The sequence below is a fragment of the Odocoileus virginianus genome, chromosome 3 (assembly GCF_023699985.2).
Source record: "Odocoileus virginianus isolate 20LAN1187 ecotype Illinois chromosome 3, Ovbor_1.2, whole genome shotgun sequence".
NCBI classification, from domain to species: Eukaryota; Metazoa; Chordata; class Mammalia; order Artiodactyla; family Cervidae; genus Odocoileus; species Odocoileus virginianus.
This window is the reverse complement of record NC_069676.1, coordinates 73,872,797-73,944,885: the sequence shown is the minus strand read 5'-3', so window position 1 is coordinate 73,944,885 and position 72,089 is coordinate 73,872,797.

Genomic DNA, 72,089 nt, shown 5'->3' with positions numbered 1-72,089 from the left:
ACTTTTTCTTGGACTCCAGATGATGGTGGCTATCCAGTCACCAGACTATTCAATATCTCAGGTTAAGATGTTTACTAGGCATCTTGAGGTTAGCATGCCAAAAACCCAGGTCCACATCTTTCCCCCAGAATATTCGGTCTTGCAATAGACCAACTGTCTGTTAAAAGGTAACCCTATTCTTCCAGTTGTTTGGGCCACAAACCTTGAGGTCATCTTTGACTGGCCTTTGTTATTAACACCCTGTTTATCTATGGTGTCAGATTTATCTTCAGAATATATCCAGAATCACACTTCAGTTCAGTTCAGTTCAGTTACTCAGTCGTGTCCAACTCTTTGTGAACCCATGAACTGCAGCATGCCAGGCCTCCCTATCCATCACCAACTCCTGGAGTTTACCTAAACTCATGTCCACTGAGTTGGTGACACCATCCAACCATCTCATCCTCTGTTGTCCCCGTCTTCCCCTGCCCTCAATCTTTCCCAGCATCAGGGTCTTCTCAAAAGAGTCAGCTCTTCACATAAGGTGGACAAAGTATTGGAGTTTCAGCTTCAACATCAGTCCTTCCAATGAACACCCAGGACTGATCTCCTTTAGGATGGACTGGTGGATCTCCTTGCAGTCCAAGGGGCTCTCAAGAATTTTCTCCAACACCACAGTTTTAAAGCATCAACTTTTCCGTGCTCAGCTTTCTTTACAGGCCAACTCTCACATCCACACATGATCACTGGAAAAACCATAGCCTTGACTAGATGGACCTTTGTTGGCAAAGTAATGTCTCTGCTTTTTAATATGCTATCTAGGTTGGTCATAACTTTCCTTCCAAGGAGTAAACGTCTTTTAATTTCATGGCTGCAATCACCATCTGCAGTGATTTTGGAGCCCCCCGAAATAAAGTCAGCCACTGTTTCCCCATCCATTTGCCATGAAGTGATCAGACCAGATGTCACGATCTTAGTTTTCTGAATGTTGAGCTTTAAGCCAATTTTTTTACTCTCCTCTTTCACTTTCATCAAGAAGCTCTTTAGTTCTTCACATTCTGCCATAAAGATGGTGTCATCTGCATATATGAGGTTATTGATATTTCTCCCAGCAATCTTGATCCCAGCTTGTGCTTCTTCCAGCCCAGCGTTTCTCATGATGTACTCTGTGTAGAAGTTAAATAAGCAGGGTGACAATATATAGCCTTGACGTACCCATTTTCCTATTTGGAACCAGCCTGTTGTTCCATGTCCAATTCTAACTGTTGCTTCCTGACCTGTATACATGTTTCTCAAGAGGAAGGTCAGGTGGTCTGGTATTTCCATCTCTTTCAGAATTTTCCAGTTTGTTGTGATCCACACAGTCAAAGGCTTTGGCATAGTCAACAAAGCAGAAATAGATGTTTTTCTGGAACTCTCTTGCTTTTCAATGATACAGCAGATGTTGGCAAGTTGATCTCTGGTTCCTCTGCCTTTTCTAAAACTAGCTTGAACATCTGGAAGTTCACGGTTCACATATTGCTGAAGCCTGGCTTGGAGAATTTTGAGCATTACTTCACTAGCGTGTGAGATGAGTGCAATTGTGTGGTAGTTAGAGCATTCTTTGGTATTGCCTTTCTTTGGGATTGGGATAAAAACTGAATTTTCCAGTCCTCTGGCCACTGCTGTTTTCCAAATTTGCTGACATATTGAGTGCAGCACTTTCACAGCATCATATTTAAGAATTTGAAATAGCTCAACTGGAATTCCATCACCCCCACTAGCGTTGTTTGTATTGATGCTTCCTAAGCCCCACTTAACTTCACATTCCAGGATGTCTGGCTCTAGGTGAGTGATCACACCATCATGATTATCTAGGTCGTGAAGATCTTTTTTGTACAATTCTTCTGTGTATTCTTGCCACCTCTTCTTAATATGTTCTGCTTCTGTTAGGTCCATGCCACTTCTGTTCTTTATTGAGCCCATCTTTGAATGAAATGTTCCCTTGGTATCTCTAATTTTCTTGAAGAGATCTCTAGTCTTTCCCATTCTATTGTTTTCCTCTATTGCTTTGCATTGATCACTGAGGAAGGCTTTCTTATCTCTCCTTGCTATTCTTTGGAACTCTACATTCAAATGGGTCACACTACTCCCCACCTTCACTGTCACATACCCTCAGCTTAAACCATATGTGATTATGCTTCCCTGTATTATTTTTAAGACATTCCAACTATTCTCCCTGCTTCCATTCTTGACCTCTTTTAGTCTGTTCTCTATGTGGCCATCTGTGATCATCTGAGGAAAGGTAAGTCAGGTCACACCACATCCTTTTTCAAACTTCCACTGGCTTCATATCTCACTCAGCGTATATTGCCGACAATTGCTTAGGAGTTTTCATCCTCCTCTTCCACCATCTGTCCGCTCCTGCACTGCAGTCTTCTGGGCCTCAGTCACTCCTTTCCAGCCACGCTGGCCTCCCTGCTGTACTCAGACAAGTCAGGCCTTTTCCAGCTCCCACCCACGTGCAGGCTGTTCCCTCTGCCTAGGGAAACACTTCCTTTGACCTGTTCTCATGGCTTCCTCCTTCACTTCCTCAGGTCTTGGTTCAGATGTCCATTTCTCTGCAAAAACTCCCTGATCACTCTCTTCCTAGCCCCCTGTTCTGCTTTATTATTTTCCACAGTGCATTTTACCGTTTAACATTGTATATAGTTTACATAATGATTATGCTTACTCTTTGCCTCCCTACACTAAAATGTCAGCTTTTGGAGGACAGGGAGTGCTGTTTGTTTGTTTTCATTATTTCTTAGGCTTGGCATATACTGGGTATTTAAGAAATATGGGTTGAATGTATCAGACTCTGGAGTACAATAAAGAATAAGATAAAGTCCAAGTGCTCAAGAAGTTTAAATTCAAGGGCTTAAGAAGAGGATGACAGCAATCAACAATGCTTTTATCCAGACTGGAAGTGGAAAGAGAGACTTCTTAGAAGCAGGTGAAAGTGTTAATCGCTCCATTGTGTCTGATTTTTTGTGAACAAATGAACTGCAGCCCACCAGGCTCCTGTCCATGGGCTTCTCCAGGCGAGAACACTGGAGTGGGTAGCCATTCCCTCCTCCAAGGGCTCTTCCTGACCCAGGGATCCATCCCGGGTCTCCTATGTGGCAGGCAGGTGCTGTACCATTTGGCTCACCAGGGAAGCCCTCTTAGAAGTAAATACATTGGCAAGTCACTTAAACACTCCAAATTCCAACTTCCTCATCGGAAAGCTAGAAGTAATCAGCTTGCCCTCTGAGGGAGAGAGCTGAATGAGAGTGGGGTGTAACAAAGCTGTCAGAGGAGCTGGCGCCTCAGAGACACAGAATGTGCTCAGCTCCATCGCTGCCCTCCCTCAGGACTTGATAGCTTCATCCAGTCCTATTTATGCCATTTTCTACCTCTCAGTCTTTATGTTAAACATTAAAGGCATCAAGCGGTATAATTTTACTGGCTACTCTATGTCCAAGTAAGCAATTACATTTGTAGAACCTGTTGAATTACCATGGGTTGTTCCATTGTCCTAATCATCTGATTACTGAAAAATAACCAGAATTAATGCAAAATGGTCAAGTTGGTAGCAATTCGGCTGCCTCAAAAGATGTTATTAAAAGGATGTTAGCAGGGCTGTCTCACCACTCTAAAACTCTCCACTGCAGTGGCCTCTAAAAAGCCCCTTTTATGGCGCTCTTAAGGCCAGTGGCCATCTAACTTTGAAATTACTATTAACTTTGTACTCAGATGATATCAAAACTCAGGAGGTCCAGCTGAGGTGTGGTAACTGCTGATACTAGAACTATTAACTTGGATGCTTTTTCCCTCCTCTGTCCTACATATTTCCTGATAAAAGATTATAGCTAAGCCATCAGTGCTTCTTGATGCAGTAAAGGTTTACATAACTACCCCCTCACACACATACAGACATTTAGCAAAGAGAACACATACATGCTATATTTACCATCTACTGTAAATATATAATTATTTATAGTTAGATAAATATATAAGTATGTAATGATGCTTACATCAAGTAAGTTATTTTGTGTAAGCTTATGTATATGTAAATGTAAATTTAAGTGCTCTCTATATATTACTTATATACTACATATTGGCTTCTTATGATAAAACCATTTATGTATATCTTTAGTCATTCTATGAATATGTGCTTAGAAATTTTCATGACAAAAGGCTTAAAAATGCATTAAATTAATTTCACTTCCATTTGCAAAAGAGTTCTCGAGTGCTTTTATGAATGTCCAATGAATTGGGAAAGCGAGTAAGAATAAGAACTATCTATCTCAAGGAGGTTAATCAACTAGGACACCACAGACTAAAATTCACACCAGGTAAGATTAAAAACCTTAAGAAATATGCATGCCTATGAAGAATAAGAAGTGAAAATACAGACAAAACTTAGTGAGGCATATTCTCAACAAACTGTTACAATTTAATTAGGGAAAAAATCCACTTATACGTATTCATATATATGTTTAAATGTCATATGGACTAAAGCATCACATTAAGACTCTCAAATTTAGTTTTTAGAAGTTCTTAAATCAAGTATAGCACTGTAATGTTAGAATCAAATATAGGGCCCTTTAAAATTGAAGAAAGAAAGAAAAATAGAACCCTGAGCCCACCTTGAGCTAAAACAGATGGTACCCACTCAAAGGGCAGGGAAAATTTAAGCTTTCTCTTCATGTTTGACATGTGACAAAAACGCTGAATGAAATCCTACAAAATAATTATCACTCAAGACCTCCTTTTACTTCTAGATGTATAGACTGCTTTGTTAATGCTTCATTATTTGATCAGTGAGTCTGGTTTCCAGGGATTTTCCTTCCTTCACAATAGCCAAACTTATACTAAGGGTCAGAATCTTTTGCAAAAAGTATTAATGTAGAAAATAAAATCCATTAAGGTGAGGAAACTAACAAAACAGAACCTTATGCTTGAGGACAAGAATAACTTATTTGTGTATGTGGGACAATGAGTTATTTGGTCTTTCTTCGCAAATGAGATAAATGTCATAGCCCATCATATCCCACTACCATGAATTATATATAACAACATTTGGTGAAATATGAAATTCTAAAAATACACTGAAAGGCTGGAGTCATCTTAATGGTTTATTATGATAGGTGCTCCTGGGTTTGAAATATCTTCTTTCAGAGAAGACAAATGGGGGCGACATTATTTTAGAAAGTCCACATCTTTTAAAAAGATGGATTAAAAGCTCTTTGAGACAGCTGTGCTGTTTTATTAGAAGAACAACATTTTCTTCCTAAATAGTCCTTGAGGGCAATTGCACAGAATAATCAGGGGACATTTTGGGCTCCATTCAAAACTGAAGCTCAAAGAAATGCTGCAGAGGAGAAGAGGCAGGATAATCACTTTTGCTGGGAATGTAACCACGTGAATATGGACAAGGAAGGAAATCAGACTTAAATCAGAGTAACAAAGTTGTATTTTCAAGTTCAAAGGAAGTATTCCTTCTGTGGTACAGTTTCACTGTGGTTAACACCTGGCTTTGTAGTCAGAGGAAACTAAATTTGAGCAGTTTCTCTGTTCCGTAGTTACCTGGGAACTTGGTCAGGTTCAATCTCTTGTCACCTCTATATTTTTCTCTGTGAAATGGGGACATATTTTTGTATCTCTCTGCGGTTTTGAGGATTAAATGAGATAGTGCAAATACTGGGCTTATCATCTTACCTTGCAGAGGTGAACAAACCTGCTCTTTTGGAAACTATCTAGTTTTGTAGGTAAGCCCACAGCTCTGATATTAGATCCTCAAGATGTGCTCTCTTACTTCCTGTTTAACTATGAAAGATTGATTCAATCTCTCTGAACTCCACTGATGCATCTAAAAAATAAGATGACATTAAATATCCACTGCTAAGGTCGTGACGGTTATCTACAAAATGTTAAAATGCTTGGTACAGCGCCTGATATAATTTTATAACAAGAGTCAACAGCAACTGGTATAAATATAACCTTAAATAACAATACAATTAATATTCACATAATACAAAATCGACCACTTCTCAGCTATTTGTTTTCTATTTTTAAGGTCTTTTGGTTTAGTTTCTTGTCTATTTTCATATCTCTGCAGTGCCTCAGGAGAAAAGTCCTAAATATATAACAGATACACAAGGGCACTGTGGAACATGGGGGCTGCACCTGTCATCATGTCACTCATAGTCACTTTTCCCTGCTCAAATGTGCACACCTGGGGAAGGCTGAAAACTCAGTCTCCCACATTATCCCCCTTTTACAGTTGGGTAGGGAATACCTGGCCAATTAATTTCCATGTGGTCGAGGAGGCTGGATCACCAGTTACAACCTTCCTTATTTTCATCACCTTCCCATTGTTAGCACAGGCTAGACTAAAGCTGCTCTGAGAGCTTGCTCTGCTTACATTCTAGTGAAGGGTGCTCAGAGAAGACCACAAATCATACAAGGCACAACTGTAATTGGATATGCTGTTCTCTTCAGATTTTTCTGTTACAAATACACACAGCACCTATACATAAGCCAAGTTATGAATCTAAATACTTTGTTAAAGATAGTAACGCATTTCCATTTGGACTAACCATGAGGTCATGAAAAAGTCTTCCAAACATTCTCACTCATTTTGTTTTCTAATGAAGAAAAGGAAACAGAGTCTTCAGGATACATATGAGGAATGCCCCAAATTTATCGTGAAGAGGGTGGGTTCTTTCTTAAATAATGAACTGTATCTTTCCGTTACAAACAGATAATCATTTTCTACTGTAATAATACTCAATAAAAATTTCAGTTTGGGCCCCTCATTGAAGCAGATACCTGGGGGTAGGAGATGTTTATGTAGCTGGCTTTTCCTCTAGGACTCTGCATCCTAAGTAACTACTGTTTGTCCAATAAACAAGTCTCTGACAGTTCTGTGGTGAACTCAGCAGGGTCCAGGCTATTATTTAAGTCTCTTTTAAAGAATAAATATCAAATAATCTGAAAAGGCATCTTAAAGGGTAAAAGTGCAGCCATATTTTTATGGCTGCTAGCTGCAGGGAATCAAAGGAGAATTTTCTCCCTCTGGAACGCAGACTTCCATTCAGGCTAATGGACACTATGCACGTTAACAATGTCTGACGTGGCACAGAGTTTCAACATGCCTGCTCAACACCTATAATCATCCTGAGACAGGCAGGGAGTTCTGGTGCTGGAATATCAGAAGAAAATTTGGTAATCACAATGTTGTGACCATGGATGTCTACATATGCGTGTACAGGTGATATGTGCATATGTGTTTATATATGTAAAGTTTTAGAGTAGGTCAAAACTGTATCAGCATCTAGAATTTTGTAATTGATGAACACTTTGTCTCTCACCAGAGATGATATTGGTTGAATGGAAGTATCTCGCTTCCCCTGTCAATCGGGGGAGGAGGGGACAGATTTTAATCAAATGTAACCAATCAGATACCAATCACCCCCTCCACTAGTTTCTTACCTAAATTTCTGAACTTCTCTAGTTTCTATCCTTCTCTTCAGCCGTTCTTTTGATTTTGTGATGTAGCCAATATGATTTTAATTTATCCTTTTGTTTTTCTACTTATGTTAGTCAGTATTGATTGCTGTTGCATGCAAGCAATGGTTTATGATTCATGACTTATATACCCCTACCCCTGATGCCTCCTGCAACTTGCCACTCTGCAAATCCAAACACAGGATATGTGTTCTCTCCTGCCTCCCTCCATAAATAGCAAGACTACCCAGGATTTCACTTTTAAAACATTCTCACATTCGCTTATATTAATACAGTATTCTTTTAAGACCGATGAAAGTAATTTGCCTACATGTTTTAATTTTCACTTTCCTGACAACTATAAACTTTTTACAAAAATATTAACCTCATTGATCTTGAAACATTAATCTCTTCTCAGCTCTCGGACAGAACCTGGCTGTATGCAAACAGGTTAGGTTCTATATCTGGTCATCAGTAGCAATATTTCTCCAAGGTTTAAATCATCTAGATAGCATGTTAAATTATAGTGCCTCTCTTTCTTCTCTGACAGATTCCACCCTTTCGAGTCTCTGCCTTCTTTCTTTGCTACAGTAAATGGATCTTTTAAAGCATCCAGGTGCAAATGAATTAATGGTCTTCTATTGTGAGAATGATGGAAGCCCTCCCCCTCCTCCTCCACATTGAGGTCCGTTCCCCTTCTGAGAAACCCACATATCAATTAAACTCACCTGCTAATTAAAAGCTTGTTTGGAAAAATCCTTGCTAGTTAGATGCAAAAGAAAAGTGTAAAGGTGTCTAAAAATAGAGGCTTTGAATGTCAATTACTTCCTTCCTCCTCAGTTCCTGGTTCCTCAGGTTGAATTAAATGCTGGTGAAGAGCTAGGAGAGGGAAAAAAGAAAGAAAAAAGAGTGAATTTTTTTTTCAGCATATTCCCCAGGAGTATATCATTGGTTCAGTAACTTTAGTTCTTTGTCAGCAGTATCAAAATGCAGTTTTTATTCATGAGACAAAAACACTATCTCTCACTCCTTCTCATACAACCACACAAGATGTCTTGTACAAAGAAGGAGAAACTTCAGTTCTCACATGTTGACTGTCAACAGTCAAGCCAGAGCTTCTGTGAGCCAGAATATAAGAAGAACAAAAGAGAAAGTAGAAATGATTCTTGGTTCAATCCCTTAACAACTCCTGCCCTTCGGTCTTCAACCACCACTCTTTCCAATCTGCTTTTCCTGAGAAATGGGTCTTAAGAGCAGATTTGTACCAATAGTAGATTATCTTCTTTCTTTTCTACCCCAGACTTTAAAAAGCTGTATTGTTCTGAAGTAACACAATTATTATACTATACAAAATAAAGAAAATTCTAAATATAGAACTTGGGAGACTAGGAAAGCCATAGGTATGAACAAAGACCTTCAGTTTCATGTACCAAACAATGAGAACAAATTAATATCTGCCTTAGAAAATGATGGCTAATTATTTACACATTTATTCATTCACTCAGCAGATATTTTTGTTACAGTAGGTCCATTCTTTGATAGTCATTGAGTCAGGATGTGGCCTCAGAATTGTTATTACAATCAAGTCCCAGCCCTTGGAGAGTTTATATGCTAGAAAAGAAACTTAGAGTAATAGCAATTAAATAGCATGTGACAAAGTTGGTAATCAGACAAACATAAGCTGCTAATCCAGATAAGGAAGGTTAAACAAAGTTGTTTAGAAATGGTGACAGTTAAGCTAAGAACAAAAGGTTGAAGATAAAGTCGATGAGAGGGAGGAGAAGAGAGAAAAAGACATTCCAATCTTGTTCAATAGGTACCATGAAAGAGAACATGACACTTTGGGGGAATTGTCCATGGTTCTTTGGACCTGGAACACAAAGAGTGAAGGGAAAATCCAAAGGAAGACCAAAATGACATGGTATTTTAAAATGCCTTCTGCAATAATCATAAATTAGTGCACTTTAAAAATAATAGGACGCGTAAATGGCAAACAGGAAAGAACAAAGAATCTCTATTTCATGACTTCCTTTATGATATGCAAAGGCAAAACTGGGCATGTTTAGGTGGCTATGAAAAACACTGTTTACCAAAAATTGGGGATTTTAACTGTTTCACATTTCATCCTTTAAATAGGTACATGCCATAGAGATTTAAGTTCACAGGCTTAAGGCAGACTGCATGCCACAGACTGAGGATAGGATAGTGACTAATATAGCAAAGGCCTATAAAAACATAAACCCTTCTCAGAAAAAAATGATTTTCCAGTTTGTCTATGTTCAAAAATAGAATATGGTTTTGAAAAAAAGAAGACATTCATAGAACGAAACACTGTATCAATGAGATGAAAGCTAATCTTTAATTCAATTCAGCTAAGAACTTCAGCAATACCTGAACCATGAACTTCCAGATGTTCAAGCTGGTTTTAGAAAAGGCAGAGGAACCAGAGATCAAACTGCCAACATCTGCTGGATCATCAAAAAAGCAAGAGAGTTCCAGAAAAACATCTATTTCTGCTTTATTGACTATGCCAAAGCCTTTGACTGTGTGGATCACAATAAACTGTGGAAAACTCTGAAAGTGATGGGAATACCAGACCACCTGATCTGCTGCTATATGCAGGTCAGGAAGCAACAGTTGGAACTGGACATGGAACAACAGACTGGTTCCAAATAGGAAAATGAGTACGTCAAAGCTATATATTGTCACCTGCTTATTTAACTTCTACGCAGAGTACATCATGAGAAACACTGGGCTGGAAGAAGCACAAGCTGGAATCAAGACTGCCGGGAGAAATACCAATAACCTCAGATATGCAGATGACACCACCCTTATGGCAGAAAGTGAAGATGAACTCAAAAGCCTCTTGATGAAAGTGAAAGAGGAGAGTGAAAAAGTTGGCTTAAAGATCAACATTCAGAAAACTAAGATCATGGCATCTGGTCCCATCACTTCATGGGAAATAGATGGGGAAACAGTGGAAACAGTGTCAGACTTTATTTTTTGGGGCTCCAAAATCACTGCAGATGGTGACTGCAGCCATGAAATTAAAAGAAGCTTACTCCTTGGAAGGAAAGTTATGACCAACCTAGATAGCATATTAAAAAGCAGAGACATTACTTTGCCAACAAAGGTCTGTCTGGTCAAGGCTATGGTTTTTCCAGTGGTCATGTATGGATGTGAGAGTTGGACCGTGAAGAAAGCTGAGCACCAAAAAATTGATGCTTTTGAACTGTGGTGTTGGAGAAAATTCTTGAGAGTCCCTTGGACTGCAAAGAGATCCACCAGTCCATCCTAAAGGAGATCAGTCCTGGGTGTTCATTGGAAGGACTGATGCTGAAGCTGAAACTCCAATACTTTGGCCACCTCATGAGAAGAGTTGACTCATTGGAAAAGACCCTGATGCTGGGAGGGATTGGGGGCAGGAGGAGAAGGGGACGACAGAAGATGAGATGGCTGGATGGCATCACTGACTCGATGGACATGAGTTTGGGTAAACTCTGGGAGTTGGTGATGGACAGGGAGGCAGGGCGTGCTGAGATTCATGGGGTCGCAAACAGTCGGACAGCACTGAGCGACTGAACTGACTGACTGAAGAATTATTGAGCACCTGCTACGTGTCAAGCATTTTAATGGGTTCAAAGGCAATCAAAATTGATAAATTTAATACAGTTGGGTCCTGAAGCTGAAAGACCAATAGAGAAACCTGTTTATTAAAAAGAACCCTCAGCAAGTGCTCAATGTTATGTTTCCTCTGTTCTATTACCTAAAATATAAGTCAAGAAACTTGTTTTAATTGAAACATAGTTACAAAATTGTGTTACTTTCTGCTGCAGTAAAAAGATTCACTTATATATACATATATATTTATATTCTTTTTTATATTCTATCCCATTATGGCTTATCACAGGATATGAAATATAGTTTCCTATGTTATACAGTAGGACCTAATTCTTTATCCATCCTACATATAACAGTTTGCATTTGCTAACCTCAAACTCCAGCTCCACTCCCCCATCTCCCTTCCTCCTTAGCAACCACAAGTCTGTTCTCTATGTCTGTGAGTCTGAAGAAATTTTTCTTATTCACAGTTGTATCCTCGGTGCCTAAAATAGTGCCTGGCACACTGATTAAGTTAAATATGTAAAGTGTGTCTTGCTGAGTGGCCTCTAGATCTGAAGGCTTAAAATCCAGCTTCACTGTAACACAAAGGCTCAAGATCATCAATCTTTTCCCATATTTTCTTGTTGTTTCAGGCAAAAAAAAAAAAAAGTCTTCCTAGCTGTGAAATTTAAAGTTCTTAAAGTAAGTCCTATAGCCCCAAATTAATCCTCCAAGTTGCAAATCACCCTCCAGTGGTTTCTTACTGCAATGAAAATAAAACTGCAGCATTTACCAAGGCCTACTGTCCCCCAGCAATATCGTCTCCTTCATCTCAACATTCCTCTGACATTTTCTACACTCTAGGCACACGGACTTTCTGTTCCTCAGGCACATCACACGTTTTCATTTTGTGGCCTTTGCCCTCTTCTCTCCGCCTGGAATCTTCCCTGAGAACTTTGCATGCCTCACTCTTATCATAAAGGTCTCAGATTGAATGTCACATCTTCAATGAGGCCTTCTCAGACCATTCTTTTAAAATGGCCACATTCACCCATCAGTATTATTCCATCATATCATCCTGCTTTATATTCTTCATAGCAACTCTTATTATCTGACATTTTCCTTTTGCCTATGTCTCTTCCCACCCTCTACGACTAGACTGTTAGCTCCATAAAGAAAAGGAAATGATATTCTTTATCATGAAAGCAGTGTTTTATACATAGCAAGTACTTCATAAATACTTGTTTATTGCATAAATGAATAAATTATCCAATGATAAGCAGACCTTCATTAAAGTTGAGAGAAACTATGGACATTGCTATCTGTAATAGAAAATTCAGGGTGATAGCCATAATAACACAACTAATCCATTTTTTTAGTGGTATAGAACTAAATTTTAAGTCTAAAGTTGAGATCTATTATTTAAAGGTATTTTTTAAAAATCCATAATGGACTTGGAGGACATTATGCTAAGTGAAATAAGTCAGAGAGCAAAAGACAAATTATTGTATGATATAGTCTATGTAGAATCTAAAAAACACAGTTCAGTTCAGTTCAGTCACTCAGTTGTGTCTGACTCTTTGCAACCCCATGAATCGCAGCACGCCAGGCCTCCCTGTCCATCACCAAATCCCAGAGTTTACCCAAACTCATGTCCATCGAGTCGGTGATGCCATCCAGCCATCTCATCCTCTGTCGTCCCCTTCTCCTCCTGCCCCCAATCCCTCCCAGCATTAGGGTCTTTTCCAATGAGTCAACTCTTCTCATGAGGTGGCCAAAGTATTGGAGTTTCAGCTTCAGCATCAGTCCTTCCAATGAACACCCAAGGACTGATCTCCTTTAGGATGGACTGGTTGGATCCCCTTGTAGTCCAAGGGACTCTCAAGAATTTTCTCCAACACCACAGTTCAAAAGCATCAATTTTTTGGTGCTCAGCTTTCTTCACGGTCCAACTCTCACATCCATACATGACCACTGGAAAAACCATAGCCTTGACCAGACAGACCTTTGTTGGCAAAGTAATGTCTCTGCTTTTTAATATGCTATCTAGGTTGGTCATAACTTTCCTTCCAAGGAGTAAGCATCTTTTAATTTCATGGCTGCAGTCACCATCTGCAGTGATTTTGGAGCCCCAAAAAATAAAGTCTGACACTGTTTCCACTGTTTCCCCATCTATTTCCCATGAAGTGATAGGACCAGATGCCATGATCTTAGTTTTCTGAATGTTGAGCTTTCATTGTATGATATAGTATATGTAGAATCTAAAAAACACAACAAACTAGTAAACAAAGTAAGGTGCAGACTCACAGATATAGAGAACAAACCACTGGTTATCAACAGGGAGAGGGGAAGGTGGAAGGGTGGTATAGGTATAGGAAAAAAAGGTTATTATGGGATTATATGAAATCATGTATGTAAAAATTTAAACATGAAGTGACTTATTGTAAAAAGTATAAAATTAACCCTCAAATTCAAATATTTCATTGACTTTTAAAATTTAGGTATTTGAAAACAGCACTTTTGGTTGTATTTTTCCTTTGTTGATAATTTTAATTTCTAAAGGAACCACTTGCCTGCTTTATGTATCTGCTTTTATATTTGCCCATATTTCTTGGTGATTCCCCAGTCCTTCTTTTGTGCAATAGTAAAATCAGGCTTCATTTTGTTTTTTGTTTTATACGCAGAGTCTATAATTCGAAAATTTCTGGAGTATTTGCACAGTGCCCTCTCACATCTCAAGTCTCCCTGAGAAGTTTCCTAACATGTTTTGTGCCTTTTTACAAGGAATTTAAGTAACTGTTGCTGATGTCATCATTCTCTTCATTTAGCAAATCTTAGGTTCATCTCAGTCTCATTCCTCTATGCTCACTTACATTTGGTGGAGAATGACTACCCTACACCTTCAGAGAGCAATCAGAGAGGCAGATTTAGATATAAAACTTGATACAATTTTGTTTTCATCTTATCTCCTATCCTTTTCATTCATCTGATGTAGTCCTAAAATGCCCAAATCAGGATGTGTGTGCAGTTAACAACAGAATGCAAAACTTCTTTTATCCTTCACGAGGTTAATTCTTTATTCTCTTTGAAAAACAGAATTCACCTTTTTTTTCTCCTAGAGAGTAAGAAAAATTCTGTTTTTGCAGAAATCTGTAATGTTTTCTTACCCTTGAAGTCTGTATATGGAAAATCAACCAGATCAGGATTTTTTTTTTCCTTTTTGTTATTTGTACATTATGCAATATTTGAAAAACCACAATCAGCTGGAGTTCCAGAGAAATGAATTACATACTAACTAGTCTGGTTAATTAGAGTGCTATTTAATTTTTGTAATTCAGCCTGAGCCTGAATAGTGCAAAATCCATTTGACCTGTATCTTACAGTCATCCATTTGCCACAAGTCTCAGACCTTTTTAATAATGAGCCTCTCTGACTGGTAATCACCTTGGGGCCTCCTGTTCCTTCTCTTTACAAATTAAAAAGGAACCGGTAAAAACATCCTGGTGCAGAGTGCACAGGCAATATAGTGAGGTTGCCAGAGTAGAACACTACCAGCGTTCTTGAATACTGATGACTGAAAATCGTAGTGAGGTCATCTCCAACCTTCTTTCACTATTTGTGTATTTGGGGGGCGGGGCTGTGAAGAAGAGGCACATTGGACTTAAAGAGAGAGGGAGAGTGACAGGGCATGAGATGGAGAAGTAGACTGAGTCAGGTCTTGTATGCTATGTATTTATGGCAGAGAGGAGGCTGTTAGATTTGGATTGCAGTTTTAAAAGATCGTAAGTATATAGTGAATTAGAGGTATGTATATTAAAGTGATACCAACAGTGAGCTGGCTTGCTGTAATCCAAGCAAGAAAGAATAGTGAACTGGATACAAGATGACAGTATTAAAATATTCACTGATTTAAATATTATTTATTAAATAGCTACCATGTTAGGTCTAGTTTAGATGTTGAGGGAAGTTTTGCACACAAGTGATAATATTCTTTCTTTAATAAAAGCTTACTTTCGAATTGGAGGAAACTGAGAAGTAAAAATGAATAAATAAATGACAGATAAAACTGGTTACTGTAGGATGATGTAACTCAGGGAGAGGTGGAAGGGACTTCAGACTGGGAGATTAGGAAAAATGTGCACTCTGAACACAGGACACCAAACCAAAGCACTGACCCACAGGAGAAGCACTGACAACGTACACTAAGCAGGAACAAAGTTGATAAATTCAAGGCAAAGCATGAAAGCTGGCATGATGAACGGAGAATTGAAGTTGCTAAAAGTCAGAGAAATGGGACTTGTGGTATTGGGTAAGAGTTGGGTAAGACTTTGGATGTAAAGTGAAGACTTCTATGAAAGGAAATAACATGGTTGAAATCAGGTTTTTAAGAGACCACTCTGGCTCCTGTGTAGGTTGTAGATTATAGAAGTCAAAGAGACGGAGCTAAAGCATTTCATAAATTTTTTACTCAGGCACAAATGACAAAGATGAAAGCAACAGAAATGGAGAACAGAGACAGAGTTTGGGAGATTTTGGAGGTAACACTGACAGACTTACTGATGAATTGAATATGGAGGTTGGAAGAAAGAAACACATCAAGGAAAAAGTCTATATCTTGAAATCTGGCAATTAGATAGATGTACTGAGATGGCACATTTGTGAGATGACACAACTTAGGGAAGAGCCGGATTAGAGAGGGAAATATCTGTCAAGGTTGACGTGCCGATGATAAATATATCAGATTCAAAGCTAGGGTCAGGAGTCTAGAGTTGGGGCTAAGTTCACAAAGGAGATATAAATATAACACTCATTAGGAAATAGGTGGTGTTTTACTGTATAAAAGTAGATGCATGTGTAGATAGAAAATGCTGAGGTTTGGAGTGCTCTGTGGGCAAGCAGAGCAGAAGACATCTGGAAGAGTAGTGAGGGGAACCCAAGGGGTTGAAGGAAGACCAGAGTGTGTCATGAGAGGCAAGAGCAGGAAGAAGTTCAAGAAGCAGAGAGGAGTCCACTGTGAGAAATTCTGCTGAGTTCAAATAACAAAAGGGGGAGGAAAGTGGATGAATTTCAAGATATATGTAAGACGGGTATTCAATCACAGGACTAGTGATGGACTGGATATAGTCCATAGATCAAGGGTGTTTCCGAGCCCTTCATCATCCATCTCCCTTTTACTTCTCTGCCTCCCTTTTACAACACCAGCCTCCCTTTTACATCACCAGCCTCCCTTTTATATCATCCAGTCTCCCTTTTACTTCTCTTCCTCCCTTCCACTTTTGGTCCATCATCTCACAAAAACAATCAACAAAAAGGTACGCATTTCTAATTTGCTATTCTTTCAGGACTTCTATTTTTTCTCTTATACTGCCCCCTTTACACAATATTGCAGATAAAATGCAGGTTAGGTTCATCTTTCAAAAATCTCCATCAGCCTTCCTTTGCCTGGGATTAAATTAAAAATTCTACCTTCCAAATTCAACTTTAATGCATCTGATCCACCCAACTGTCTCTGATCGCTCCTGCAGAATTAATTCTTCCTTCTGCTGTTTCCATAGATTTTGTTTGTAGCGATATACAGAACTTTAAATGGGGTGTTCATATTTTAGGTTCCCCTATTACACTGAAACATCTTCATAAGAATCACTAAAAATTTGGATTGAAGCAACAACAGTCACAGGAGCACAGGGCTGAAAGTCATCACTGATATTTAAGAGCTTGGTATGGGTCAAGCATAATACTGAAGCACTTTAAATAGGTCACTTTATTTAACATTTCTTGACTCTTTGGGGAAAGTAGCAGTATTATTTTAACTTTACAGATGAAGAACATGAGAAAAAGAAAGACAAGTCACATGTCTGAGGTCAAATGACTATATGTATGGAACATATGCACACAGAGCAAGATTTGAAGTTGGTCTTTTCCTCAAGTTTATGAGGTCTTCCCAGTGGTAAAGCATAGAAAACAATTACTGAACTCATTTCAGAAAGACAAGAGTAACAACTTCATTATTATAATTTCTGGTTAAGAGCTTCTTTGGCTTCCAAATATATCAAAAGTTACAGTTTTAGTCTGTTTTCTAGACAGTATGTACGTTGTGGGACGGGGTCTTCAATCTGCCATGGTCCACATGCACCTGTAATTGAAATCTGGTTAAGAGGATAAGTTAACTTAATTAAGATCTGCTTAAGAGGATAGTTAATTTAATTACCATGATCCAACCTACATGCAGGCCCAGGACATGGTGAATGAGGCTGAAGCTGGCAGCCTGAAAATGGAGAATAACATAAAGCCATCCACAAGATCACTGGGCCACAGGACAGAGAACCTGGTGAGCACTTGCCTTAAAGACCCCTTGACACAGCACAATATGAAAAGCTGCTGAGTTTGGCCAATTTCCTATTGCTCAATGAAAGATTTCAGTTCTAATTGTGGGTAAGCTATTTTTGTCATATTCCCCTATGGGTTCACTGCTCCTAATCCTGCACTTATTAATTTGGGAAACATTTTGGAAAATACTTGAGATTAAGACTGATGGGTGCTATTTTTAAACCATACTCTAAAGAGAGAAGCTGAAATAAGCAAGTCAGTGCATCCTTTGGTAAGTTGACAGGCGGTGAATTGTAGCAAAAGAAATTAAGCTTCAGGCCAAAATTAAGTCCTGCAAAGCATAGCTTTATATTCATTTCTATGGCTGTAAAATCTGGTTCTGTTAGCACAAGGACATTTCGTTTCTAGAGAAATTTTGTTTGAATGCCTCAGAATTAGGATAGCATTCAGCGAAGGGTGGTAATACTTGTCTATTTTTATAAAAATATTCACACTTCTCTTTTCCTGTCCTTGGTCTGGGTCTTCATCCCCTCATACCTAGGTTACAGTTTGCACGAGCCTCTCTGGCAGTCATTCCTAGGTCTACCCTATTCTGCAAGATGTGACCAATTGACCCTTTCTAAAACTTCACCTGGACCATGTCACTCACTATCCACCCACTGGTTAAGAATCTACAACGCCTCTCTGCTCTCCACAGAGAGAATTCCACATAATTCAACTTGCCATTCAACTGGCCCCACCCTATGTGCTCAACCTGAAAGTAAATCCTCTCAGTTCCACTGATCCAAATTCCTCCTTATTACTTAAACACACATACTTGACTTTTTATCTTACCTCTTCTTTCTCAAGTCATATTTTTTGGCTTTCAATATCTAACACAAAAATCACTTCCTTAATGAATCTCTTCCAAATAACTCCCTACCTCTTTATTTAGTAATTTTTATTAATTCAACATCTGTTTTCAATGCAGCACAGAATGCAAGTTTCTAACAACCTTAACTAATTGCCTTACAACTGCACTCCATTTCTTTCATGTACATGCACTGTCGTCTCAATTTAATAAATTCCTTGAGGGAGCACATGGATTGTTATTGTTATGTGACTCCCTATACTCTTAACATTGTGTCAGGGAAGCAGAAGGAACTTAATAAATACATGAAGAAAGTATAAAAAAAAAAATTACATGGCAGAGTGGAAAGTGCACCTCAGATTGAGAAGTTGCAATGTAGGTTCTGTTTTTGACATGTGGTGTTGAGTAAATTGCATAACTCCTCTTAGACTCAGCTGACAAATCTGTAAGCTAAGAGTAATAGTATCTTCCTACTTATAGCAAAAGCACAATGTGAAGAGGGGAGGAAATGATGTATGTAAACATGTTTTCTCTTCAAAAAGAAGACATTTCAATGTTTGATTATATTTCCACATGCAGTGTGGAAAGCAATTTTCCTCCATCCTGGAGATATTTTTGAAATTGATTTTTACTTGCTTGATACAGTAAACAAGAATGAACAATTGACATAAAACAATATGAAAAGTGATTCACAATATGACCAAATGACTTATATACAAGTGTTCAGAGTTTTTTTTAAATAATATTTCAAAACTGAAAATAAGCCAAACATGTACCAAAAGGTTAATAAAAATAAGTAAATTGTGGCATATTCATCCAATGAAGCACTGAAAGTGAGTGTTAGTCACTCAGTCCTGTCAGACTCTTTGTGGCCCCAGGGACTCCTCTGTCCATGCAGTTCTCACCAGGCAAGAGCTCACTAGGCTCTTCTGTCCACGCAATTCTCCAGGCAAGAATACTGGAGTGGGTAGCCATTTCCTTCTTCAGCGGGATCTTCCTGATCCAGGGACTGAACCCAGGTCTCCCTCATTGCAACTGGATTAATTTACCATCTGAGGCCCCAGGGAAGCCCAATGAAGTACTGTCTGAGTGATCGTTCAGTTGTGTCCAAATCTCTTGAGACCCCATGGACTGTAGCCCACCTCTGTCCATATAATTTTCCAGGCAAGAATACTGGAGTGGGTTGCCACTTTTTTCTCCAGGGGATCTTCCCAACCCAGAGATCAAACCCGAGTCTCTTGCATCTCCTGCACTGGCAAGCAGGTTCTTTACCAGCTAAGCCATCAGGAAAGCCCATGAAGTACTACTTAGGGATAAAAAAGGAAGCAGTTGAAAGGAATGGGTCTCAAAACTATCATGCCAAGCAGAAGAAGCCAGGCCTAAAAAAGTATACATTGTATGCTTGCATTAGGAAAAATACTCTAGAAAACAAATATGTATTATGATACAAGCAGAACAGTGGTTACTTTACACAAAGGTGGGAGTGGGGATCAAGTGGCATGGAGCACAAGGACATTTCTAGAAAGAAGGAAATGTTTCATATCTTGATTGTCATGGTGATACCAAAGATGTGTTTGTATATACATATATATATATGCTTGTCAAACATTAATAATTTATATCTTTTAATAAATTAACATTTTAATTCATATCTTTTAATAAATTAACAATTTATCACATACAAATTTTAAGTTAATTATTCTTTTAAAAAGGCATTTGAAATTGACATGTGACATCATTGTAGCTCCTGCAGAGAAATAAAGATTGATAGGAGAATTACATATGACCTTATTTTACAAATGGGAGAAAAAATGAATTACTTTCTCTTTCAAGGAACGCTGAGGATTTTAGCCAGTAGGTCGCTAATTTGGCAGAGAAGAAAGCAAAGTGAGATGGAATTTGTTCATGGGCCTTTGAGATCTAATACATCTGCCAAAATAAGATGCATTACTTTCTTCTTATTGATGAATTAATTGCCCCCCTCCCGCCTTTCTTTCAGGATTAAGAGAGGACTATTACCTCATTGAAAGCAGGAATATCTATGTTAAGTGAGATTTACACAGTCCACAAAGTGTCCAACCCCCACACTGTAGAATTCACATTTCTACAAAAAAATCAGCAAAAGCTGATAACTGTACAGCTTCTGTACTCTCCAATTATCTCCTTTCAGAGCCAGAACACACAAACACTTTTTTGCATTTAATTAAGTATTGCAATTCCAGATTATCTTTGATTAATGAAGAGCAATACAGCGTATAGCTAGAATTATGTGATTATTTCACAATTGATCTTTAATTATTCCATCTGATAATAATTTCACTAATTTTTCATAATGTTCTCATCTAGCTTCTTACAAATGAGCTATAACAATTAATAATTTTCATTAATTTTCCTTGAAAATGATGTGAAGTTTTAGATAGAACTCTTAACCTTCAAAAACTGTTTTTAAAATTTTAATTAAAGGATAAGCTGTACCATCATATGGAAAAGCTGCATGATTCCTTCAGATTGAGTAAGTCAAGTAAACACTCTAATGCTTCCTTCTCTTTTTCTTGTTTGGAACTTGTACTTGGGGCACTTGTACTATCATCTTTTTTTCCTCTCTCTCCCACCTACATTTTTAATAGTTGGATTTCAGTATCATACAGATGTGATTTTATGCCAATTCGACCCTATCTGTATGGTTTTGGCCAATGTAAACTACTTCAGCAGTATTAATAAGTTGGAAATTAGAGCTTTCATTGAGAATTAGGTGGTGCTTTAAGATGTAGGATTGGATAAGGACGCCTGGGCCAACCATGTAGGTAGAAGGACCAAGAACCTTCAGGCACTCCATTTCTTGTCAAGCAGGGCAGGGGACTGGCAGGGAGGCTGAGATGGACCCTGATCTGAGGCTGGAGGAAACCCAGAGGCAAAAGAAGGAAGGGTTCCAGAATAAGCTAACAATATACTAACCACCCTTTAACATTCACTATTCAATTTAACACTTACAACAGCCCTCTGAAGTGCATGTACTGTCATCCACATTTGAAAGAAGAAGAAAAGTATACCGGGGTCATCAAGCTAATGAAGGCAGAATGAAGACTTCAACTTAAAACTCTCTGCTCTAGAAACCATGGTATATGTTTATTACTTATTTAATGGTTTTAAACACTTTAGTTCCTTCCTGGCTGTCATCTTTTCCTATACATTAATAGCTTGACATGGCCTAGGCAGGGACCATTTGACTACAGAATTGAATCTTCTAGCAAGTGGGTCTGTGGAGAGTGTTTGGACTGCTGGAGATCATGAAGGGACACAGAGGGACTAATGACTGCTGATGAACTTACACCTTTGTGCTGAGAATTTCATCCTAATTATATTTAGAGGGCATGACTTCAAAGTTGTTAGAAAATATATTGCCTTTAATTAGTGTTTAGAAACGCACATATTGCCTCCAAAAAATTTAAAGTGAAATATCTACAGTAAAAATATCTGTCATTTATTAAGGATGTCCACTGTGCCAGGCACTGTACTAAATATTCAACACACATTCCTCAACATTGTGAGGCAGGCATTATTATTATTCCCATTTTTCTATATGAACAAACTGAGATTTAGAGAGTTTAAACAATTTGCTGAAGGTCACAGGAGTTGGAAATGTCAAAACCAGGGCAGAAACTCTGAAACTTACTCCAGATTTAATTATTACAGTATATCGAGAATGGGTTATTTACTTAAGGAGCAAGAAATTGGCTTATGGGGCATCAAAAGTTGTAGGCGACTGAATTTTACCAGGTAGATAATAAAACACTTAAGGGAACTAAATTTTAAACTGTTAATTGCTGAGGAGTAGAAAAGTGAAAAAAGCAAAAGTGTTAGCCACCTAGTCATGTCTGATTCTTTCAAACCTTTGGACTGTAGCCCGCCAGGCACCTCTGTCTATGGAATTCTCCCAGCAAGAATACTGGAGTGGCATTATCAGAGAAATGCAAATCAAAACCACAATGAGGTACCATTACACGCCAGTCAGGATGGCTGCTATCCAAAAGTCTACAAGAATAAGTGCTGGAGAGGGTGTGGAGAAAAGGGAACCCTCTTACACTGTTGGTGGGAATGCAAACTAGTACAGCTGTTATGGAGAACAGTGTGGAGATTCCTTAAAAAACTGGAAATAGAACTGCCATATGACCCAGCAATCCCACTTCTGGGCATACACACTGAGGAAACCAGATCTGAAAGAGACACGTGCACCCCAATGTTCATCGTAGCACTGTTTATAATAGCCAGGACATGGAAGCAACCTAGATGCCCATCATCAGACAAATGAATGAGGAAGCTGTGGTACATATACACCACGGAATATTACTCAGCCATTAAAAAGAATTCATTTGAATCAGTTCTAATGAGATGGATGAAACTGGAGCCCATTATACAGAGTGAAGTAAGCCAGAAAGATAAAGACCATTACAGTATACTAACACATATATATGGAATTTAGAAAGATGGTAACGATAACCCTATATGCAAAACAGGAAAAGAGACACAGATGTACAGAACAGACTTTTGGACTCTGTGGGAGAAGGCAAGGATGGGATGTTTCGAGAGAACAGCATCGAAGTATGTATATTATCTAGGGTAAAACAGATCACCAGCCCAGGCTGGATGCATGAGACAAGTGCTCAGGCCTGGTGCACTGGGAAGGCCCAGAGGGATCGGGTGGAGAGGGAGGTGGGACGGGGGATTGGGATGGGGAATACATGTAAGTCCATGGCTGATTCATGTCAATGTATGACAAAAACCACTACAAAACTGTAAAGTAATTAGCCTCCAACTAATAAAAATAAATGGGGGAAAAAAAAAAGAATACTGGAGTGGGTAGCTATTCCCTTCTCCAGGGGAATCTTCCCCACTGAAGGATCAAACCCAGGTCTCCCACTTGCAGGTAGATTCTTTACCATCTGAACCACCAGGAAGTAGAACTCTTTCTAAAAGTGTTGTAGGCCTTTCTGCCTTCTTTAGTACTGAATACTAGATAAGGCTTTACATTCCCTTGATAGCATAAAGCATCCATTTCAATTATCAGTCATGTTACTGTTTCACAAGTGGAAGACCCAGTGCCTTGCAGAGTAAGTGAATAAGATTCTTATACTAAAAAGTTACATTTTTGAAAAAAAAATCCATGAATGTCAACAGATTTTATTTAGGATATTTGCATTTTTCTTAAAGAATGGAGACAATTGTATTCACATGTCAGACACATGGAAAGACAATACAGCCAACTTTGTACAAAACATATTAGAGAATAAAAGCTCAAAATATTGATTTCCCAAGCAATTGTCTTCTCCTCTAGAAAATAATCTTTTTGCATGGTATTCTCTTTCTTTGTCTTATCAACCAAAGTCAGAGCATAGTGAATGATTCCTGCATGAGTAAAACGAGGAGTTACATCTCTCTGTTTAAGCCTCCACCTATATGTCATTCTAGCTAACTCACAATGAATCCACTGGGAGAGGGATGGAATATCAAAAATTGAGCAACATCAAAAGAGCTTTAAGGAAGGGGTAACTCCAAACCTGGATATTGTTTATAACCAGAAGTTGTTAACATAGAGCTAGGATGTACAGTAATAAGTTATTAAGAAGGACTCAGATATTCAAAGAGATTTTAGGGTATAAGAAAAAAATAATTATACCTTTAAAATCACAATAGACTTCAACATTCTCACAATATAGTACCGTAATGTTCTAAATAAGATTCGGATTCAATGGTTACATCAAATGTACAGCAATAGTAATACCTATGAAGGATTAAGGGCTTCCCTTGTGGCTCAGATGGTAAAGAATCTGCCTGCAATCGGGAGACCTAAGTTCTATCCTGGGGTTGGGAAGATCCCCTGGAGGAGGTTATGACAACCCACTCTGGTATACTTGCCTAGAGAATCCCCATGGACAGAGGAGCCTCTTGGGCTACAGTCATGGGGTCGCAGAGATTTGGACATGACTGAGCGACTAAGCACACGGGGATTCTCTGGTGGTCCAGGGGTCAAGACTCCACACTTCAACCACAGGGGGCATGGGTTCAATCCCTGGTCAGAAAAGTTCCATATAAAAAGAGGTGCAACCAAAAGTAAATAAATAAAAGCATCCAAGTTAATGAGGATACAATGCTCACTTAGTCATTTATACATATATGTGGCCTCCTTTCCTCTCTCCACCTCTTTCTTCCTTGCCATCTCTCTTCCTGTTTCTTGTTGCTCTTTATTTCTTCCTTCTTTGTCTCTCTCATCTATTGAATGTCAACTATATACCAGGTACTCTGCCTAGGTTTGTTCAAAGAGAAAACTAAAATCTGTTTTCTTAGAAAGGTACTCTCTGATTTTCCTTCAAGTTTGGACTATACATTATGGATGTTTACAGATTTTGTGTGTTTTATAACTTGTATGTCCTACTATAACACAGCTTGGCTTTCTATTGCAGCAGAATGAATGATTTCATGTCATTCCTGAGTAAGCTTCACCCCTTATCTGTTCTGATTAACACAAAGTAGGATTAGGTAAAAAATGATTCACACTCTCAGAAGCTAAGGCAAAAAGCAGGACCTGACTGGCCCTTTCCTTAAATGCCCCAGGGCCTACCTCTCTCTGTAGCTCTGTCCAGTGATGGATGTGTCTCTAATGTGGCACCCCAGTGCTCTGCGGGGTGTGAAGATGGAAGCTACTTGTTAAAAAGCTGTCTTCTCTTTTCTTGAAACTTAGCATTCTCCTCTACTCTTCAGATGGGCAAACTCCTTTGTCTCTCTGGCTACTTCCACTATCTGTAGCCTCTCTTTGCCATTTTTCTTTTGACTTCTTTCTTTCTTATTGCTTTTTCCAATGACTCCACTTTATGGACAAGCAATGTGATTTTCAGAGCAGTTAAAGGGGGCTCCCGTGCTTTCCTTTTAGTCTAAGCAACAGCATTTTACTTCTAGTTCAGTCACTTCAGTCGCTGAGTCGTGTCCGACTCTTTGCAACCCCATGAACCACAGCACGCCAGGCCTCCCTGTCCATCACCAACTCCCGGAGTTACCCAAACCCATGTCCATTGAGTCAGTGGTGCCATCCAACCATCTCATCCTCTGTCGTCCCCTTCTCCTCCTGCCCTCAATCTTTCCCAGCATCAGGGTCTTTTCAAATGAGTCAGCTCTTCACATGAGGTGGACAAAGTATTGGAGTTTCAGCTTTAACATCAGTCCCTCCAATGAACCCCAGGACTGATCTCCTTTAGGATGGACTGGTTGGATCTCCTTGCAGTCCAAGGGACTCTCGAGAGTCTTCTCCAACACCACAGTTCAAAAGCATCAATTCTTCAGTGCTCAGCTTTTTTTATAGTCCAAATCTCACATCCATACATGACCACTGGAAAAACCATAGCTTGACTAGACAGACCTTTGTTGGCAAAGTAATGTCTCTGCTTTTTAATATGCTGTCTAGGTTGGTCATAACTTTCCTTCCAAGGAGTAAGCGTCTTTTAATTTCATGGCTGCAATCACCATCTGCAGTGATTTTGGAGCCTAAAAAAATAAAGTCAGCCACTGTTTCCCCATTCATCTGCCATGCAGTGATGGGACTGGATGCCATGATCTTAGTTTTCTGAATGTTGATTTTAAGCCAACTTTTCCACTCTCCTTTTTCACTTTCATCAAGAGGCTCTTTAGTTCTTCTTCACTTTCTGCCATAAGGGTGGTGCCATCTGCATATAACAGGTGGCTATTTGGCCCTTTGACCTTACTAGTTCACCCAACTGGAAAGTTGTGATACATGTCCTCAAAGAACTCAAACTATGGAGTCAGATGAGATCTCGGCTCCATCATTTCCAGCTGAGTGACCTAAGATGAGTGGCTGAACATCTCTGAGACTCAGTTTCTTCATCTGAAAATTGGGCATAGCAATAATGGCCTTCAGCTCACAGGGTTGCTGTGATAGTTAAATTAAATAATACACACTAAAGCATTTACAACAGTGACTGTGTGGTGGGAAGCAGTCAGTCTTAACTATTTTAAAAATAGCCTTGTTGAATTCTTCTTAATGCTTGCTTCCCTATTTTTCTATGCAAGGAATCATTTTAGACAATGTTAGTAGGTTTTGCTTTCCTGATGATTCTTGCTGTTGTCCCTGATGATGCCTGATACCAAATCTTCAGATACTCTCAGTGAATAAGTTTTACAATGATTCTTGCTAATGCACCCTATTTTTAATCTATAGATGTCCTTAAAGAACAAGGATTCTGTGTGTGCACACATATATACACACACATGCTCATCACCTATGGAACTTCTAGGAAAGCAGATGTTACCTTGTTGCTTTAAGTTAGGATGGGCACATATATCTGTAAAGATGGTAAGCTGGTTGATTCAGTAAGAAAGAGAATAATTTAGATTAACATTTAGCAGCACAGTGAACTTAAATTCATTTTTTTCTTCCCTTGCCATAAAAAATTCCATCTGCCATTTATTAATATTAAGGAATTTGATTACAACTTACTCTTGGTACAGATGAATGCTTAAAAACCCCCACACAATCCTTCATAAGTACTAAAAATGAACTAAGGGGAAAGATATATCAGGAAAAGAAACAGCATGCGGTAATTCTGTTAAGAGTGCCTTAAAAGCCTATATTGTACTATTGCCATGTAAAAAGGGGGAGGCTGCGGCCAAACACGTTGCTGAAATGAGAATTGCTTAAACTACAAAGAAGCATGACAGCTCCATGTGAATACCTTAAAGGCCTAAGGTCACTTACAAGGGAGAACCAGGTCGTGAAACCTTGGAGAGAAAAAAATTACAGCCATATATTGACTCTGGTCACCCTCGGTTAGGAGATATAGCTTACTATTTTCAAAAACAGAGATTCTTCTTCTGCATGTAGATTGATGTAAAATTGCAAACAATAGAAAGCTAAGAATTTTTTTTTTTTTTTTTTTGGTTAATATGCCTTTTTTACCCTGATTACCTTTCTGGGGCTTTGTATCAGAATGACCTCTGCATCAGAAACATTAATATTGCCAGAGTCAAAATAAATAAATAGTACAAAATTGGAATGTTCATAGGCTTGGTCCAGCGGGGTCCAATATCAGGGTGTTCCTATCTCTTTTAAAAGCCAGTGTTCTAATCACATCAGTTGTGCAGGTAAGGGAAATTAAAGGTTCAGAAAATTGGTGACAAGCAGAATTAAAATTCTTTGGTCATCTACATACTACACAGAGAGCCAAAAATGGAGTAGTGATTAAGAGTACAGGAACAAATCCCACTGCCAGTAATTATTCCTTTGTTTCCTTATGAAAGTTAACCTTTTCTTTTTGCCTTAGCTTCCTCATATGAACAGGGCATTATAACATTACTTAGCATGCAAAGCTGTTATGAAAATTAGCTGAGTTAAAATACATGTAGTACAAAAAGCAGAGCTAGCAAAGAGAAAACTCAAACAAAAGCTGAGTTTATTAGGTAACAACCCTTTGCTAAGATTTAACATGTTATATTATCTAATCTTCACATCAACCCTGAGTAAGGTCATGTTGCCCCATTTTACAGATGGAAAAACATATTCAGAAATCATAAGTAACCTACCAGAGTACACCCACCAGTAAGCAATTGTGTAGCCATTCAAATCCATTTCTGCATAACCCTAAAAAGCCAACTGCATGATATACTAGACAGTTACCTCCTTGACCCATGAAAAGCACAATCAGTTAGAATATATTTGGCAACTGAAGAAATGAAAATGAAATATGTAAAAAGTTACAGTGGGAAAAAAAGTTACAGTGCAACTTTTATCTTCTGCAGACTAGAATGATACATTACATACTTTTGCATTCTATTTTTAAAGTGGTAATAGTGAAATGAAGGTATCTGAAAGGACTGCTCTCTCCTGGATACTCATAATGTCCTTGCCATGAATTGCATGAGTAACTGTCTTGGAGAAGAGGAGAAGAAAAAAAAAAAGCAAACCCAAATCAACATGTGTAATAAAAGTTTTGCCATCTGTCTTTAGGTGAATTTCTGTAAGATTTTTGGGGCCTCCATTGGACACTGGTTTCTGTATGTGCTGAGAAAATTGCCAGACCACTTGTCACCCATCCAAACTGGAACTGACAATGATGGCTGATGAAGTTTCAGAGCCTGTTCCTTTGTATAAGTGCTACTGACATTGGCTTCCACCATGTCACTTCCTTCTTACCCATCAAAAGCTCCAAAGACAAAGGGCCTACAGGTGAAACAGTGTGAGAATTTTACCAAATGAAAGTAAAGACTAGATAGTGCACAAGTTTTTCAAATCCGAACTGGAGTCCAAAGGGAGATTTCATCCAGTAGAAACAAGCCACCCATGCAAACCATCTGGAGAAAAGCCACATGACAGACCCAGTGGTGGTTTCACAGTTGCCAATACAACAAGCTTAGAAGCCTCCCAAGGAGACAAATGCTTCTGAAAAATATCTTCCACTGCTTAGCATATGGGCCTGCAATTGCTGCCCAAACAAAAAGGTAACACAGAGTAGGGAAGAGCTATAGCTGAAAAGTTGTTTTCTTTCTTGCTTTTACTAAATAAGGAGATGATTTCCTTTTCATTTCTTTTGCTTTTTCAGAGCTCCCAGAAAGATGCCCAGTCTTTCTGACCAGTGTTGGGGTTTAATGGTATTATCTCCAAGCTCAGGGGAACTGGATTTATTCAGGAAGACGCAGGGCTTGCTTTTCCTATTGTTTTAAAATTCAGCAGCTTGATATCTTCCCCTGCTGAAGGGGATAGGAGAAGACCAAGAGATGAGCTGGAAAATAATTCTTTTATTTAAGTCTCTTCCCATTTTCTCCAATCTACAACTCAATACCAAGGCAGCTTTCCCTCTCCTCTTTGCATGGGTCTGTGGAATTGTCAAACCAGAAGGTTTAGTCTGCAGGGCAGAACAGTATCACAAGGTGCCCGCTGAGCATCCTGTGGCTGATGGGATAGAGGAAATCACAAGCTTGGAAGGGCATTTGATTGGAACCTCCTTGGCCAGAGGCACTGAGAAGGGATGCTACACTGGCAGAAAGTAATAATGTCATCATAATCATCCTTCTCCCAGGCCCCACCCTTTTTCCTCTCCCTCTGAATTAAAAATAAAATGCATATACAATATTAAGTTGAAAAGGCAAGAGAGGAAAAGAACATTTACTTCCCCCTAATCTCTAATGCAACAAAATACAATGTGTCCAGAAGTGCAAAATCTTTGTTTCAAATGACCTCATCTAGTCTTGCCAAATGCTACTCAATGCATCACAATTATCTGGGCTTCCAATGAACTCCAGTGGAAAAAATCAGGCATCATGTGGTGAATAATTCAGAATCCACATGAAATACTCAAAAGGGAATCCAAAAACTCAACATTTCAAAAAGGATGCATTTTACTTGGTGTAACAAGATTTGCTTAAAAGTTTCAACAAGATAAACTGATATTAAAAGTAAAACATATCTCTGGCACCAGAAGCAGCCGAAACAGAGCTCAAGCAGTGATGTCGCAGGGAAGTAAGCAAGGGGAAAAACTGGCAGCGGATGACAACCTCCGGCGGAAAGAGAATACTCCATTATATGGAGGTCTTTACACAGGATCCGGATAAGGGTAGATTCAGAATTGGGAACAGTGTAGACTTAGTCTACTCAAGACACACCCTTAGTCAGCAGATGGGTGCCCAAAGGATGTAGGCTATTGTAGAGAAAGGAGGAACGGGGAATAGGGAACAAGTGGATCTCACCATTTTGTCTTTTACAGGTGATCACAATCTCGTTCCCAATGTTAGACTTATAAATATGAAAGAAATAGAGACTAAAAAGAGATCAGATATAATTAAGTGCAAAATTACATTGCAATGTGTGCTGCTCAGCTGTGTCCAACTCTTTGCAACCCCATGAACTATGGTGCGCCAGGCTTCTCTGTCCATGGGATTTCACAGGCAAGAATGCTGGAGTGGGTTGCCATTTCCTCCTCCGGGGATCTTCCTGACCCAGTGACTGGACCCACATCCATTGGCAGGCAGATTCACTACCACTGAGCCGCCTGGAAACCTAAGGTTGTCTTAGGGGCGACCCTATTGAGAAGAATCTGGAGGTTTTGACAGCAAATAACTGAAGAAAAGTTATGGCAATAACAGATAAGAGAAAGTTTGTGAACAAAGGCACCTAAGTTGGAATAAGCTAGTTGTGAGAAGGATAAAGTAAAACAGGCAGAACAGAAATATGCAGTACATGGAGAGGAGAATTTTGAAAAATTAGGATAGCCAGTTGATAAGACAATGGGAATAAAGCTGTATAACTTAGATGTAATCCAGTAGTTTCTCTGAAACCTTTTGAATATGTTTATATTCAAATTGAATATATTTATATTAGTATGCAACTTTCTGTTTGTTGAGTCATCCTTTCAGGATAGGTACTAAGTATTTCATATGCATTATTTCATGTAGTTTTGAGAGCAACCCTATATGGCAGAGATCATTACTGTTTCCAGATTAAGGTGAAGAATTGAAAAATCAAAGAATTTCAAACAACTTCCCAGGTCTATGCAGCAGAATTTGAATCAAAGCTGTTTCACCTCACAGCTTAAGATAGTGGAGAGATAAAATCAGGTCTCTCCACATCAGCAGTGATTACTGCATACATATGAGATAATGATGCTCTAAAGGTTATGTATTACCTGATTTCCCAAAGAACAGGCAGGTCATCATTCTTGAGTTCCTACAAGATCAAGACCAAGCAGTATATTTCACTTACTTACTAACCAATATCACATACTCCTGCAAATGTATATGTACACATGTAAATGTACACATGCGTGCACACACACACTTAAACAATTAAACTAATGTCCAGAGAAGCTTGATCACCTGTGCCTAGGATCATACACACGGTAGAGCCCAGATCCATAACCAAACCAATCTCTTTCCTGAACAGTCAGTCACTTCAGTCGCTCAGTGCTGTCCGACTCTTTGCAACCCCATGGACCGCAGCACGCCAGGCCTCCCTGTCCATCACCAACGCCTGGAGTTTACTCAGTTTCATGTCCATCGAGCTGGTGATGCCATCCAACCATCTCATCTTCTGCCATCCCCTTCTCCTCCCTCCTTCAATCTTTCCCAGCATCAGGGTCTTTTCAAATGAGTCTGCTCTTCGCATCAGGTGGCCAAACTATTGGAGTTTCAGCTTCAGCATCGGTCCTTCCAATGAATATTCAGGACTGGTTTCCTTCAGGATGGACTGGTTGAATCTCCTTGCAGTTCAAGAGACTCTCAAGAGTCTTCTCCAACACCACAGTTCAAAAGCATCAATTCTTTGGCGCTCAGCTTTCCTTATAGTCCAACTCTCACATCCATATATGACTACTGGAAAAACCATAGCTTTGACTAGATGGATCTTTGTTGGCAAAGTAATGTCTCTGCTTTTTAATATGCTGTCTAGGTTGGTCATAACTTTTCTTCCAAGGAGCAAGCATCTTTTAATTTCATGGCTGCAGTCACCATCTGCAGTGATTTTGATCAACAAATTCTAGCTTGCAAGCCAAAGCTGGTCCACGGCCTGTTTTTGTATGGCTCATGAGCTAAGAATTTTTTTTTTTTTACGTTTTTAAATGGTTGGAAAAAATCAAAGAAAGCATATTTGGAGACATATATCCAGGAGACATGAAAACAAAATGGAATTCCAATTACTGTGTCCATAAATACCATTTTATTGGAACACCAAGCTCATTTGTGTAGGTTTTGTCTATGGCTGCTTTTTGACTACAATAGCAGAGTTGAGCAGCTGTAACAGAGACTACCTGGTGGGCAAAACCTGAAATATTTACCATGTGGCTCTTTAGAGATAACCTTTTATGACCCTGTCCTAAATCATAATCTGTATATTCTGTCACCCTGCCTTTCATTGCACTGTCCTGTCCATACAACATACACATCTAACAGACTGAGAAAGAAAGTAAGCTAGGGTATAAAAGCACTGCAGAAAGTAAGGGACATTTCTTCATCACTTTTCATTTCAGATTTGTGATAACTAGCACACCACTGAAGGTTATTTCCTCCTAGTCTGTAGACCTGAAATGTGAATGCAGAATGACAAAAAGAATATGTGCTATAGGAGTAATTTTATGAAGATTATTCTGGGTGGGGGACAAAAGTGGATCAGAGATGAGAAGATAACTTGGAAGATGGTTCCAATGATTCAGGCATCAGGTGTCAAAGTCTCAAGCTGTCAGAATATTTGTGCAATGTTAGTGATACCTTTGAATCAAGCAACTAATTGCTTCTCTAGAAGGATATTTGGCAAAAATAAGAGTGCTAGCATTATATTTCAGGGTTTCATTGTCACTGAGAACCATACATTTGCCTCCCTGGGTTTCAAACGACTAGTCACTTACAAAGGTATTTTAACCCAAATACGACAGCTCTTCAGCTATTCACATTAACCCAGACATTAAAAGAACCATTCTCTGAAACCCTTCAGCTTCCTGTGCTATATCTCTTAGGATAAACTTGACTCAAAACTATGCACTACAAAACTCTCATTCAAGTAGTTTATGCCTTAGTGTTTGGAGACAATCTTTGACAAGATTTCAATCATTAGTCATGTGGCGACACTAAATATGTGTGTCAGCTTTGTGTCCATCGTGAGCCATGTTCTCAAAAATTAAGGCAGAGACTGGACAAAGAATGCATCTCATCACTGCATCCAGGAGCGTAAAAGCATTTGCCATTCAAGGCACTAATTACCCACTAAGAGTTACAGAGTGTCAGACTTTGGCCTGAAACCTTTTATAGGTGGCAACTCCTAACAACAACAGCAACAATAGGTTTAAAGAAAATAATGCTGCCTGGTATTTACCCTGAGCTAATGTGTCACAGTGTCAAGGCTGTGTCAACCATAAAGGTGATATGCCCAAATGACAATGTTTACTGAGGTCAAAATAAATGTATTTCCCCCTAAACTGCAGTTTGCTTAACCATGTTTTAAAAATGCACTGCCTAAAGCAGGCAGAAAGAAAATTGGGGCATTATCAGTTGTCCACGTTTGAGCACCACTACTAAAAAATCACACATCGAAAGCTTTTAAGAAGGTGCTGTGTGATGCTTTTTTCATTAGAGTCAGTCTGTCAGGTAATTATCTCCTGAGAGTATTGGGAGTATAGTTTCTCTTTTTTTTCTGTGCTAGAGACAGCCAAGGGAACTGCCCCATGTCCAACCCCACTTTCTGGTTCTAAGTGAAGTTTTTCTGGGGTCAGCTCACGCCCCAGCTTCTTTGTGGGTTTGAGAGCCCAAATGTTCTTCCCCATCAGGTCATCACTTTTTATTCCAAGACTCCTATTGAGCAGAGTCAAAAGTGCACCCTCCATAGAGGTTCACAGGAAGTAGTGAAGTAGATTTTAGAAGAAAGGGACCTTGGGGTCTTGCATGTATCTGAAAAGGGCCAGGGATAAAATGTGAGGCATCGTCAAATAAATACGCTCTAACTGAACTATCCCCATCTGGTTCACTTATTCCTGCAGCCAGACTGAAAGTTAATAGGAAGTCATTTATACACAGATTTATTCACAGATTGAATAAGTAATATTTCCTATATCCAAGTAGGATAATTTGTCAATTCTGCTTAATAAAACACAATTTCACTTAAAAGTGATAGGTTCATAATAAATTTTTCCCTTTATGTATCTTTTAAATAAATAGTAACTAAAAAATACAACCACCAGACTCTGAAGGTCTGAGATTACTGTATTTTAAAAAGGTGCTCATACTCAGAAACCTTGGGAATTCTGTGCCTGAGTCTTTAGAAAAACTGTCCAAAATATCAGAGGAAAATAATACCTATTATTCCATGGTTAGTGACGCAAAGAGCAAGTGAAATTTGTCTTCTAAACTGGTTAAGCTTCTATAGTGGATTATTAACCAGATGGCTTTAGAAAAGAGATGATCACTGTGAACCAGCATAAATTTACTACAAACAAACAAATCTAATTTCCTTTGACAAAAGAGTTACTAGCCTCATTAGCATATAAAGTATTGTAGAGATTCTATATATAGATTTCAATAAAACAGATGACAAAGACTCCCATGATATTCTTGTCACTGAAGGGAAATGTGGACTAGATAATAATATGGTGTATCAGTTGGAACATTTGGCAAATGACAGAAATGTAATGACAGAAACCTAACACAAACTGGCTGAAGCCAAAGGGTTCATATTATGGCTTATGTAACAGCACAGTCTAGACCTGGCTTTGACTCTAGAATGGCTAGATGTGGGTTTGATCTCTTTGTCTTTCTCTCCAGGCTTCACTTTCATCTGTCACTTGAATGATTAATGAGGTCCTATCCATATGGTGACTCCTAGCAATCCCAACCTTAAATTTTCCCAGTTTCAATTTCATTAAGAGAGTCTCTTTTCCCAAAAATTACACAAAAGTTCAAGACTTTTATCTCCTTGGAATGGTTTGGATAATGTTACCAGTTCTGTAGCCAGCAAAAGTCAACATTCTCATGGACCAAGTTTGGTCACATGACTTTCCAAGAACCAGGGATAGACTGAGCCCTCAAATTGACATAATGTGAAAATGGCAGAAGAATGGTTCTGAAGAAAATACACTGCCAGAAGGAAGGAGAAGTGGATGACAGATAGCAGGAACAACAATTGTCTACTACAGATGGTTAGGTATTGGAAAGCTGTATATGTGTATCAGTGTATTAACTTACAGAAGCATTTGAGGCATACCTTAGGGCTTTACCTGTGTCTTAGGCTTTATCAAAATCAATGAATGATGTTTATCATATTTTCAGTTGATCTAAAAGTTTACTTAAAATGTTGGCTGCCTTAATTATGGTTCACGTTAGACCCAGGGGCCAAAACCAAGTTTATGGAATCTGACATTCCTAATTGTAAGGTTTTGTGTTGATGTTCAAAAATCAGTGATGTAAGTAGAGGGTAGGGGAAAGTTGATAGAAGTACATTTGTAAACAACAGAGGTTTGTGTTAACCATGAACTCAAAATGTGTCTGCTAAAGTAATCATTTTGGCTGTAGTATCAGGTAGAAATCAGATCAAGGACAGTCACAGCTTTTCTGTTATCATGCAGGTCGGATCAGGTCTAGAATTTATGTAGCATTCTGGATATTCTGTTTTGGTTCTGAATGATCTCCTTTTTATGCTTAACACAAATCACATTTATGTATTTTTGTTATTCTTTATGTTTACCTGCCCTTTTTAAATATAAATTTCTTGAGGCTAGGATCAGGTGATGTATGTATGCGTACATACATGCATGGTATGAGGGTGTTTTACCAATGGATCATCATGTGGTAGCATCAGTAAGCATGCTTTAAAAAGGAAAAAAAAAAAAAAAGAAACCTGAAGGTGCCCTAACGAAGATGAGAATATTGAAGATAACTTGGAAACTCTTTCATGAAAAGAAGAACAAATATTCTAAGCTTGGCAGAGGACATTGAAATAATATTGGTGTCTGCCTTTAAATTTTTGAAAGATCTGAGATGAGTAAGTGGTACTAATACTTGTTCAGTCGCTAAGTTGTGTCCAACTCTTTGTGACCCCATGGGTTGCAGCATGCCAGGCCCTCTATTCTCCACTGTCTCCCAGAGTTTACTCAAATTCATGTCCACAGAGCTGGCAATGCTATCTAGCATCCTGTGCCTCCATCCCCTCCTTTTGCTTTCAATCTTTCCCAGCATCAGGGTCTCTTCCATTGAGTTGGCTCTTTGCATCAGCTGGCCAAAGTATTAGAATTCAGATTCGGCATCAGTCCTTCCAATGAATACTCAGGGTTGATTTCCTTTAGGATGGCCTGGTTGGATCTCCTTAAAGTCCAAGGGACTCTCAAGAGTCTCCTCCAACACCACAGTTCAAAAGCATCAGTTCTTTGGCGCTCAGCCTCCTCTATGGTCCAACTCTCACACACATGACTACTGGAAAAACCACAGCTTTGACTAGATGGACCTTTGTCAGGCAAAGTGATGTCTCAGCTTTTTAATACACTGTCTAGGTTTGTCATAGCTTTTCTTCCAAGGAGCAAGTGTCTTTTAATTTCACGGTTGCAGTTACCATCTGCAGTGATTTTGGAGTCTAAGAAATAAAATCCTTCACTGTTTCCATTTTTCCCCATCTATTTGCCATGAAGTGATAGGATCAGATGCCATGACCTTAGTTTTGTGAATGTTGAGTTTAAAACCAGGTTTTTCACTCTCCTCTTTCACTTTCATCGAGGCTCTTTAGTTCCTCTTTGCTTTCTGCCATTGGAGTGGTATCATCTGCATTTTTGAGGTTGTTGATACTTCTCCTGGCAATCTTGATTCCAGGCTGTAATTCATCCAGCCCAGTATTTCACATGATGTACTCTGCATATAAGCTAAATAAGCAGTGTGACAATATACAGCCTTGATGTACTCCTTTCCCAATTTTAAAACAGGCTATTTTTCCATGTCTGGTTCTAACTGTTGCTTCTTTTCCTGCATACAGGCTTCTTAGGAGGCAGGTAAGGAGATCTGGTTTTCCCATCTGTTTAAGAATTTTCCACAGTTTGCTGTGATCCATACAGTCAAAGGCTTTAGTGTAGTCAAACAAGCAGTGGATGTTTCTCTCAAATTCTCTTGCTTTCTCTATGATCCAACAGGTGTTGACAATTTGATTTCTAGTTCTTCTGCCTTTCCTAAATCTAGTTTGTACATTGAAGTTCTCAGCTCACATACTGCTGAAGACTAGCTTGTAGGATTTTGAGCATTACTTTGCTAGCATTTGAAATGAACATAATTATATGGTAGCATGAAACTTCTTTGGCATTGCCCTCCTTTGGGACTGGATTGAAAACTGACCCTATTTTTCTTTAGCCTTTCAAATTGAGCTTTGGGCTTCCTAGGTGGTACTAGTGGTAAAGAACCAATCTGCCAATGCAGGAGACTTAAGAGATGCAGGTCCAATCCCTGGGTTGGCAAGATCCCCTGGAGGGGAGCATGGCAACTCATTTCAGTATTCTTGCCTGGAAAATTCCATGGACAGAGGAGCCTGGCGGGCTACAGTTCATGGGGTTGCAAAGAATCAGACATGACTGAAGCAACTTAGCAGGCACACATGAACATCTCTAGGGCATTACACAAGGAGTTTCAGTTGGGTGGGAGGGGAGATGACTAGCTTGTAAGGTTTCTCACAAATTTGAAAGGATAAGATATTCTCATTCTACAAATATTACCAGACTCCTGGGAACCTTACTCAGTGCCTTGTCTGGTCATGTCCAGTTAGTACTGTTCTTGGGAGATGGGGCTGTACTGAACCATGTAAAAGTCAGAAACTCTTGCCTGTGCCAAACATTGTAACTGATGGCAAGTTTGCCTGTGATGATATGCAACAGAGCCTCATTCTCTTAAATATGTAAGAACAAGGCAATCACAACTTGGGCCCATACAAGAAAGAAGCAGCCGGCTGATATATAGCACATGCAAGTCAAATTCCTACTTCCTTTTTCTTCTGCTCTCTTTTCCTTCCCAAGAATAGAGCTTTAAAACACCTTTCGAAGTAAGTGAGCCATTGTCTGGCATTTAAAGAACTTTATATATATATATATATCTAGATATATTTAGAATTTCGTATGGCTAGAAGTAATGATTTATATAACTAGTTTTATATTTGCATGTGGGCTGAAGTATATATACATGTATATGTAAATGTAAATTTTTAATTATTTATACTGTGAGCAGAACTAGGTTTGGTATGCTGTATATATTCTAAAGAAGATAGCTCTAATATTTTATTCCAATTCTTCTCTTATTTAAAGGACTGTGGCTCAGATGGTAAAGAATCAGCCTGCAATGTGAGAGACCTGGGTTCAGTCCCTGGGTTGGTAAGATCCACTGGAGAAAGGCATAGCAACCCATTCCAGTATTCTTGCCTGGCAAAGAGCCAGACATGACTGAGCAGCTAGTGCATGCTCAAATGCTTCAGTCTTGTTCGACTCTTTGCAATGCTGTGGACTGTAGCCTGTCAGGCTCCTCTGTCCATGGAGATTCTCCAGGCAAAAATACTGGAGTGGGTTGCCTTGTCCTCCTCGAGTGGATCATCCCAACCCAGAAATGAAAGCAGCATCTCATGCATTTCCTGCATTGTAGGCGGATTCTTCACCGCTGTACCACAGAAGCCCTTACCTCTTCTCCAAAAATCTAGATCACATTCTTTCTACTTAAGCCCCACCATATTTACAATTCTTACCCAATTTTATTTTCCTGTATTATTATTATTTTTTGGCTATGTAAATTCAGCTTCCCAGGCAGCATTATGTACTGAGCACTGCATTGAACGAAAGTGAAAGTCACTTAGTCCTGTTGGACACTTTGCTACCCCATGAACTATGCACTCCATTGAACTCTCCAGGCCAGTATACTGGAGTGGGTAGCTGCTCCTTTCTCCAGGGAATCTTCCCAACCCAAGGATTGAACCCTGGTCTCCTGCATTGCAGACAGATTCTTCACCAGCTGAACCACCAGGGAAGCCCATTACAGTGATTGTAAGTGATGGTAAGGAATTTCCATCTGACTATAAGCTATGTGAGGCAGTTAGGGCACTGTCCTCCAGTGCAAACCCATCAGGAGCCCAGCACAAACCTGGGCACATTTTTTTTTTTTAACATTTAGAATCAACGGTAAGCTTTTTTAAAATTATTTTTTAATTGAAAGAAAATTTCTTTACAATTTTGTGTTGGTTTCTGCTGTATAAGAATGCTAATCAGTCATATATACACACACACACACACACATATATATATACATATATATATATATATGTATATATATATATATCCCTCTCTTGAGCCTCTGCACCCCATTCCACTCTTCTAGGTCATCAGACACCAGTCTGGGCTCCCTATATTATACAGCAGCTTCCTGCTATCTATCTATTTTATACTTGATAGTGTGTATATGTCAATGTGACTTTCTCAGTTCATCCCACCCTCTCCTTCTTCCACCATGTTCACAAGTCCATTCTTACATCTGCATCTCCATTCCTTCCATTCAAATAGGTTTATCAGTACCATTTTTCTAGATTTTATATAGATGCATTAATATACAATATTTGTTTTTCTCTTTCTGACATGCTTCACTCTGTATAAAAGGCCCTAGGTTTGGTGATGATCAAAAAGTCTACCAATAATAAATGCTGGAGAGGATGTGGTGAAGAGGGAACCCTCCTGCACCAACGGTGGGGACATTAGCTGATAACAGCCTCTATGGAGAACAGCATGGAGATTCCTTAAAAAGCTAGGAATAAAGCTTCTACATGGCCCATCAATCCCACCTCTGGGCAAATACCCTGAAATAGCTGAGCTTTTGGGGAGGAAAGGGAACCTTTTCTCTGGTAATTGCCATCATTTCCTCAAATGCATCTATGGAAACCCCTGGGGCTGCAAGTCAATGCTTAGATTCTTTAAAACTTGTTTTTACAAAGGAATTCATCTATAATCAAAGCAGCAGTAATGAGTCAACCTGGGAAACATGATAATTTCTCCTAAGGGTTAAATTGTTTCAAATCAGAAGTCAAAATTATATTTATACTAATGACAACCTTAAAAATGTAACACAGCATCCAATTTTTGCATAAAAATTACACATTTTAAATACCAAAAGCTTGATGTGAATTTTACACTCTGTTTATGTTAAACCCAAAAAGTGAACTTAAAAGTAATCATGTAAATTGAATGATAATAAGAGTTCTTTTATATTTTTAGACTACTTCAAATGAATAATTTAAAAGGCATCAAGCAAAATATTTTATTAACATAAAGTTAATGGTATATTTTTATAGTACCTGATTTTCAAAAATTTGCACTAAGACATTATCATAATCAGCTCATGTCAGTTGTGTGCCATTTTACATACACTATTTTTGAATAAAGTTAATGCACTCATTGGCACAGAAGCTCAGTTTAAATCTCATTCCTGAACTATCACTGCTAGTCTTACTAAAATACTTTTAATTTGCCGACTTCTACGTAAATCTGAGGTAAAGATGGCTTCACTCATTGAAATGTAATTTCTATCCACAGTGTTTCTGACTATATAATGAGGTCAAATAAAAAATCTGAGTCGTTTTTGTTAAAATAGGAGGGAAATCATAAGAATCAGCAGGTTACCCACCATGAAATGGAGCAGAGAGTATTTTTACTCAGAAATTACATCGTGAAACAAATAAAACTTTATGGTGGTTACTCTTCTGTAAATTAGATATTTATTCCTTTCCCACTACTGTGCCTTTTCTCCATGTGTTGGCTTAAATTGTAATATAAATCTGTAAATTCCATGTGCCAAAGAGAACAAGTTTATATCCAATATGAAGTTTCATATATAATAATTGTGTATCAGATAATATTTTTGATATGAAACTGGGCAATTATTCAGTAATTTCTCTTTTATGTAGTAAAAAGAATAGAATAAATGGCCTTCTGTATTATAAACTATTCTGTCCTCCTAATTAACTTCTGGCATATAACAGTATAATTTTACTGACCTTATGGTTAGGGATAAAAGACACTTGAGTGACACAGTCAGTTTGAAATTTGATTCAGTCCCTTTCTCTTTCAGTTAGTTAATTCAGCAATTTCCACCATCAAACAATGCATTTCCTAAGGGTATTTCATTACACATACTACAATCTATGGACACTCAACTGGATAAGCATTGGACCTACTTTTCTGAGTACCCAGGAAAAAAAAAAAAAAAAACCCACTGCCCTACTGGAGAATTTCAAACACACTTATGGTTCATTGGTACCCAGTCATTTTTATGTCATTTTCTTGACTTTCTCATTGTCTTCTACACAGGTACCAGAAAAAGTATCATTTTCCATCCTTAATTTGCCACAGCAAGTATCACTGGTGTTTTGTACCTGAATCAAAGGCCCAGAAGAGTCCTTTAGAAGGCTTTAAATAAATAAATGGATGTGGGCAAAGAATATCTTTCTTACTGCTCCTTAGAATTTTTTTAAAATCCCATTGGTTGTCCATGAACAAAGAATATTTTTTTTCTATTTCTCTTGATGTTTTACACTTTGTTTTCTTAGCATCTATTTTTTTTCCTCCTCTAGTATATGTGTTTTAGTCTAATAGTGCTTTCGAGTGTCCAGATACTGCTGTGATAAGTGCCACAGAAATACTTACGTGGAAAGATAGATTACTCTGAACTGGCTTCCATTCTCCTTTTTCCAAACAAAACTTCTAGTGACAGAAAAAAGGAAAAAAAAAAATGCCACCAGCTTATGAAAATCAATGGTGTTTTTACATGCATAAGGAATAGGAATTATGTCAAAGGGAGTGATAAAATCAATACCTGAGCCTTGGAAGATGGAATCTTCTCTTTAGAAGAAAATAATTTTAAAAATAAGAAAAAGAGATGAAAAAATAAAAAAGAGATGAAAAGGCTTCAGAAGCATGGCAGGTCTTTGGGAATTTCACCCGCATAGGTTGTCAGTGATCGGGTTCCCTTTTCTTTAAACTTAAAAGGAATTAAAGGTGAATAAATTTCTCAAACACTATGAAAGACATGCACAGAAAGTAGCCCAATGGATGGTAACTAGCCAGTGGAAGAGAGGCTGTAGACTCGGGGCTCTAGAAACAAACTTGGCATGTTTAATTACCCTATCAAAAGACTTGGAACTTTGATAATATGCTATGTAAAATTGCTATAACATTTGAGAATAGTCTGAATTAAAAATTCCAATTGATGGTGAGTCAAAATGAAATCTAAGAAGATGAGGAGGGCGAATATGATGTCCCAGGAGTTTTCCTTCAGTACTTCAGTGTGTTTATAATCACCCAGTAAACATCTGAAGCCCCAACATGTTCAAATGATTAATTTAAAAAAGAAACAAAGCAAGAGGAATTTGGTCTGTGCAGTCCAGTGGCCTACTTCAAAGATTCCATGAGAAGAGAACACTTTGTGATGGAAATTCTTTTCCTCAGGGGTTTCCCATTGCCATTCCATATTCAAGATGCTTTTACCATATTTTTCCTGGCATAGTCTAGCCTTCTACTCTAAAGGGGCCAGATAACCACTGAAAAGAAGAAAGAGATGATAGAACTCGTTACAGAGTTTCGGTTTCAATGGAAACATGTCACCTTGGGGAGCCAGTGCTATGCCTTTGCCGTAGTGATCCACATCCTGGTAAGTCGCTTTGCATAATGTTTGTGTGCTTTGAAACCAAAGAGGAGCATTTTAATTAAATTTGAGTTCTATTTTGCTCATTCCTGTCAACCACAGACTATTTATGCAACTGCTTAAAAGTCAGCTTATCCTGGGAATGTACTATTCTTCCCAACTGGATTTTAACTTTCCACTATATCCCCAAATTTACCTCAAAAACTCTGTGTGTTTTTCTGTCACTGCATTATTATGTTGATGTATTCAGACCTTGTAATGGCTGTTTATTGCCTACTTTGAATCCTCTACTAGACCATAAGCCTTGAAAAACGAATCTACCCACCTCCACCGGCCCCCGCAAGCTATCTCTCAGAACTGCCCACTGGCTCTTCACTTCCCTGGTTATTTACATGACTTGGATTTGTAGGGGCTCTCCTCCTTCCTGAGATGTATTTTCCTCCCTCGTTCATCTGGAAGTTGATGATCTGGAAGTTCATCTCCCTCGTTCCAGTTACCTCCTCTGGGAATTTGCCCCAGTCCCACACCATCCCAGCTGACCTAGCAGGATGTAATGTTTCATTGAGTGTGCTGTGGGGACACCTTGCGCATAACTTCCACTCAGCACACATCACACAATAATCCAAATTGTCCTCTCTCCGCCATTCCTTAGACATGCTGCTTTATTCATAAGTATTTAGCAAAGCTCTTGGGCTCCCCAGGTGGTGCTAGTGGTAAAAAAAAAAAAAATCCACCTGCAAATGCAGGAGACTCAGGTTTGATCTTTGGGTTGGGAAGATCCCCTGGAGAAGGAAATGTCAAACCACTCCCATATTCTTGCCTGGAAAATCCCATGAACAGAGGAGCCTAATGGGCTATACAGTCCATGGCGTCACAGAGTTGGACATGACTAAGAACACACTACTATTACTGGCATAAAAATAGATGCTGGAATGATATTTGTTGCTTGCCTTTGTATATTTCATATTACCTCACACAATTATTTGTTTTAAACAGATATTGAATAAGACTGACAAAACAGAAGGACATGTTTTCCTAAAATTACCTTCCCAGTTGTGAAATAAGCATGATGTGAATAAACATTTTGGCCTGTCTGTTTATCACAATCTCCATTTCTTTGATTTGTCCTTGTTCCTATACAATGCGTCTGCACCAAGGCACCTAACCCAAACTGAAGCAATAAAGATTTATTTCCCAAAAATGAAGATGGGAAAACAAAAGCTAGAGAGATTTCCACTGAGATTCTGCCTTTGGGTGACTGGACTTGTATAGCATGAAACTTTGATCTGCCAATGACTGTGTTCAATTGGGCAGACAGAGGAGACTAAAGAAGCTAGGGTAGAGAGATGTTTAGAGAGGAACAGAAAGGGAATGTAGAAGGGAAAAGTCTGGACAGTCTTCCTGCTGGTAGTTCCGGAACTTTTCAACGGACTGACTATATCTCCTTCCTTAGGTTTTGTGGGATATTCCTGTCCATTTATAGTGAACTCTCCCTGTTCTACCTAGCCCGGTTTGGTTTGCTATTTATGACAAAAAGATCCCTTATTGTTTCAGGAGAACATCCTAAGTATACAAAGTATCTTAATGAAGATGACAGTCAAAATGGTCCTTAATTCACTTCTCACCACCTATAGGAGTTGACTATTGATGCTGTAACAAATTATTTCACACTGAGTGGCTTAAAACAACACAGATTTACTATTTTTCATCAGACACAGGTCTCAGCAGGCTAAAGTCACAGTGTTGCATGGCTGAGTTCCTTTCTGGAGTCGTTCGGGGAGGATGCATTTCCTTGTTTTTTTATAGCTCCTAGAGGCTGCTTTCATTCCTAGGCTCATGGTCTCCTTCCCCCATCTTCAAAGTCATCAACAGCAGATTCAGTTCTTCTCATATCACATCACTATGACCTCCTCCTCTGCCTCACTCTTCCACTTGCATTGAAAAGAATTATATGATTACATTGGACCATCCCAGATAACCCTGGATAATATCCCTACTTCAAATTCCTTAATTTAATCACATCTTCAAAGTCCCATTCAGGAGACATTTAAGGAAACATATTCACATATTCTGGGGATTAGGATATGAACATTTTTAAAGGGGGGAGGCCTTATTCTACTTACTACACTGCCTCTTAACCCTCAGAACATAAGCTGTTATTTCTTGCTTTGTTGGGTAAAAGTCCACAACCCCTCAAAACAACACAGAAACAAACAAACAAAAAAACCCATAATACAAGTTCCATAAAAGCCTGAAGTTTGTCTTGTTGATTGCCATTTCTCCCAGTGCCTACAAAACAATCTGGTGTAGTATAGGTATTCAATACTCTCTGATAAAAACAAATTTAATCAGCTCCCCATAAGCCCTGGTACTTTTTCTATATTTTATTAGAAAAGATTTATAGCAATATAACATCAATATATGATCTCTGCTATTTAAGGTCTCACCTTGTCAGAGGCTTACAATGTTTACATGCATGGGTTTTGAGTCAGTCAGACCTGGTTTAAATCCTCTCTTCAAGGACTCACTATTTCCTCACATGAAACAGAAAATGCAAAGCACCCAGAATAATTTACTAAGTACAAAACACTGTTCTAATCACTTAATACCCATGTTCTTATTTTATTTTCATAAAGGTGCTTCAAGGTGGAATCATGACAGGCTTCCCAAAGAGGGTTTAATAGGACACGAGCATGTCCTCTTGCTTAGTCTGTGGTAGACAGTATAATGCCTGACTTCAATGTCTCAATCCTCCAATACAAGTTTCCCCTGCTCCCTGAAAGCAGAGTGCTTCTACAAAGTCTTTTGTAAGCTGAAATGGTGTAGAGCAAAGAAGTAATTACTTTAGGACCCATCCTGTTAAGTGATGCACAAAATAAATCGAGATGAAGCACAGATGCTCACAGACACAGTTCAAAGCTATGGTGGATTGATGCTGAGATGCTGAGAGTAGTTCTCATGAAAGAAGCTTGGGGAAAGCCATTTTCCTTTTGCACCTTTTTTTATTTTTTTGTAAAAGTAAAACTTCTCTTCAGATTTCTTTCAATTCATGAAAATAGGTACTAATGTAGGTTTTCATAAAAGCAAAGTTGTGTAAAATCAACTTTTGAAAAGCAAAGGGTACCTACACATCCCTGGAGACTGTTAACTATATTACATGCCAGAAGGAAACTAATGTTGTAGATAAAATTAAGGTTGCTAATCAGCTGACCTTAAGGTAAAGAGATTATCCTAGATTATCCAGGTGGGTTGAATGTAATCACAGAGGTCCCTAAAAGTGAAAGAGGGAAGCAGGAAGGAGTCAAAGGAAGATGTTACAATGAAAGGATGGCCAGAGAAATGAAATGCTGCTGACTTTGAAGATTAAGAAAGGAGATCATGAGCAAGGAACATGGACAGGCTCTAGAATATGGAAAAAGAAAAGCAATGAATTTACCCTCTAGAGCCTCCTGAAAAAAAAAAAAAAAAAAAAGCAGCCCTGTTAACACTTTGTTTTCATTCTGGTGAGACCCATGTTGGAGTTTCTGACCTACAGGACAGTTAGGAAACAAATATGTGTTGTTTTAAGCCACTAAGTTTGTGGTAACTTGTTACAAGGGAAATAAAAAATACTAAGCCATTTCTAATTTCACCTTGAGCATATCTCACTTCTTTCATCTTACTTCCCTCAATCAGTTGTCTTGCTCTTGCTTTTGGCATCTTTTCTGCAATTGCTTTTTTCCTCTTCCCATTCCAAGTTTGGGTACCTAAGTCCATGGGACTGGGAAGCACAACCTTGCCTGAAAGTTCAACAATGTTTCAGGACCATGGACAGTAGTATCATTTACTCAGGAAACCAGAAAAATGCTGTACTATTATTTTACAAACAATTTCATTTTGAAATTAATTTCTTAATTTTGCTTCTTTTTTCACCCAAAACTCCTTTCTTCACATAAGCCCTGATCCCTCAAGCCAATCCTCTCTGCATCAGATACTGTATTATTAATTGTTTGAAGACTCTCATTAGCACCCCGTGGTGCTAAGTAAAGGACCATTGTTTACTTTTTATTATTTGCTTTGTCCTTTTGACAGGCTCACTTCCTGGTTTCTTATTTCTGCTGCTGTTCACTGTTTTGTCCTCAAAAAAAAAAAAAAAACTGCAGAAAATATGTGTAGACTGCAAACTCTTGCTATTCAGCTTCAGTTGGACCCCACCTGTGAGCCATTTATATCATTAGGCTACACCATATAAAATTTTTGCATGCCAAATAATACATTACATTTGAAATGGTCAAATTACAAGCAATTTTATAAGATTTGACCTGATTTTAATTACAAATAATATTTCCAGTAGAGATTTTAAAAATTGTGTCACTACCATCAAATTAACAACCTCACACTTGTACTTTCTCCTTACATTATTTTATACTGGATAGGTTGGATGATCACAAGAAAGAGTTCAACTTTTCCTCTTACTTCTTCATAACCTCTCTACTTTTTCCATTATATCAGCTTTTTCTCTGCCCTCCGAGAAGTTTCACTGGCCTCAGATTCAACAAGGTCGGCCCATACCTTTGCTTCTCAAGACCTAACATCTCATCTAGAATATTGGTTCTTAATTATCCTTCATATTCACCTTTACCATCTGACAATGTCCCTAATCTCTACCTTCAAGTTTACTCAAGTCCTTTTTTTAAAACTGAAATTGCTCTTGACACTGCCAACTTTTCTACATTCTCTATCTGCACTTTTCCTAACCCCACCTAGAAGGGTTTCAGCCCTCACTGCTCACAACAAACCATTATCTCAAGGCTCACTGAAGAATTAATTGACAGATTTGATGTCATTTTTCTCTTCAAAGTCATCCTTACCCCTGCAGCTTTCACAATAGTTTGCAATGTGTATCTGTTTCTCAACGCTACCCACTCTTACTTCTCTACTCCTTGCCTCCTTTTACCAGCAGCTGAGATGGCCAGTTTTGTGCTTTTGTTATTACAGTGCTTTCTTCAGATAGTCTTTCCTCTTCGTTCTACATTCTCATGTTCCATTGTCCTTTCAAATTTCTGTATTTTCCCAGTGTTGAGTTGAAAATTCAGTTTACTTCTGGTTGCTCCTTCTACTAGGTCCTCTCCATTTTCTTTTCCTAACGTATCTTATGCCTCTCTTCTTTTAAAACATTAAAACATTAAAATATTGGGTGGAAGAGGCCCTTCAGAAGTGTATTCAAAAATCAAATACTCTTATACCACATTCTGTGTGTCTTGGGAGTGGATGCTGGGTTCAGCAGTTCAATATGCATGGTCAACATTTATACTTTGTTATTTTCCTGTAGCTCTACTTTACATGTTAGCATATTAAAGACTCTGAAAAGCCCTTCAGCTAATAAACCTGTTTAACTTTGTCTAACCCAATGTTCCCAAACTGATTTGACCTTGTAAATATTTTGTTCATCATTTTTAATAACATTCTGTTGAACACACAAAGAAATGTCATAATAGAATAGACATTTTCTTTGGAGTCTGACAAACATGTTCAAATTCTGATTTTGCTACTTATTAGCTCTGTGGGCAAGCTATTTAGCCTCTCTGAGCTTCTGCTTCTTCAGAATTAATAACAACTACCTTGAAACCATCTTCTAAGGATTAGAGAGAGTGCATTAATATACTCCACATGGTATTGAGCACACAGTAAATGTATCATAAATGTTAGCATCACCAATGTCATTATTATTATTGCATTAGAGTTATTTATGATGTATCTTACACTATATTACAGTATACTTAGATGTCTCAGTGACTCATATTCCTGGTAGAATGTCTTGTACATTTCTTTGTCCCATAAATACTGGGATGAAGGCATGCTGTATATACTAGAAGGGTGAGATACAGGAAAATAATGAGTTATTTAAATTATTATGTTATGTCACATCACATAAAGACCAAAACTGAGTTGAAGAGGAGAAATTTCTCTACCAATAAATTAATACTCAAGCCAGTTTCTAAAAACTACACCTGTTTTTCAGTCGAAGAATTCTCAGTTAATCATTGTTTTATAAGCAGTTTGGAAAACAACTTGGAAATTAAAATGTATTATTTTCATCATTAACTGCTGTTTTTGAAATAGTTACTTGAATGAATTTATTTTCCTCTTTTTTATTGTATGTTACTGTGTTTGGTATTCTTATTAAAACAGTGTTCATCCACAGCCATGGAACAATGGGGTTCCTACTATGCCTTCCAACCACGCTTAGAACATTTCAAAAGGATGTCATGCAGTTGTTCTGACAGTGCAGAGGTACACACATCTCCAAGACAAACACAGAGATTCTAGGACTTCTTTGGTTTTCATGTTGATTTGATTGATAGGACTTCCAAGGTTTAGTTACCTAGGAAATAAACTATGGCCAAGAAAATAATACCATATTCTATGTGATAAAATAACAAATTTGTTTTAGCAGCAAGCACGGTAAAATAAATAATGTAGTACACATAAAATCATAGTAAAACAAATAAACTAATAGAAAGCATACTTTAATGTATATCATCAATATCTAAGTCTGAATCCAAATGGCCAAATTTGTTTGCACAAAAACTGTCGAACCAGTTTTTCTGAATTGAATTGAGAACAATAATTTGCACTAATAAATAATTTTTCAATGTGCTGGTAAATGAAACTCTAACCTTCATTTTTTTTTTTCCCCACCTACTGGTCATCCCAATCTAGTTATACATGACATGCTGGTCACAAGAACAATCCAACCAACTTTCAATTCTTGCTGAAACCTGCTCACCAACAATCTCTAGCTAAGGAAGCAATAATCGGCAATCAGGCTACTACCTGTTCCAGAGCAAGACTGACTCAACAAATAGACCTTGTATTTGCTATTCTTTCTACCTGGAATGCTCTTTTCTCAGGAGTATTGTAATGTTTTAGTTAAAGGACAGAATTTGGGTTCAAATTCTAGTTCTGGCACTTAAACTGACCTTGAACAAATGACTTCATCTCTATGTGTTTCAGATTCCTGTCATGTAAAACCAATTCATAATACTATCTGTCTGTAAAGTGATTTTGAGGATTAAATAAGTTGATGTAAGTAACACACAGAGTGGTGTCTGCACAGGGCAGACTCTGTGTGTTTGCTCCTATCATCATGCTTATCATCACCACCACCATCACCATCACCACCATCATTAGCTTTGCATGATTGACTCCTTTACTTCCTATAGGCCTGGCTTTGACTATTTCCTCTCCAGAGAGGCCTGAACTCACCAACCCATCTAAAGAAGCCCTCAAACCATTTCTTTCAAGCACTTATCAATTCTTCATTTTTTTTCTTCTTTTCCATTTTAAGAACAGGGTCTTATCATTTTATTCAGTTTTCCATCTCCAGTGCCTAATGGAGAGCCTTGAATATAGTAAGTACTCAATAAAATATTGAACTGGTACCGCCATGATATGGCTTAGTTTTAAAATCTCTACCAGTAGTAAGAGTGTAAACCAGTAGAAATGGCTCTTTCCAAGATTTGGTCTGAATAACATATAGGTAGGTACTGGCTGGTTGTGAGTCAGAGAAGAATTCAGTGGACACTATTGAAATCAAGCTGTGATGAGCTAGATCCTCAGGAAGTTGAAGGTTTTGAGTTACCTGCCATGTGTACCCATACAGTAAATTTCCATTTAAGTTGGCCTGACTGGGTCTCTGTTTCTATCAAAGATGCTTAAATGACAGAACTGCAAGATCTTTGTTCCAGAACTCAATTTCAGCTCAGACTGACTTATTTAGTGGTGACAGAAAATAAATAAAACACATAATTTATTCTATTCCCTCAAACTTGAAAGTCAATTTAGAAAGTTGAAATTTGTAACCAGCCTGGGTAAATAACGAAAAGTGGAAGAGAAATCAACAATTTTCCATGGTCTCATGGGGCCTTATATTTGTCAGTTCATTAAAATGACCTGAAGTGTTGAACTTTCTTTCTCCAGGGGATACTTAAAAATTCCACATTTCCCAGAGGCATAGCCATTTTGTTTCACTCTCATTTTTTGATGGGAAAATAAGGACACAAGCAAGCCAATTAACTTTGCTGGGTTCAGAGCCGTTAGAATTTTAAAGTAAACCTAGCCTTCCACCAACTTTATTTTAAAGGTGAAGAAAATGAGGCCCAGAGAGAAAAATGCCTTGCCCAAATTTACTCACAGCTAGTTTAGGTCTTTTTCCTATAAAGACTGTATCATCCTTCACCACAAATTCAAAAAGTAAGCTCATGGTAGATTCAGGTCAAAGTCAAAAATAGAATATCACTTCGTGCACGCGTGCTCAGTCGCTTCAGTTGTGTCTGCTTCTTTGTGACTCTATGGACTGTAGCCCACTGGGCTCCTGTGTCCATGGATTCTCCAGGGAAGAATACAGGAGTGGGTTGCCATGCTCTCCTCCAGGGGATCTTCGTGACCCAGGGATTGAATTCATGTCTCCTGCATTTCTGATAAGATGCTTTACCTCTGAGCCACTGGGGAAGATCCAGAATATTTGTCCACTGACTGATAGAAACAAAAACTAGCAATGGTCCTAGCAGTGATCAGTAACTGAGTGCTTATTTGATCCTGACACTCTGATTAGTCATTTGTGCATGTTAAACTCAAGACACCCTCATGAAGTAAGTTACCATTATTGCCATTTCACAGATGGGGAAAGAGGTTTTAGAGGGGTTGCCTTGAGAGTGATCTCTCAGCTAACAAATTGCTGAATCAGTGATGGGCTTCTGATGTGACTGCAAACCCCACACTCCTAACTGTGAGGCAAGCTGTAGCCTCGGGAGCAAGTTTTGGATCACTGCCTGTTAACTGTATGGCCAGAGTTAAGAGTAGTTTTTACATTCTAAATGAATAGGGGCCAAAAAGAATAGTTCCTCATGACACTTGAAATTATATGAAATACAAGCTTCTGTGTCCACAATAACTAAAGTTTTATTGGAACAAAGCCACACTCTTTCCTTTACATTTCTTCTGTGGTTACTTGCTGCAACTATAGCAGAATGGAGTAGTTATGACAGGGCCCACATACACTTCAAAGCCTAAAATGTTGATGATCTGGCCTTTACTGAATCTGCAATTCCTTTAACCACAAAGTTCTTAATCATTATCTATATTGCTACCAAAGCTAATAATTAGAAAGAAAACCACAGTAAAACAAATGGGCTGGAAAAAAAAAAATCCAGCAGCTATACAAGAACAAATGCCTGATTCTAATTTATGAATGGAGAATGATGCTCAAGAGCAATAATCTGGCACAAGGGGAACAAGCTGGTACAAGGAAAATAAACTCTTCACTACATTCTTCGTCAAGATAACCTCATTGTCCTTAAACAGATCACAGACATTTCTGTTGGAAGTGTTTTCTCACATAATTGATGTAATGGAAGCAAAAAAGTAATCACTTCAAATCCGGATCAGTAACTCACAAAGTATGCTCCAAGAACCTCTGGAAATTCCTGAGACCCATTCAGGGGTCTACCAGATCAAAACAGTTTTAATGATGTTACTCTGATCATATTATCATTTTCATTCTGTCATAAATGTATAGTGGCGTTTTCTAGAGGTTGCATGACAAATGATATCACAAGAGACTAACTGCAGAAGCAGACATGAGAATCCAGGTGTTCTATCTGAGCTACATTTGAAAGAGAGTTGCATAAATGTTAAAATAATATCATTCTTTTTGCTGTTATTTTTTGTTTTAGAAAACAGTCATAAAAATTATTGCTGTTCACATAATTTTTAAAAATTTTTGAGCTATTAGTATTTTGTGTTTCATTTTAAATTTCTAACATGGAAAGTATTTGATAGATAGGATTTAGAAGCATAACAGTTCTTAACCATCTTCAAAGAGTTCGAAACACTAAAAAGATCAAGAACTGATGCTATGCAAATGTCCTCACTCTTCAGTGTTCAACCCAAGCTTGATCACATACTATCTTTGCAACTATTCCTGCCTACTGTACTAGACATTACAAACCTGAATCCACATCAGAATTATCTGGAAAGTTTAATAATACCACTTTTCTATGTCGCACACTCTCCAGGAGTAGGGCCCGAATTGCTATATTTTATTCTCAGATAATTCTGGTCCAACTAGTTTTGGATCAGTGCTAGGGAAACCTGGCAAAAATAGTGCTGATGTGCTCTTATGGGCTAAATTGTACCCTCACACCCCAATTTATACACTGAAAACCTAATCTTCTAGTGCCTCAGAACATGACTGTACTTTGAAATAGGGTATTTAAAGTGGTAAGTGAGTTAAAAATGAAGTCATGATGACGAGCCCTAATCCAATATGACTGGTGTTCCTTTAAGAGGAGATCATTAGGACACAGACACACAAACAGAGGAAAGACCAGGTGAAGGCTCTGGAAGAAAACAGCCATCTATAACCCAAGGAGAGTGGCTTCAGAAGGAATCAATACCTTGATGCTGCACTCCTACCCTCCATAACTGCGAGGAAAAAAATTTCTGTTGTTTCAGCCACCAGTCTAAAGTATTTTGTTAGGGCAACCTGAGCAAAGTAATACAATCTCCTTCTCTGAAATCCTATTCTTCCAGTCTATTCTATTTCCTGCATAATTTTTTCACAATCTTTTCTCATCCTGTTGTGTATTTTTTTCCATCTCCTCCACTATAATATATGGGGACAGAGAACAGTCCATCTCTTACTCTTTTTGAAAAAAAATATTTTTTAATGGAAGGATAACTGCTTTACAGAATTTTGTTGTTTTCTGTCAAACCTCAACATGAGTCAGCCACAGCTATACAAATATCCCCTCCCTTTTGAACCTCCATCCCAATCCCTACCCCTCCGCGTTGATACAGAGCCTGTGTTTGAGCTTCCTGAGACATACAGCAAATTCCCTTTGGCTATCTATTTTACATATGGAAATAAAGCTTCCATGTTACTCTTGCCATACATCTCACCCTCTCCTCCCCTCTCCCCACGGCCATAAGTCTGTTCTCTAAGTCTGTTTCTCCACTGCTGCCCTGCAAATACATTCTCCGGTACCATCTTTCTAGATTCCGTATATATGCATTAGTATATGATATTTATCTTTCTCTTTCTGACTCACTTCACTCAGTATAATAGGCTCTAGTTTCATCCACCTCATTATGGCTGACTCAAATGTGTTCCTTTTTATGACAAAGTTATATTCCATTGTGTGTATGTACCACAACTTCTTTATCCACTCATCTGTCAATGGACAGATCAATGCTTCCATGTTCTGGCTATTGTAAATAGTGCTGCAGTGACCAATGGGATACATGTCTCTTTTTCAATTTTTGTTTCCTCGGGGTATATGCCCAGGAGTGGGATTGCTGGATCATATGGTGGCTTTATTCCTAGTTTTTTTCATCTCTTTTATCTATTACAGCATTTTTGATTCCTAATACAGTGTTGGTACATGGTAGGTGATACATATTTGGAGACTGAATCAATAAATGAAAGTTAACATTTGCACATTTATTTACTTAACTACTTCAGTGTTTCTAGTATGTGTGTCTCTTTTATTCAAAGAGATTATAAATGTCTGGATTGCAGAGACTGTGATGTGGTTTATCCTCTTCCTATATTTTCTTTGTAAACTTTATAGGTTATGTTTCAAAAAAGAAAACTGCTGAAAAAATGACTTGATGTGTAATCAGAGGGCTAAATTTAACATATCTGTCTCCTGGGTTAATGGCAATAGAATATATGTTTAATATATTTTAAAGTATTTTTTGTATATCTGGTCTGGCTGAATTTTAAACTAATTCAGATTTATCTGATAAGTCTACTGATGACTAATCAGTATCACAAGATAGTATATGTAGTATCTACTTGTGTGTGTTGATTTGCCTAAGGATTTTTGGCTTTTGCCTGAATGCTGAGTGAGAAAGTCTCTGGAAGTGTGCACATATTCTAGAGATCCCAGGAGACCACTGAAGGGAAAGGAAGAACATCTTCATGTTGCCCACCTCCCTGAATTGGTTTTACGTCCAAGCAAGGAGATGGGTTAGGAACAAAAGCTCAAGATGCAGTCTTCATAAGATTTCCTGATATGCTATCAGGTTGCCCTAAATCTGAAACATTGTATTGGAGGCCAAGTTACAGTGGGGAGATGCTCACGTTTCTTAAGGGGTCCCAGATTTCCTAACGGATTGCTGGCTGTGGAACCAGGGCCAGCAATAACAGACTTAGCAGAAATAATGGCATGCTCAGAAGGATGCCCTTAGTTGTATCATTAGAGGGTCACCCTCAAAATCTCCATGCGTACAAATCATTTATAAGAAAGTGGGAGAGTAAAGAAGAAAGAGGGTTAGCTTTTCCTGGTGGGCAGCTTCATGAGACCATGTGAGGCAAAACTGAGGAGCCCCATAAATGCCAGTGGGAGAGGGGTGACTTTGCAGAAGGTTGGGAGACCCTGAGTTAGCAATGAAGGCAAGAACACAGGAAGAGTGAGTCACTGACTGGAATGCACCCACAGTCTCTGGCATCATAGGGATATTTTCATCCCTGAGATTTACCTAATGTCATTCTTACATCAAGTCTGTAGGGTAGGTATCAGTATCTCATTTGCTATGTTCATAAAGTGGGGTTTAGAAAAGTTCAACTACTTGAGGGAAAGTATTGAGTTAGTGGTCCAACATGGTTAAGGATGAGAAGTGGATTCAGTTCTTATTAGCTTTGCTACTTATTAGCTGAGTAGGTTATTTATCATCTCTGTGCACTTCCTCACTTACAAATTAGGGAAGACAATTAACAATAATACTAAAAACACATCTCATAGAGTTGTTAGAGTTAAGCAATTTTTATGTGAGTAAATTGCTTCAAGAGTCCCTGGCACAAATTAAAAGTCACTAAGAGTTATTTTCACTATATTGGGTCACATGACAAGAAAATGGCATATTTGGAAAGAATAACTCTGATTTTTCTAACTGTAAAGTCTGTATTTCTGAGACTTAGATTATATTATGATAACAACCTTGATAACTACTTCTCTTCCTCCTGCTGTGCCTCCTTGTTTTTCTTCTTCTGTATATTGTATTTTTTCTTCTCATGTTCCTTCTGTATTCACCTATATAGTGCATGGTACAAAGCTCTAAGATCAATGATTACTAAGTCATGCTTTGATGACTGACAACAGGATTTATCATTCATTTATTCATTTCTCACAAATCGCAAGACAATGAGCTACCAAAACAAATAAGCTGCAATCAATATTTTGGAAAACTTCAGGAAACTCTTTTTCAACTTACACATGAAGGCAGCAGGGGCCCTTCTCTTGCCCTCTACATCTTCCTTAGAGCTAATGGGAAGCAGCACCTGACAAGACGATTTTCAGGTAATCTCCAGCTACAATGCAATAAATGTGTAGGTACTGAACTTGAAAGCTTGTGACATTTGACAGAATATCAATGAAATTGTTATGCACAGCTATAGTTTGGACTGACTATGTAAAATTACATCACAGAAGATGAATGGCAGTGTTTCAACAGCTATGAAATGATAACCTTGTTGGCTATGTTTAAGTTTGCAAGGCACAGAAAAGTAGAAATGCCCTTGGAACCACTCAGAGATGCAGGCAAGTCATATTTGCAATAGCACAGATGTGACTTTCCAAGAAACAGTGTTAGGATAGCAAGGGAACGGAATAAAACATGAAGGTGCACGGTTTCTCAGGACGTTAACTGTGCACAAGAATCACTTCGTTCCTATTTTATTAATTCAATTGTCCTATGATTCATTACTGTAAAGGGCACCCCTAAAAATTCTGTGACCACAAATTTTAAAGGTGGTGCAGAGAGAATATAAGCATTTGCAGTGGGTGGATCAAGTTCTCTTACACATTGTTTTGAAGACACCAACATTTTTTAAGAAAATGAAAGAAAACCAAAAAATAAAAAACAAAGCCATTACATTTTCATCCCTCTTCTTCAAAGTTAGCCGCATCAACACAAATCATTCCTGAAAAGTTACAAAACGCTTCTCTGGATTTTGATAGGTAAATCAAAGACCTTGACTAATCCTAGGTCTTTCTGCTGCCACAATTTACCACATTCAGACCTTAGTTCTTCCTTTGAATGGTGTCAAACCATTGATACTTATTTCTGGAAATGTATGCATGAGAGCCAACTGTCAAGACTTAAGACGGCTTTGCACATACTTTGATAAAGGCAGATTTCACCAAGCATAAATGGCAGGAAGTTCACTCCAAAACCACATCAACACATAAACTAATCATTAACAAGTGAAAAGGTTACTGGAGGCAGACTGCCCTTGAGACTAGGGAACAGGGACCAAGGAATTTTGAATGCAGAGTTCCAAAGAATAGCAAGGAGAGATCAGAAAGCCTTCCTCAGCATCAATGCAAAGAAATAGAGGAAAACAACAGAATGGGAAAGACTAGAGATCTCTTCAAGAAAATTAGAGATACCAAGGGAACATTTCATGCAAAGATGGACTCAATAAAGGACAGAAATGGTATGGACCTAACAGAAGCAGAAGATATTAAGAAGAGGTGGCAAGAATACACAGAAGAACTGTACAAAAAGAATCTCCATGACCCAGATAATCACAAAGGTGTGATCATTCACACTTACCTAGAGCCAGAAATCCTGGAATGTGAAGTCAAGTGGGTCTTAGGAAGCATCACTATGAACAAAGCTAGTGGAGCTGATGGAATTCCAATTGAGCTATTTCCAATCCTAAAAGATGATGCTGTGAAAGGGCTGTGAATGCTGTGAAATACGTCAGCAAATTTGGAAAACTCAGCAGTGACCACAGGACTGGTAATGGTCAGTTTTCATTCCAATCCCAAAGAAAGACAATGCCAAAGAATGCTCAAACTACCACACAATTGCACTCATTTCACATGCTAGCAAAGTAATGCTCAAAATTCTCCAAGCCAGGCTTCAGCAATATGCGAACCGTGAACTTCCAGATGTTGAAGCTGATTTTAGAAAAGGCAAAGGAACCAGAGATCAAATTGCCAACATCTGCTGGATCATTGAAAAAGCAAGAGAGCTCCAGAAAAACATCTATTTCTGCTTTATTGACTATGCCAAAGCCTTTGACTGTGTGGCTCACAATAAACTGTGGAAAATTCTTCAAGAGATGGGAATACCAGACCACCTGACCTGTCTCTTGAGAAACCTGTATGCAGGTCAGGAAACAACAGTTAAAACCAGACATGGAACAACAGACTGGGAAAAGGAGTTAAGTCAAGGCTGTATATTGTAACCCTGCTTATTTAACTTATATGCAGAGTCCATCACGAGAAATGCTGGGCTGGAGGAAGCACAAGCTGGAATCAAGATTGCCATGAGAAATATCAATAACCTCAGATATGCAGATGACACCACCCTTATGGCAGAAAGTGAAGAAGAACTAAAGAGCCTCTTGACGAAAGTGAAAGAGGAGAGTGAAAAAGTTGGCTTAAAGCTCAACATTCAGAAAATTAAGATCATGGCATCCAGTCCCATCAATTCATGGCAAATAGATGGGGAAACAGAGGCAACAGTGGCTGACTTTATTCTTGGGGACTCCAAAATCACTGCAAATGGTGATTGCAGCCATGAAATTAAAAGACGCTTACTCCTTGGTAGGAAAGTTATGACCAACCTAGACAGCATATTAAAAAGCAGAGACATTACTTTGCCAACAAAGGTACATCTAATCAAGGCTATGGTCTTTCCAGTAGTCATGTATGGATTTGAGAGTTGGACTATAAAGAAAGCTGAGCACAGAAGAATTGATGTTTTTGAACTGTGGTGTTGGAGAAGACTCTTGAGAGTCCCTTGGACTGCAAGGAGATCCAACCAGTCCATCCTAAAGAAGATCAGTCCTGGGTGTTCATTGGAAGGACTGATTTTGAAGCTGAAACTCCAATACTTTGGCCACCTGATGCGAAGAGCTGACTCATTTGAAAAGACCCTGATGCTGGGAAAGATTGAGGGCAGGAGGAGAAGGGGACGACAGAGGATGAGATAGTTGGATGGCGTCACCGACTCAATGGACATGGGTCTGGGTAGATTCCGGCAGTTGGTTGTAGGCAAGGAAGCCTGGCATGCTGCAGACCATGGGGTCGCAAAGAGTTAGATAAGACTGATCGACTGAACTGAACTGAATCTCAGTTTTAGGCCAAGGCTCCCCTCTGTCTTTGTGAAATTAAGAATATTTATTCAAACAAGTATGTTTGTGTGTGCTTGTGGGCTACTTTGGGGACTGAGTGGAAAAATATACTGAGAAGTGGATTATCCATGTTCCAGAAAGTGACTAAAGTTTATTGTAAATAAACAGGACAGAGGAATATCTTTTCTCTTGTATCACAGCCTCTCAAAGTATTTTTTTTTATAGAGAATTTGTCAGAATTACAGAATGATTGTTAGTTAAGATTAAACAGCTTCAAGTGGACAATTAGGAAGGAGAATCAAGAAATGAATATGGATATTTTCTCCATCAAAAAAAAAATTTCCTTAATGTATAACTCATATGTCTGGGGGAGGGATAGGTGAGGAAGATTATATTAAGGATATTTTTAACAAAATTAGAGCAAACCTGTGTCAGAGGAGATGATATATTCTAATCATTAACGCTTCTATAGAGTACAGAAGTTCCTGGGACTTCTGCAGAAGACAAAGCCTCTGATTAAAATATTAATACTAAGAAAGCGAAACTATGGTCTCTTCTAGAGGTATTAGACTAGAGATTCCCAGGGAGTCTTTCACAGTAATATTCATTTTATAGTGGGTTAGGATTGAGTTTTCTTGTTTGGGGGGGAGCTTATTTGGGAGTTTTTTATTGTGTGTTGTGTTTTTTTTGGTTGGTATTTTGTGTCTCTTGTTTTGGACTTTAGGTGTCTTGCTTCAGCACTGACCTAGGCATAGCCCTTGTCACGTACTTGTGAGAGACTTTTTGTTGTTGTTGTTGTTGATAAGTATTTAGAAGTATATCTCTAAAATATAAGGTAATTAGAGGCTTAAATTTACTAGTTTCTGTTAGCTTATTTCATCCAGAATTTTTTCAAATATATATAAGACAGGAGATGAAGTTTCCTATTTGAAAATATCCTATCCAACAGTTGATAATATCCATCCTTCTAACTTTTGTAATTCTGATGTAAAGTGAAATTTAATTTTTGTTTTGATTTGCAAATTCCAACAGCTAATGTTGTTGAGAATTTCTCCACAAATTTGATAGCCTTTATAGTTTTCCAGAATTGTCTCTTTATAGCCTGTACATTTTTTATTGCTTTCATTTTCCTTGTTGATTCTACAGGTGATTCTACACTTGTATTTCTACAGGTGCCAAAACAGTCATTAATACCAAATACAGGTGATCCAATAGAAATAAAAATTGTTAAATCAATATTTTTGACAATGAGTAGGAACAGAGAAAGCAAAAACCTTTCTATTAAAGCCAAGTAAAGAATAAAGACAACTAGTAAGATGTTTCAGATGAGGGATCAACAAACTTTTCTGTGAAGGGCCAGTTAGTAAATATTTTAGGCTCTACAGTCATTACTGATAATACTATATTACTAGGAGTTTCCTTTATTCTTAAATTGTAAATTATAAGACATAATGAACCATTATCAAGTCTCCAAATAAAAGAAAGAAATTCATCCACATTTCCCTTTTGATTCCTTATTTTAAGTCACTTGTTCATGTCTCTCTGATTAGGGTATAAAACCTTGAGGCCAGGAGCTTTCGTTGACAAGCAATTAGGAAATCATTAATAAGAATCTGAAATGACTGACTGAAACAAGGAATTTTGTCATGCCTCTTGTTCATGTGTCTCATATATAGAAATTAAATGGTTTCATAAAAATAAACTAAGAAGAAATTGGTACACTGCTATATATAAAATAAATAACCAACAAGGATCTACTATAGTACAGGGAACTATACTCAATATTACATAATAATCTATAAAGGAAAATAATCTGAAAAAGTAGATATAGATGTATACATAACGGAATCACTGTGCTGTACATCTGAAACTAACACCACATTGTAAATCAACTATACTTCATTTTAAAAAATGAACAAGTACATAAATACAATATTTTAAATTTTTATAAAAATTTAAAGAAAAAATAGGAAGTTTTTGCATAGGTATCCACTCTAAAAATGTCTAAATGGGTAGTACTGCTCTATCTTCATTCATGATTCAAAATGTATGTGTTGGAAAAAAGAAAAGAAATATACAATGTCTATTTGTCTCCATTTATCTTCACTTCATATAGAAGTAAGTCCATAATTTTCCTACATTATTTAAAACAAAAAAAGTAGGCTAGTATCCTCACTCCAATGAATATGGGTTCTTGTATTGGTCATACAACAAAGATGATAACAGGCATACCTCCTGGGTCTCCTCCCATCAAACCTAAGTAATGTTTCTGCACTAAATGCTAAAATTGACTCACTTAAATCCTGATTAGTTGTCAATTTGTCCAAAATCTATACTGCATTAGCTCATACAAATTTCATACGTGGCATACTTCATATGTCTCATAACATAAGCACTTTTCATGTCAAGCTGGCATCCTTGACACAAAGGATCAAGAATGCCCAAAGCTTAGGGAATTAGATCTATCCTATTTGGAAACAGAGAAAAGCATCTCTGTTCTATTTTCTGCTCAGGAGATGTTAACAATGTGTAAAAAAAATACATCTTGGGGGAAATTCATCTTGTCCTCTCTGCCTGAAGAACAGGTGTCCCCACCAGACTGAAGACTCCATTTTAACCTAGATGTGGTTACTGTCTCCCTCAATTCTTGTAATTGTATTACAAACAATAAAACTAATGATAGGAATTTTTAATTTGATTTAAACAATGGGGAGTTACTTGTGAACCAAAGCACTTTAGCAAGTAGTTAATTTAAAAACTGTAAGAATAGTAGTTCACTGTTCTTTCATATATCACCTCTTTCCTCTAGATCTGGGGTCAGCAAACTTTTTCTATAAAGGGCCAGGTAGTAAATATTTTAGGCTTTGCAGCTCACAGGCCTCTGTCACAAACACTTGATATGGCCTTTGAAGAATCAAAACATAGCCTGTATGGAAATGAATGAACATGTCTGTGTTTTAATAAAACTTTGTGTGGAGATACTGAAATTTGAATTTCATATGGTTTTTATGTATCATGAAATGCTACTTTTCTTTTGATTTTTTTTTCAAACATTTACAAATATAAACACTATTCTCGGCTCATGAGCTGTACAAAAAACAGGTGACAGGCCAGATTTGGCCCAGAGAATGTTGTTTGCCAACCTCAGTTCTAGACTGCAGTCTCTTATGTGTTACACCGTGGGTTTTACATTTTAGCTGATTATTGTCTCCAGTCTCCATCCTAATCCTGAAGATAATAAATGACTTCTCTTCTCTTCTCTTTCCTTTCCCTTCCCTGTGGCCACCTACACCATGTTCCATGGCCCCATTATCTCTTTCTGTCCCTGACTCTCCAAATGGTAAAAAGAACTATCCATTCACTGTGAGGAAATCAACATTTTGGAGGGAAAAGTGTGGCTTCCAAGCAGTATCTCCAGGAATACAAACCTCCACAAAAAAGAGTGTCTTTTCTATGGTGCTTTCTGTTCCTTTGATTTCAAATATCTCCTGCCACAGCAGAGTGGCAATACTTCAGAGTCTGCTGGATATTTGATGCTCTCATATCTAACCCTGCACAGTCCACTTCATGTAGGTTACACTAGCAAGATAGCCTCCTACGTAAGAGAAGATAAGAAAGCTGACTTGGAAAATTATAGAAGACGGCAACTTTCCCCTGGAAGAGACTGCAAAGAATCTTCATCTGCTCTAAAATTACTAGCATTGTCATTAAGATGTGATAAAAAACAGATTAGGGAGAATGGATGTGGGGAGTGTGATACTCAGGGACTAATGCCTATGTAGGAAATATATGCAGCTCAGCTCTCCAACCTGCAGGGGAAACTCGCAGGCACTCCCATTTGTATGAAAGAATTGATCCTCATCAGAAACACAGAACAAAGGTTTCTTTTTCATTTTCCATTCTTACATGTCCTGTGTGGCATTGAAAACATGAGCCCTGCTGAACAGCAACAGCAAGTAGTGGTGAAACTACTGAAGCTGCAAAACCTTCATAGTCCGAAATTTTAGAAATGCTTCAAATTTTAAATCTTTACATCTTTTATTGAATATATTTTCTCAAATCATATACTAATTGGTAATCAAGTTGTCTTATTTTGTTATCTTGACTTAACTTCTTGCATTACTTGTCTCATCTTACCTGTTCCTATAATACATAAATTAAACTGTTTAGCTTCTAAAATACCATGTATCAAAGTTACAGTTTTGCTTTTTTTCTTCTTTTTTTTATGGTGGGGTTTATAGGCAGAGAATCCTGTGTGGTTTCCTCTTGTTTCTTCTCAGGAGATGTTCAGATTTTCCTTTGAGTAGCCAGGATACATATATTCAAACCTTTTATATAAAGAGTTTATAGCAAGTGATATATAGTTTAACATTTGAATTCATCTAAACCGACATATTCTACAGAGTCCACCAGTTTAAAAGTTGTGCTAACACTGTGTTCAAGGGGGTAAACTGATAGTAGAAGTATATGACATACATCTGTTTGGGCAGCCTGGCCTCCTTTTACACTTATTTCAGGCAAAACTTCCTCATCAGCATTCAATAATCCACCTATCCTCAGTCTCTGCCACCTCTGAGGGGATTCCAGGAGGGCAGTATGCTATTTAGACCCGTCTATTATTAAATTCCATACATCTGGTGATAGTCATTGGTCGGGGGATGATTACCTGACCAACGCTGTCCAATGAGAGGGAATTTATGGATTTCCTCAGGACAGCTGTGGATATCATCAGAAATCCATGCCCAGGAGAGCTAGGGATGACTGATACATGCATCAGGGGAGGAGCCTCTGTGCAATGAAGCCGATCCACGGAGGAGGATGGGACTAAAAAAATAAAGGTCAGACAAAACCAGACCAGAAACATGATACTTGGAGCACTTGAAGCCAAACGTTTTACTGGACTCTTTTACTGAGTTATTCAGTAAATGCTGTTTGCCTGTGTGTTTAATTTGTCAGTGTAAGTTGGATTTTTCCTTGCTTTCAACAGCTATGACTGCCATGGTTCATAACTATCATCTTTGGTTATAATCCTTCCTACTACTATATTATTTGACCAGGCAAGAGTATTCCAGAACATTTCAGAGTCCTTTTAAGAGGATAATATGCTGAAAGTCATGTACTAGGGAGACTAACCAGGCAGTTATGTGCTGGTTGGAAAAGGCCAGACAAGGCAGAACACAGCTGCAGCAATGGAAGTGGGACTGGATGAAGGTTTGGCCTTAGGGGAGAGAGAAGACAGGATTGTTATCCCTCTCAGCTAAGAGAGAGAAATCCAGAGTATTGCCTGAGGATATATAGCAAGACAAACCTGAGAAAAGAGCACAGAGGAGTCCTACCCATTTCTTCTGTGACCTTCCGGTGTTTTTCTTGTGGTTAACAAGCATCTATAGAGCACCCACTAAGGACCTAAGTATGATGTATTACATCACAGACCATAGGAAGTCTTCAGCTTCCAAAGTTGTAACATGCCCTTTCCTCCGCTTTAATATCTTCAGCTAAAATTCAGAAGACACAAAGACATTGAAGAATTATTTCATATTTTACTCTAAAGAAAATCATGTATACTAACCTAGTTGAATAGTTTACAGGACAATTTCAATTTTTTTACAGAAACTAAATTATGAGTTTTCTGTTATTCAATTAGTTCCTATTGACTCCTAGAAGCCAGAGTTCAGATCTGAAAGCCTGGTCAAATTCATGACATATTTACATATATGCATCACAGTACACCCTTTAGGATGACATTAGAGTAAAATATCTGGATCTCACTGTGTTATGATTAGAGACACCACAATGATGTAGGCTCTGCCACAAGGATGGAGATATCCATAGCAAGATAATGTTCTGAGCACTTAGAGAAGGCAATGGTACGCTCTTTCAGAGGAGTACTAGAAAACTGATGTCTTGTTCTTTTCTCTGAGGCTATAAAGGGGCCATCATCCTTCTTATCAATATTAATCTCAGTGCTTCCAATGTGGTGCTCGATGAGAACCTAGTGTCTGAGTGTCTGAAAAAGATGAAACAGAATAAAGATCACTGCTGTCTATGTTTGTTTAACTTCCTTATGAGCTCACCTAGAATTTGTGATAACTGTAAGAAATTCTTAAAACCATGAATCAAGTATATCTGCTTATGTGCAGAAGAGTTATTATTAAGAGTAATAATAACAAAGCTTTCACTGAGTTCTTAAACTTTGCATATAAATGTAGACTGCAAGTAATGTTCATGATCCTTATTGGCTTTATTTTATAGGTGTTGTTGTTAAGAAAGCCATTCAGTTGTGTCTGACTCTTTGTGATCCCTTGGACTATACAGTCCATGGAATTCTCCAGGACAGAATGGTGGAGTGGGTAGCCTTTTCCTTCTCCAGGGGATCTTCCCAACCTAGGAATTGAACTCAGGTCTCCTGCAATGCAGGCAGATTCTTTACCAGCTGAGCCACAAGGGAAGCCCAAGAATACTGGAGTGGGTAGCCTATCCCTTCTCCAGGGGATCTTCCTGACCCAAGAATTGAACCGGGGCCTCCTGCATTACAGGAAGTTTCTTTACCAACTGAGTTATCAGGGAAGCCCCTATTTTATAGGTGAGGAAACTCAAAACTCAGAAGGGTTATGCAACTTGCCTAAACTTGCAGAGCTAGGAATTCCCCATGAAAATACATTTTCAAAGTCCAAACATTGCCGAGGTATGAAATTAACATATGGGTGTTTGCCCCAGTTAGGGCATCAACCTTGGTCAGCACTTTCAGCAACAGTTAGACTGGGATCTCCATGGGGGCAGGCGCTTTTTCTTAGCCATACTTTGTGGGCTTTTTTTGTTCCTTTTTTTTTTTTTTTTTTTTAACAACTTCTAAAAAGTAGTGAAGGGCTATCAGGAAAAGTATACTTGTAATCAGAGAGTCAGGGCTCCCCAGGGCTCAGCTGTAGAGAATCTGCCTGCCAAGTGGGAGATGCTGCTTCAATCCCTGTGTCACAAAGATTCCCTGGAGAAGGAAATGGAAACCCTTTCCAATGTTCTTGCCTGGGAAATTCCATGGTCAGAAGAGCCTGGCAGGCCATAGCCCATGGGGTCTTGAAGAGTTACACACAATTTAGCAACTAAGCAGCAGTAAGCAGAGTCATCACTATGTGGCAAGCATGTTATTTCCCCTTTCCTTAATAATCACCTTAGAGTGCAGGTACCAATATTCCCATGGAAAAAGATGATTATCAGAGAGGCTAACAAGTTTCCTCATGGTTATAAAGCCAAAGAGTGGTACAGAGAGTTTGAATTCAGGATCAGTTCAGTTCATTTCAGTTGTCACTCAGTCTTGTCCAACTCTTTGCAATCCCATGAACCACAGCACTCCAGGCCTCCCTGTCCATCACCAACTCCCGGAGTTCACCCAAACCCATGTCCATTGAGTCGGTGACACCATCCAACCATCTCATCCTCTGTCATCCCCTTCTCCTCCTGCCCTCAATCTTTCCCAGCTTCAGGGTCTTTTCAAATGAGTCAGCTCTCCGCATCAGGTGACCAAAGTATTGGAGTTTCAGCTTCAAAATCAGTCCTTCCAATGAACACCCAGGACTGATCTCCTTTAGGATGGAATGGTTGGATCTCCTTGCAGTCCAAGGGACTCTCAAGAGTCTTCTCCAACACCACAGTTCAAAAACATCAATTCTTCTGTGCTCAGCTTTCTTTATAGTCCAACTCTCACATCCATACATGACTACTGGAAAAACCATAGCCTTGACTAGATGGACCTTTGTTTCATATCTCTGCTTTTTAATATGCTGTCTAGGTTGGTCATAACTTTCCTTCCAAGCAGTACACGTCTTTTAATTTCATGGCTGAAATCACCATCTGCAGTGATTTTGGAGCCCAAAGAAATAAAGTCTGACACTGCTTCCACTGTTTCCCCATCTATTTCCCATGAGGTGATGGGACCAGATGCCATGATCTTTGTTGTCTGAATGTTGAGCTTTAAGTCAACTTTTTCACTCTCCTCTTTCACTTTCATCAAGAGACTCTTTAGTTCCTCTTCATTTTCTGCCATGAGGGTGGTGTCATCTGCATATCTGAGGTTATTGATATTTCTCCTGGCAATCTTGATTCCAGCTTGTGCTTCCTCCAGCCCAAGAATTCTGTGGCAAGAATACACAGAACTGTACAAAAAAGATCTTCACGACCCAGATAATCACAAAGGTGTGATCACTCTCACTCACCTAGAGCCAGACATCCTGGAATGTGAAGTCAGGTGGGCCTTAGGAAGCATCACTATGAACAAAGCTAGTGGAGCTGATGGAATTCCAGTTGAGTTCTTTCAAATCCTAAAAGATGATGCTCTGAAAGGGCTGAATTCAATACGTCAGCATATTTGGAGAACTCAGCAGTGGCCACAGGACTGGAAAAGGTCAGTCAGTTTTCATTCCAATCCCAAAGAAAGACAATGCCAAAGAATGCTCAAACTACCACAAAATTGCCCTCATCTCACACGCTAGTAAAGTAATGCTCAAAATTCTCCAAGCCAGGCTTCAGCAATACATGAACCGTGAGCTTCCAGATGTTGAAGCTGATTTTAGAAAAGGCAGAGGAACCAGAGATCAAATTGCCAACATCCGCTGGATCATCGAAAAAGCAAGAGAGCTCCAGAAGCTCTCTTTCTGCTTTATTGACTATGCCAAAGCCTTTGACTGTGTGGCTCACAATAAACTGTGGAAAATTCTTCAAGAGATGGGAATACCAGACCATCTGACCTGCCTCTTGAGAAACCTGTATACAGGTCAGGAAGCATCAGTTAGAACCGGCCCTGGAACAACAGACTGGTTCCAAATAGGAAAAGGAGTATGTCAAGGCTGTATAGTGTCACCCTGCTTATTTAACTTATATGCAGAATACATCATGAGAAACGCTGGGCTAGAGGAAGCACAAGCTGGAATCAAGAATTCAGGATCATAACACCCCAAAACAAAGGTATGCCAGCAGATCCATTTTTGAATGAGTTTATGTCTGAATGATTCTGACTTGTATCACACCAATCACTTGGTTTCTCAAAATTTGCTTTTTTAAGCTTTAAGTTTGGCAGAATTTCTACCTCTTCCTAGAGAGGAAGAGGAGATATGTGATCTATAAACACAGACACCATGAAATTAGTGTTTGTTCATTTACACTGTATCACATTTCAAGTAAGATTTTAATTGGAGGCTAAAATTATACAATGTATCTAGAGGATGCTTTGAGCTCTTCATACTCTTCAAAATGTCTTTTCCTAAAATGTTGGCAAACCATCAAATGAGGATGTTTCCAATGATTGGGATCTTTAAAATGGACTCTCTTAAAATTCAAAGTTAATACCCAATGTGTTTAACATGCAGAAAAGAAGTTAAATAATGCTTCATCAGCTCAAATGTGAGAAGATTCTCAAGTTAGCCCCTGCCAGTTTCAAATTATACATGATGATTAAGCATATTCCTATTTTGCTGAAAATTAAATACTGAAATAAATTGTGGCTTTTGATTTGCTAACTGAATGATGAATTGTTATAATAAAACAGAGCAATGATAATGATCAGAGTCAACATTTATAAATTCCTTCCATTCTAGACATATATGTTTCCTCATTCTCACCAAAGTTAGCAGTATGTTCATTATACAAATGAGTATGCTGAGTTTCTTGATGCAGAAATAACCAGAAATAACTGGTAGGAATAACTGGTAGGGTAGCAAGGGAAAAGCAGGTAAATGAACCTAGGTCCCTTTGTGTCCAAAGTCCATTTTTTAAAATCATCACCCTCCATTGGATGTTACATTTTGATGTAGGTGGCAAAAATATTATTCACTCTTTTCAAACAAAACAGAACAAAACAAGAAGCAATAGGAGTGAAACGTAAATCTGAACTGAAGATTATAACTAAAGAATAGGTCAAAATGAACAGAAAGGACATTGTCCACTGAAAATCTGTATTAAAAAATGAACACAAAAACACTAATTTGAAAAGACATGCACTCTTATTACAACATTTGTTTATAGTAGTCCATCTATGGAAATAATCAATGCGTCTGATGAATGAATGGGTAAAGAAGATAAACACACACACACACACACACTAGCCATAAAAAAGAATGAAATCCTGCCATATGTGACCTTGATATATCTTGCAGGTATTATGCTAAGTGAAATAAGTCAGATGGAAAAAGATGAATACCATATAATTTCACTCATACATGGAATCTAAGAAATTTTTTAAAAATGTAAAAATAAAACTAAAACAAACTCATAGATACCGAGATCAGATTAGTGGTTACCAGAAAGGAAGGGTATTAAAGGGGGTGGGTGAAATGGGTAAAGAGGGTCAACTGTATGGGGATGAATGGTAACAAGATTTGTGATGGTGATCTCTCTGTATAGATGTTGAATGATAATGCTATGCACCTGAAACTTTAAAAAGAAAGAAAAGAACGCTTCCTTTCCCCAAGCAAAAAAAAAAACCTTTCAGAAAAAGGAACATTCCCTTGGTCTAGGAGAAAAATTAACAATGGCATGGGAAGATGAAGGGAGAAAAGCTATGATGGACTTCCCCCTAGTACTTGGAAAATAGAAACTTGGTAAAAAGCCAGGAAAATAGATTTTTTAAATATAAACAATTAAATATTAGCAAATCAATAAATAATATTAAATCAGGTAATAAACAACAAATCTTGAATATCCACAATGTACAAAAATGTATCTTTGAGCATGAAAAGTCAGGTGTAAGTAAGATAGCTGTCTCTTGAAATAGCTGAAAAATGCTAAGAAAATTTAAGGACAGGAACTGAATTATAATAATTTTATAATAATTATAAATAACATTTCCTGTGCTCTTTCTGTATACTGACCACATGGTAAATACTTTATATTTATTAACTCTAGATATCACAATAATCATCAAGAGGAAGTAATGGTATTTTCCAATTTTATAGATGTAACTTGCCAAGGTTACAGAATTAGGAAGTGTAGCTCTGCAACTTGAACCCAATTACACATTTTCAACCTTTTAATATACCTTCAACATATGCAATAGTCTCTATGTTAATGTACTTATATCAAATTTAAGCAATTTCCTGTGTCCTACCCTGTGGTTATTGTTTAATGATGATGATCTCCCACATCAAACAAGATAGTCTACTTTTATCTGCTCTTGTTTACTGGGTTTCTTTACATATCAAAAAGTTTCTCAAGCAGAAATATTTTCTCAGAAAAGTCTGAAAGTGAGTGAAACAGATAATTCTTAGGGTTGCTTGCTCATATGAAGGCTGCTTTTTTACACTTCAGAAAACTCTGCCACAGAAGAACAATAGAAAATATATTTCCATTTAAAATGCTAAGTCTTTGATCTATGATCTAAATCACATTAATTCAGACTCTTCCAATTTGAAATTCATTGACTTATAGAATTTGAGATGAGAAAATTAGAAGGATAAGTAGGAGTTCAGTGGGAGTATTTATCCTCCTTAGGAAAACACATTTGAGGGACTCAAAAAATCAGCATGCCAACCTCAAATGATTTTTACATGATCATTAAAGTCTAGTGGCACCTCTCCTTCTCAAGGTGTATTTTGTCTGATGTGTACTCAAGAATGATAGACATATATTTTATCATCAGTGTGCTTTAGCTTAGACTTTTTGTCTCCACAGATTTGTCTTAAAGTAGTGAGTACGGGATTCATTTTAAATAATTTAAAATCAGTAATTTAATTGTAATCAGAGCACACAAGATCAATAAGTCCTATGAACCAGAGTTGCAACTGGTTTCAGATACATTACTCCTGAATAATCTCAGAAATTCTCCCTCTGACTTCTGAGGACAATGTTTCCTCATCCTGTTTTTCTGCAACAAACAGATAGGTATGCTTTGAAAAGCTTTCTGTGTTATAATTATGTTTGGGAAACATGAGGTTAAAAGAAGCTACACAAATTTCTTGTAGGAGTTCTCAGAGCATCTAATATGCTAATGTATGTGGTGAATATCCCAGAAATGGATTTTGTAGGCAACGTTTCACAACCTTAAATGTCATTGTGCACATCTATTATTATCATCTAAAATTGTTTTCCACAAAATACCACTTTGGAAAAGGCTCTTCTAAGTTAACCATGACGTGAGAAACGGTCTTGTCCAGAGTTTTCTTACCATTTTCATTTCTCCCATCTTTCTGGAGAAGCACATGTTTTCCCAACAAATTTCTGTATTACTTTCAATAACCAAATTCCCAGGTAGCCAGCATGAGGTGTGCACTGGCTGCCATTAATTTTGCAAGAAAAGATGTTTAATTACAATAGCTAACGGAGCTTTGAAAACCTCTGTCATATCTCAGTTTAGATTTGAGAGTTCTATAGGAATGTACAGACTATGAGTGATGAAAATGACAGACACAGACCTCTACATTCAAGGTATATCATCTTTGAATAAAGGGGAACAGATCATTAAAATGGGATATTTAAATCCAATGAAATCAATATAGTGCTAGTGGAAGTGTGGCTGCAAATAGAAGGGGCATCTAACTCAGTCTGGGTGATTCAGGGAAGGCTTCCTAATAAGCCTTGCCTCCTTAATTGGGCATATTCTGACCTGTTTACTAAACATTTCTTAGTCAAGTGAAGAGTGTATATTCTAGGGAGAGAGGGATGGCAGGGAAGGAGTGTCCGAGGCACAAAGCAGAGGAAATAACATAGGCAGAGGTAGTAGAGAGCTTACCCTGTTCAAGGAACTAGAAGACATTCCTTAGATGGGGTAGAGATCAAGAAGAGGAACGAAGAGATGTGTCTGGAAAAGTAAATAGGAACCAACAAATCTTGAACCAAAATATTTTAATCACTACTTCCCTCCTTTCCCCCCAGATGTCAAACACATTACAATTACCTTGTCCATTCTTGCAGTTTTCCCTCCCTAAAATGCTTTACTTAAATTCCACCCTTCTAGTAAGACCCATGCAAAAACCATTCATCTTAACAACAATCTTGTATTTCACTGGACTAATAACAGTTTCTATTATCCCTACTTTTTCATTACAATCTATGGCGACTTGAACATAAAACTGAAAACAGTAATGCATACGCTCATCTTCTGACCAACCTAGAAGGTCAGAGAGTAAAGCTGCACTAGAGAATCCTTTAAAATAAGAGAAAATCGCAAATATTCAATATAAAGTATAGCACAGGGAATTCTACTCAATGCTCTGTGGTGACATAAATGGGAAGGAAATCCAAAAAAGAGGGGATATATGTATAGGTATAACTGACTCACTTGTTTGTACGGTACAAACACAACATTGTAAAGCAACTATATGCCAATAAAAGAAAGAAAGAAAAAGATGTCTGCAGATTCTAGGAATTTATCTGAAGAACATAACAGAACCAGCATGCAGTAGTGTACAAGAATGTTCCCTAAAGCCTGCTTATAAAAGCAAGAAAGTTGGAAACAATTTCAAGGTCCTTCAAAAAGGGATTAGTTTTAAGAATGGTTCATCCATGCAAAGGAGTACCATGCAGCCA